This window comes from Rhinatrema bivittatum, chromosome 9, assembly GCF_901001135.1.
Source record: "Rhinatrema bivittatum chromosome 9, aRhiBiv1.1, whole genome shotgun sequence".
Taxonomy (NCBI): domain Eukaryota; kingdom Metazoa; phylum Chordata; class Amphibia; order Gymnophiona; family Rhinatrematidae; genus Rhinatrema; species Rhinatrema bivittatum.
Genome location: NC_042623.1, coordinates 164,719,697 through 164,786,815, shown reverse-complemented (window position 1 = coordinate 164,786,815; position 67,119 = coordinate 164,719,697). Strand labels below are relative to the sequence as shown.

Here is a 67,119-nt window from a genome sequence, read left to right as displayed (position 1 = left end):
CAAACAAAAATGTATTCAAAAAGGGTGTCATTTTTAAAAGGATTTGCACATGTAGATTTAACATACTAGTGTAGCAATTTTCAAAATCCATTTACCTGCATAAAGTGCACTTATAGAGGTAAATCCTATGGAAATTCATAATTTTCAAAAGCCCACTTACAGAGTTAAAGTGAATTTACATATATAAAACCCAATTTTAAGCATGTAAATGCTTATTAAAATCAGGCCCATTGAGTTTTAAAGCCTGCGCAAAAGTCTTACACTACTGAAACCCCCGCTCCCAAAGGAGAGAGAGTGGGGAGCAAGCTGCCAGTTAGGTGAACTGCAGCAGAGAAAAAAAAGAGGAGAATGCAGCTATGTAAAATGAGCAGCCAGCTCAGGAAACCCAGAATGAGATTGAAAGGGTTGCCAAACCCCTTACTATGAAGGTGCCTAAATGACCATTGAATAGATGAGTCAGAGACTGAGGTAAGGAATTTGCATATCACAGCCCCCTGGACTACTGTTGGTAATTTGCAATGAAATATCTCTTTAAATCCAAGGTTAGCAAACTCCTAAATTACAGAACTATGACTGGAAAAGTTCTACATTGGAGAATTCTGAATGAGAGAGGGATTTGTAAGAAATATTTATTCTCAACCTGACTAACAGGAGAATCAGATCCTTGGGTACCCAGTTCTCAGACAACAGAACCAGGCAGGATGGATACATTCTTTTCCCATTTTTCTGCTTCAGTCTTGGTCTTTTTGGCTGAGAGAAGGTGACTTAACCAGGCTGGGTAACAGCAAATAGCTAGTCATGAGCCTAGTGAAGCTGTAACCCAAGCCAGGGAAAACCCACCTACCAAGAGAAATAACTTTGGATCTCTCTTGAGCAAGGGGACCCCAGCAGCAGATGTAAAAGTAGAGTGTTCCCTCTTGAATAAGGAGACCATAGCAGCTGATCCAGAGATGGATTTGACTCTCCTTAAGCAAAGGGATCCCCAACAGCAGATTGAGCTATCTCCTAGGAGGAAGGGGACCCTAGGGAAGATCTTGAAGTAGATTTTCCCCTCCTTGAGCAAGGGGACTCCAATGGCCCAGAGGTGCAGTCAGGTCACCCAGGAGGACATGGACCCCAGTGTTGTTGCAGAGCGGAAACAGCACTGAGGAGATGACAGCAGTTTAGATACAATGGACCCTGCAGGCCAATACTGTTCACCAGCCCAGTTGCATCTTTTCACATGGGTGAGACTTTGTTACGCTTGGGCGCCGGTCAGGAGTCGTGAACACCACCCAGCAGGGTGGCTCCAGGTGGAGAGAGACAGGAAGCTAGAAACAGTGTCAGGTTCCAGGCTGGGTCAGGGCAGGCAGCAAGTATCAGAGTCTGGGTTCAGGCTGGGTTAGGGCAGGCGGCAAGTAGCAGTGTCTAAGTACAGGCTGGGTCAGGGCAGGCAGCAGTAGCAGTGTCTAAGTACAGGCTGGGTCAGGGCAGGCGGCAGTCAGCAGTGTCTGGGTCCAGGCTGGGTCAGGGCACAGTAAGCAGGGCAAGGCAGGTCAGAAGGCCCGTAGGCCACACACACACACACAGAAGGCCCGTAGGCCACACACCAATAGCGGGGCAAGGCAGGTCAGAAGGCCCATAGGCCACACACACACAGAAGGCCTGTAGGCCACACACCATAAGCAGAGCAGGCAGGTCAGAAGGCCCGTAGGCCAGGTAAGAAAAGCGAGGAAGAAGGCCCGAAGGCCACGCAGGGCAAGGCAAGGAAAGGCCCGAAGGCCACACAGGGCAAGGCAAGGAAAGGCCCGAAGGCCGCGCAGGGCTAGAGCAGGGAGCCCAGGTGAGCTCGATGCCGAAGCACCGAGGGAACTGTCAGGCAGGGTTATAAGGGCCAACCCAGAACATAGAGTGGACAGGGGAGATGGCCTGGGCCTGTCAGGAGAGCCAGCACTAGAGGGACCCCTGGTGGTGAGGCGGTTGCACTGCAGCCAAAACTGTAACAGACTTGGGATAAAAGGTGGAAGTTAATAATACTTGATTAAGCGGGAATGCAAGAAGTCCCTTCTATTATATATGGTGGTATATTGTGGGGGCCAACAACCCCAAATTGCCAAATATTAAGGGCCGAATTTTAAAAGCCTTACGCGCGTAAATCCAGAGGGTTATGCCCTGCGACGCACGTAAATCCCCAGGATCGCATGCTGGCAACATGCTGGCAACATGCGCCTGCCCAGAGGCAGACACAATAGGTAAGACAAAGGTCAGGGGGGGTTAGAGTAGGGCTGGGGAGGGAAAGGTTAGGGGATGGGGTGGGAAGGTCAGGCTAGGGGGAAGGGAAGTTCCCTCACAGGCTGCACTGATTTCAGAGTGGCCTGGGAGGGACAGGGGAAGGCAGCATGGCTCGGCGCGCTCAAGGTGCACAATTGTGCACCCCCTTGCATGCGCTGACCCCCAATTTTATAACATGTGCGCGCCTGCGCACATGTTGTAAAATCGGGTGTACATGTGTGTGTGCCAGGTAGTGAGCGCACATGTACGCCCCCGTGCACCTTTTAAAATCTACCCCTAAATGTTCTTACTATCTTACTGTCTTGTAGAAATGCATATAGTTGTGTGGCCTGAGACTATTAACCACGAGTAGATAAGTGTGCTATTTGACATCCTATTAGCAATATATATAGTCATGTAGAAATGTATATACTTGCATAGTCTAATAAACCTGTATATATTTGTACATACTGCCAGCCTTGTTCACTGCCCCATTTGTCTTCCTGGGGAAAGGGAGGGAAATCCCACCCACTAACCCCTTCTTCCTCAGGTGGAGGCACCAGGTACCAAGAACGTGAGGACCAAGAACGTGAGTCTGCCCTAGGGGGCTCCCACCAGGTTGGACCCAGACCCAGGAATTCCCCACGAGGTAAGCAGGCATTACACTACTTTTAAAAGCGTTTCTTTTTCTATGTATAGTGGGTACTCTATTTGAGTTATTAGCTGCAGCCGAGGAGCTACATTTACCAGGGTTCATCTGTCCAGGGGAAGATAAACTTCCAGGGCCTTAGGCATATTTAAGGAAATCTCCACTGCTCCAAGCCTCTGTACTCTGGGGTGCCACTTAGATGCAGGGGTAACCGCAATAACCACTGAAAAATAACATCAAACACAGGTGCCAGAAACAAAAATAAAAGGACAGAATTCATTTTGCTGTTCAAAGGAAAAATGTACTTGCAGAAAAAATAAAGTTCCAACCAGTATGGAAACATCAAACTGTATAAAAAGCTTAATAGTCAGAATATGGTTTCTGTGTCCCTGTTGCACTATCATCCAGGCTTAATGATCCCTTCCCATTGGAGAGTAGGATACTAGGCAGCTCCATATAAACTAGAAAAATAGGAAGTACCAAAATCCAAAAATAGACTCCATGATTTTCACAATCTCTACAAATCTCCTTGCCCTTGCTTTTGCATTGCAGCAGGGCTTAAAGATCAGCGACTCAGCCTTTCCAGATACATGGGAAGGGGAGCCCTATCTTCCAGACTGGTCAATTGAAAGTCCAAAAATCTTCTTCCAGTCTAACACAGACTCCTTCTCTTCTGATCAAAACCCCAAGGGGTAAGGCTATGAACATTCACAAAATTCCACTGCCATTTCTCTCTCTCTCTTCTCCAGGGATCTCCTCCAATTCCACACCTTCTCTCTTCCAGTATCACCTGCCCTCTGGCTCTGAACATGCTCATGGGGATATTTGTATCCCACACAAGACTCCCACAAATAGGTGGAGTTAATGCAAGGGGAGGGTCTAAAAATGCAAACATCGCTCCCACTGCCCATAGCAGGAAAAACTGGTGAATACTGAAATAGTGAGAAGCATAGACCCCCATCACGTATGGGTTATTTCTATCTCAGACGATACAGGTACAGGAAATTAAAAACTGGCTTACAGACTCTTGTACATTTTTTGCCATAATTTTGTCCAATCCTTAACTTTGGCCCACTGTCAACAGTTTGTAATCTGTTTTTCTCATATCACTCCTTTAATCTAAAGTGCCTTACTGGCCAGCACCAATACTACAGTTTCTTGTGAAGGTTTGTAATGGAACTCATTTAATTCCATAGCAAACTTTTATAGAAATGGGTTGTAACCTATGGGAAGTTCCACAAGAAAACATATCATCCCCTTTGTAAGTAACTATTTTTGTATTTTTATGTTTTGTATTTTTACCATTTAGACTATTTATTTATTTATTGATTGATTGATTGATTTTATATACTATCATTTGGTGTACCCATCACAATGGTTTACAACAGTAATAAAATTACATTAAATTAACTAAATCACATTAATTCAAAATAAAATAAAATATTAAAAGACAACAAATGTTAAAATAAAGTAACATTACTTAAGATCAATACAATAATTATAAAATACAATAAAATTATCTTTAAGAGCATAAAAGTGAGGAAGCACAGTAGTGTGGTGCGCCCCGTCTGCACCCGGCCCGCACACAGGCCTGCTCATCTTACTAACTCCTCTGCATATCCCAGGTCAGCCTCCCCAGCAGCAGCTATGAGCTCCGCTAGGCCTCGGCGTCCTGTGGCAGCAGTCACCGGGCCTTCCACTGCGTTCCAGGCCTCACTCTATCTGGTTTGCCTACTCAGTATGTTGAGTTTGAAGACGTCTTGCCTCCGTTACACAAATTCAATTGCTCCATAGAGCTTCTGCTGAGCACGACATCTCCCAAGGCCAGAACTTACCCATTGTCTCACACAGAAACCCTAGCCATGTCTGAGTATATCAAAGAGAACCTAGAGAAAGGGTTCATTCATCCCTCTGATTCTCCCGCTGGAGCGGGCTTCTTCTTCGTTAAGAAGAAGGACGGCAATCTACGCCCTTGTATTGATTACAGAGGGCTCAACGCCATAATCCTCAAAGACCGTTACCCTCTGCCTCTTATCAGTGAGCTGTTTGATGCCTTCAAGGGGCACGGATCTTCACCAAGTTGGATCTGAGGGGTGCGTACAATCTGGTACGCATCCAACTCGAAGATAACTGGAAAACCACATTCAATACGAGGGATGGTCACTATGAATATCCAGTGATGCCCTTTGGGCTATGCAATGCCCCAGCGGTCTTTCAACACCTTATGAATGAAATCCTCTGAGACCTCTTGTACTCATTCGTAGTCATGTATCTCGATGACATCTTGATCTTTTCCAAGGATCTCAAATTCCATCGAGATCATGTTCAGATTGTCCTCCAATGTCTAAGAGAAAATCATCTATATGCCAAGTTTAAAAAATGCCTCTTCGAGCGAAATCACTTACCCTTCCTAGGGTACATCATATCCGATAGGTTTCTCCACGGATCCAGAGAAAGTCCCAAGCCGAGATTGGCCCCAGCCAGTAGGCCTACGGGCCTTACAACATTTCCTTGGCTTCCTTGGTTTCACCAATTATTACCGGAGCTTCATTGCCAATTATTCTACCCTAGCTGCTCTGCTCACTGCCATGACAAAGAAAGGGGCTAACACTCGTGTGTGGACACCCAAGGCACAAGCCGCCTTTCAGACATTAAAAGAAGCCTTCTGTTCCGGCCTTTATCTTCAGTATCCAGACCCAAGACGTCCATTCGTCATTGAAGTCGACGCCTCCGCAATTGGAGCAGGAGCCGTCTTAAGTCAGTTTTCTCCAAAGGGTAAATTAATACCTTGTTCATTTTACTCCCACAAGTTCTCTTCCACAGAGCAGCACTACACCATGGGTGACCGAGAACTTCTCGCCATCAAGTTGGCGCCCCTGGTTGGACATAGATTTACCATTTTCACGGACCATAAGCATCTTGAGCCCCTGAAAGAGGCTCAACTCTTGCATCCTAGACAAGCCCAATGGGTGCTCTTCTTTAAACGATTCATTTTTGTCCTACATTATCACCCCGGTCCCAAGAACCTCTGTGCTGACACACTATTGAGATCCTTTGAACCAGAGGATGTTCCTGATGTTCCCAGACACATCATAGATCGTGCCTGCATATCCCTTGCCGTGACCACTACTGTTCCAGTGGGGGAAAACCGTCATTCCACGTAGATTACATGAACGAGTTCTGAAATGGGCCCATGATTCCAAGTTGGCAGGACACCCTGGTCATACCAGGACCCTAGAGATGCTGCGGAGATACTACTGGTGGCCCACCATGGTGCAAGACTCTCGTAACTATGTGGACTCCTGTCCCGTCTGCGCCCAACAGAAGCCGCCTACCAGACGGCCTTGGGGCCTACTCCAACCGCTTCCAGCACCTACCGAGCCATGGTCCAGCATCTCAATGTACTTCATCACAGACCTGCCTCCGTCCCAGAACAATACCGTAATTTGGGTCATCATTGACCGTTTTTCGAAAATGAGTCACTTTATTCCCTTGCCGGGCCTCCCATCAGCCCCAGAACTAGCCAAGTTGTTCCTGAAACACATTTTCCATCTCCATGGACTCCCAAAGGAAATAATCTCTGATCGAGGACCACAGTTTGCTGCCAGATACTGGTGCTCCTTATGAAAGAAATGTAATATTACCTTGAATTTTATGTCGGCCTATCATCCTCAGGCCAATGGTCAAGCTTAAAGGACTAACCGGACCTTGAAAACATTCCTCCGTTCCTACATGAATGACCAGCAGGACAACTGAATTGCTACCCTGGGCTGAATAGTCATATAATACCCACATTGCTGCTGCCACCAATGTATCCCGTTCTCCGTGTATTCGGACAATAACCTCAGCTGCCACTTCCAGTTCCTCTGACTGTTCCTTCCCCAGCGGCACAGTTCACGGCCCACACCATTCGCCAGGTGTAGAATGAAGTCAAAGAACACCTTACCCAGGCCGCTGAACACTCCAAGCATACTTCTGATTCCCACAGATGTCCCACTCCACTCTTCCGTCCTGGCGAGAAGGTGTGGCTAAGCACCCGACACATAAGATTGAGACTTCCCTTTCATTGTCTGGCTCCTAAGTACATCAGTCCGTTTCCGGTACTTCAAAGAGTGGGAGCAGTGTCATATCAGCTATAGGTACCACGTGCCATGGGCATCCATAACACATTTCAAGTCTCACTATTGAAGCCTTTGGTCCTCTCCTGGCCCTCTCATAGAGATCCTTCTCCTCCACGGATCTCCACTGAACCGGACTCAACTCTTCAGGTAAGAGAGGTCCTCGATGTCCATCGGCGTCGAGATAGATGGGAGTACCTCTTAGCCTGGGAGGCTTATGGGGCCAAGGAGAATTCATGGGAACCCTCCCACAATATTTTCGACAAAGAACTCCTTAAAGCCTTCTATAGAACCCATCCAGACAAGCCACAGCCGCGTAGAGGGAGGCCTAGAAGGGGGGAACTGTTGCGCACCCCGTCTGTGCCCAGCCTGCACACAGGCCTGCTAACCTTACTAACTCCTCTCCATGTCCCGGGTCGGCCTCCCCAGCAGCAGCTGCGAGCTCCGCTAGGCCTCTGTGTCCCGCAGCGGCAGTCACCGAGCCTTCCACTGTGCACCAGGCATCACACTGGAGTACAGAGTCTCCAGTGGCATTGTCCACGCCCCTACACACACACGCGCACGGACCACCTGGCCTCTTGTAGGGCATGGGGTGGGTCCTAGCTCCGCGGGGCGCCCTGATTGATGGAACAATATAAGGATGTCCCTGCCTGCACATCCTTGCCTTGGCAATCGGGTTGGCATTGTATTGTGTGCTAGGTTGCCTCCACGTTCACAGTCTTGTTCCAGCCTTGTTCCAGGATCCTACTGTTCCAGCCTTGATCCAGCGTTCTCCTGTTCCTGCATCTGTCTGTTCGTCTTTCCAGGCAGTACCTCGGACTGTCTCTCTGGTACTGACCTCGGCCTGTTCCTTGACCTTCCTGTCTGCTGCCTGCATCCTGACTTCTGCCTGCCTTGTGACCTCGTCTGGCCTCCGGAACCTGACCTCTGCCTTGTTGACTACTCCTCGGATTGATCCTTGGATTCTAACCTCGCTACCATTGACTATGTCTTCTGATTCTGGCTCTGTCCCTTGCCTTGTCATCGCCTACGCTGTTTGGGCCTTCCTTGCTTTTCCAGGCCAACAGCGTGAAGTCCGACCGCACTCCCTTGCTGATCGTGGGCACGCCTCTCTACTACCTCTCCGGGAGACCCTGCGAGGCCCACCTAAGTCCAAGCAGCCCGGGTCCCTACGGGCTCCACTCGGGGGGGGGGACCTCAGGCTTCGAGTGGTGAAGCTCATCCAAGCCTCTGTCTCTTCCTGTGCTCCGCCCCCTGGGGGCAGGTGCTTCCTGGCCCCTACCAGGAAGCCGTTCTCCATTGCTCCAGGACAAGAGTCCACCTCCAAGCGCAACAAGTAGTTTGTAAAATGAATATGAAGAAATAAAGAAATAGTTCTTAAGGGCGTTATAAAAGCAAAGAATAAGACATAAAAGTAAAAGGATGTAGTGTATGAGTGTCTCATTGGGAATCATTAAAAGCCTTCATAAAAAGCCAGGTTTTGACCTCTTTTAACAAAAGACAGAACATTTCTATATTAGTTACATGGAAATAAAGGTTAACAAAAAAAGTATGTAAGATAATACCTTTTTATTTAATTAATCTAATATATTTCTTGAGTAACTTTTGAGAGCTAATACTCTCTGGGGCGGATTTTAAGAGCCCTGCTCGCCTAAATCCGTCCAAATCCGGGCGGATTTAGGCGAGCAGGGCCCTGCGCGCCGGTAAGCCTATTTTACATAGGCCTACCGGCGCGCGCAGAGTCCCGGGACTCGCGTAAGTCCCGGGGTTTTCGGAGGGGGCGTGTCGGGGGGCGGGCCCGAACCGCGCGGCATTTTTGGGGCGTGTCGGGAGCGTTCTGGGGGCGTGGCTACGGCCCGGGGGCGTGGCCGCGCCCTCCGGACCCGCCCCCAGATCGCGTCCCGGCACGCTAGTGGCCCGCTGGCGCGCGGGGATTTACTTCTCCCTCCGGGAGGCGTAAATCCCCCAACAAAGGTAAGGGGGGGTTTTAGACAGGGCCGGGCGGGTGGGTTAGGTAGGGGAAGGGAGGGGAAGGTGAGGGGAGGGCAAAAGAAAGTTCCCTCCGAGGCCGCTCCGATTTCGGAGCGGCCTCGGAGGGAATGGGGGTAGGCTGCGCGGCTCGGCGCGCGCTGGCTATACGAAATCGATAGCCTTGCGCGCGCCGATCCCGGATTTCAGCGGCTACGCGCGTATCTACTGAAATCCAGCGTACTTTTGTTGGCGCCTGGAGCGCCAACAAAAGTACGCCTATTCGCGGTTTTTGAAAATCTACCCCTCTTCCTCAGAATAGAATAGAATGAGAAAAAGATGATATTTTACCAGAAAATATTAGTGAATCATAAAAGGCATTTTGATAATAGTGTGAAGGGGGAGTGAAGGAGGTTTGATGGGTGATCAGAAGGTGACAGGCAGTATAATTTTATGTCTCATAATGAGATAAGAAACCTAAGCCTTTGTTGAGTCTTTGTTAATTCCAAAGTGTCTGATCATTTTAACTTTAAAAGTCTTATGTTCTTGGATTGTTTTCAATTTTCCTTTAATTAATTATCCTGATCATGTCATTGATGCAATGGTTTAGTTCTGAAAAGTGCTCCCCCATGGAGGTGTCGCCTTGGTCATTTCTGTGGTGATCTATTTATTTATATCAATGAATTTGTAACCTGCTCCCTCCAAAGTTAGAGGCAAGGAACAAGTAGAAACATACATAAAACATAACAGAAACGTAAAAATGAAAAACATTTTTAGAGGGTCAGCAAGAGGCTACATGAGGTGACTGAATTGAAGCAATTAATCTGCCAGTTCAAAGGTATTTAAACTTCTTGTGATCAGCTACTTCACAGAGTTGTCCCGGCAAGGCGCTCCAGGCTAACAGACTGGTAATTAAAAATGCCTTAGCCATGTCCCATGTGTCTCACTGGTCATACTCTGGGCTATGAGCCAAACACTAACCCATGCCCAAAGCACGCAAGTGAGCCTATAGAAACATTCCCTTTCGTTTTCCTTTTGGCTTTTCAAGTGACAGTGTTGCTTTAAATTACTGTTTTTTTCCAAACCAATAAAAGGAAGAAAATCCAACCCTCTCAAGCAATAAACTTCAGGCAGAGTGCCAGCAAAGTCAAAGTTAAATCGCTTGGTGGATATATTACAGAGCTCTGCAGTTAAACCTGTTTGGTTGATTGCCTTTCCCAGTATTTGTTCTTACTGCACCTAACTACATCCTTCAGCCCCAACCATGTCTGACGCCACTGAAAACCTTGTCGATATCTACACAGATGAAGAAACGAAAGGTAAAATGTTTTCTATCTATTCAATATTTAGGCTTGGTTCAGAGCTCATGCAAACCTTATCTCTTGAAAATGATTTCAAAGTAACCATTTTAGATGTTGCTAACGTTTTTCGTCTCTCACATTTTCTGCTCATTCAGAACCTAATCAGAGCCCTGATGTTAAAGAGTTGAAAAAACAGATGGAGAATCTCATCAAACTCTCTGGAATGACAGGTATCATTTCTTATATTAAGGAAAATAACAATGCAGTTGCAACATTACATCACACAGAACATGTCTGAAAAGCAAAACAGTAAGGCATCACATCTGAAGTCTCAAATTTTCCAAGACAGTCCTCTGATATTCAGGATTGTCCCAGAAAAATAAATAGGTTGGTCGGTCACCTTAAGCATGTACAAACCAGATAATGACTTCACCAGAGCCTGCAGCACTGTGGTGAGAGCATATACATAGCCCAGGTCATTATCCAGAGCACATCTGGCCACTCGCAGGGGAGGAGGCAGTTATTTTAACTATAAAACCCTCCAAGTTTCTTTTTTAATAAATACGGTAATTCTATGAGATCACACTTATTCCCCTGATTTTAATACGTTTCTTAATAGGGAAGTCTTTGTTTTAGACCTGACATAAAGAGAATCATGCAATTTTAATCCGGAGCCAATAGAATTCGTACTGAATTCAGATTAAGAAGACGTGCACTGCCATAGATGGAATCTGCCTCCCCCTTTGTCTGCTGAACTTGGTGAAAGAGAGAGGGAGGGAACGGGAGTAAAAACCAGAAAAACCAGTCTGAGGTTTCTGGTTTCAGCTCCTAGATAGCAGTTATCAGCCGATATGGGCCTCATAGATCCTAGTTTGCCCAGATTTCCCCGGTCTTTAAATAGGAGGAACAGGTTCTTTTCTTATTTTATTACATTTATGCAACCACTCTCATGCAGGGCATTGAACAAGATCCATGTCTACATGACAAATACAGGTACAAAACTGATGAAAATGATGACTTTAAAAAAACAGATTCAGAAGCGAATTGTAAAGATTAGTTATTAATTTGTGTCGCCTTGGTCTTTTCTGTGGTGATCTATTTATTTATATCAATGCATTTGTAACCTGCTCCCTCCAAAATTAGAGGCAAGGAACAAGTAGAAACATGCATAAAACGTAACAAAAACGTAAAAATGATCAACATTTTTAGAGGGTCAGCAAGAGGCTACATGAGTGAAGCTCCAGTATATGCTGGTCAAGATGGAACATATACCCCCAAAACTATTAGAACAAATTCATAATCCAACTACAAAAATCTCCAACAGGTCTCTTGATGTCTCTAGTACAAGAGACCAAAAAAAACTTCTTCTCACTCTTGATTCTTCTTCTGCTCAGGCAAAAACAATCTTTCTAAATTCAGTCCTTCAGGATCCCAGTGAAAGCCTTTCCATCCAGGCTGAACCAGTCTGTATCCAAAAATCTATGTACTTCCAAAAAACCCAAAGGCCCACCCATAGATTCTAACCTCTAGGGATAAGTAAAAAAGAATTCTGCAGCTAAGCTCCAAACTCCTTCCTCCACTCTCAGTTTCTTGAGACCCAGGGATGATCTCTAGCTTCTGTCCTTCTTGTTAACTCCTAACCCACTGAAGACTGAGCATGCTCATGGGGATTTTTATATCCCACAAAAGCCTCCTCCCCAGAAAGGTGGGGTTATGGCAGAGGGAGGAATTCTGAATATCAAAAATTCCCTCTCACTGCCTGTTATGAATCGGAGAGTGGACCCCTGTTCCGAGGTAGAGTCAGTACTGCCGAGAAGGAAGTTAACCCTCGTCATTCTCTACCGTCGGATGGCAAGGCCTGTTGAAGATGTTGAGATGAAGGCTTCACCCTGGAAGCTCGTGATCCCCCCAGGAGGAGCCCATAGGGACACGGCTGCTGGGACTTAGGAGACTCCCTGAAGAATGAAGATGGTCTGGATGCAGGCTTCTCCTGCAGGTCGTGGGTTCCAGACGGCTGGTGCCTCCAGCAGGTCGTGAGAAGTCCGGGAGTACCCGTTGGAGGATAGTCTCAATCCAGTCCAAGGGTCGAAGTCCAGAGAGAGGTCGAGAGCTGGTCCAGGAGCAGACGGGAGAATGGTCCGAAGCCAATCCAGGAGAAAAGAAGGAGAAGGGTCCAGAGCCAGTCCAAGTCAATACCAGAAGATCACCACCACCGGTCTGAGGGTCAGGAGCCAAAGAATCAGTCCAACGAGGAGAAGAGCAGAAGCGGGGCAAAGAGCGGATCTGAACACCGACACAGGAACCAAGCACAGAGCCTCAATACCAAGGCAAGGTCTGAGTATCAGACCTTGCCTTATATACCGGAATTGGAAGAAGGAGTCCCCAGGGGAGCCATGACAATTTCCTGTCATGGCTCCTTTAAATTCTCTCTTCAGCCGCACGCGCGGCTCCTAGGAGGCCGAGGGAGAGGAGCCAGACCACCGAACCCATGCGGTCGATTAGGCAGCAGCAGAAGCCGCAAAGAAGTAATGACAGAGGTCTGCCTGCCGCTGCAAGAGCCCCCGATGCTCCCGGTGAGTTGGTTATCACCGTGGCTGCCGGCCCGACCCCAGTCGTGGCCTGCCATGGCTGGCGGCCATGACACCCGGCTGCGGGTTGCTGCGGCCAGCATTTCTAACAGTACCCCCTCCTTTAGGCCTCCCCCGAGAAGGCTTGGGTTTTCCAGGGTGTGCAATATGATAGTTCGTGAGGAGAGACTTATCCAGTATATTCCTAGCAGGCTCCCAAGAATTCTCCTCAGTACCGAATCCTTCCCACGATAGAAGATACTCCCATGTTTTGCCTCTTTTCCGGATGTCCAGAACCTCATGTACCTAGTATATGGTCTCATCCTCAGCCCTATGCTGTGGTACTTCGGGAGTTTTCCGGGAAGGCCAAGTGAGGACCAACGGTTTCAGAAGGGACACATGGAAGGAGTTATGAATCCTCAAGGTGGTCGGTAAACGGAGTTGGTAAGTTACAGGACCAAGCTCACATAGTACAGGAAAAGGTCCAATATAACGTGGGGTCAACCACATGGAAGGAACTCGCAACCGGATATGGCATGTGCTAAGCCATACTTTCTCTCCTGGATGGAACCGTGGAGCTGTTCATCAATGCTTGTCAGCGAATGTCTTGGCAGAATGGAGAGCTTTCCGGAGCATGTGCTGGGTGTGAATCTAGAGCTGCCATAACTGTACTGTGGTAAGCTGAGCTGCTGGTGATGGTACCGTTAATGGCAACAGTAGAGGCGGCCTGGGGAGTCGTCCAAATATAATCTAGAATGGAGACATCCCTGTTGCGTAGCAGACATGCGAGTTATGAGAGAACTCAGCCCATGAAAGAAGCGCTGCCCAATCATCCTGGCGGGAGTTGATGTACATCCGAAGAAATTGCTTTAACGCACGATTAGTGCGTTCCACCTGTCTGTTAGCCTGCGGATGAAATGCAGTGGTATAATCCAGGGAAATGTTAAATTTTTTGCAAAGATTGAGCCAGTAATGGGCCGTGAACTGAGGGCCACGATCAGATACGATATGCTGTGAGAGGCCATGGAGACAGAAAATATGAAGCATAAACAGTTGGGCCAGGTGAGGAGCTGATGGGAGGGAGGGAAGTGGGATAAAGTGGGCCATTTTGGAGAATCGATCCACAACCACCCAAATTACTGTATTGCCCTCAGATAGCAGAAGATCCACAATAAAATCCGTGGAAATATGTGTCCAGGGTTTCTGGGGAATAGGTAGCGGCTGTAAAAGTCCCCAATTCTTTCCGGTAGGACTCTTGTGTTGTGCACAAGTTGGGCAAGAATCCACATATTTACGAATATCCTTGTGCATGTTGGGCCACCAATAATATTGTTGCAAGAGCGTTTGAGTCCGAGCTCTGCCCGATGTCCGGCTAACTGAGAATCGTGTCCCCATTGTAATACTTTAGTACGAAGTCTCTTAGGTACCATAGTCTTGCCCAGTGGGACTGTGAAAGTAGCGGAGAGGATAATGCGAGCAAGGTCAATAATATTTTGAATTGGCTCCTCAATGTCCACATCGGAGAAAGATCGAGAGAGTGCATCAGCCTTGATGTTCTCTGTAGCTGGTCGATATCGAAGCTCGAAATCGAAACGTGAGAAGAAAAGCACCCAGCGAGCTTGACTAGGGTTCAGGCATTGAGCTTGTTGGAGATACACCAAGTTTTTGTAGTCTGTGAAGCCGTGATACGGTGTTGTGCCCCCTCCAACCACTGTCGCCACTCCGAGTGCGAGCTTGATAGCAAGAAGTTCTTTGTTGCCAATAGAATAATTGCATTCTGCTGGAGAAAATTTTCTAGAGAAATAGGAGCACGGATGAAATTTTCCTGATGGATTGTTTTGGCTCAGGACTGCTCCTACTCCTTCAGTGGAGGCATCGACCTCCACTGTAAACGGATGTCTGGGATCCGGATGTCTAAGGCAAGGTTGTTGAAGAAAGGATTCTTTGAGAGCCTGAAAGGCTTCTACAGCCTCTATGGGCCAGGCCTTGATGTTTGCCCCCTTACGAGTGAGTGCCATAAGAGGCGCAGCCAGCTTGGAAAAGTTCTGTATAAAATTACGATAGTAGTTTGCAAATCCAAGGAATCGCTGGAGTGCCGGTAGACCGCTAGGCTGAGGCCATTTTTGGATGCATTTTAATTTAGCGGGGTCCATTTAAAATCCTTGCTTAGAAATGATATACCCCAAAAAAGATAAAGCTTCTCTTTCAAAGATACATTTTTCCAGTTTAGCATAGAGTTGATTTTCTCTCAGACATTCTAGCACTTGAACAACATGTTGACGATGCGTCTGTAAATCGCAGGAAAAAATCAAAATATTGTCTAGGTAGACTACCACGCAGACATAGAGCAGGTCTCTAAATATTTCATTAACAAAGTGCTGGAAGACGGCAGGAGCATTGGTCAATCCAAAAGGCATAACAAGATATTCATAATGTCTATCTCTGGTGTTAAAAGCCATCTTCCATTCATCCCCCTCACAAATCCTGACTAGATTATATGCTCCTCGGAGGTCTAACTTCGAAAATACCTTGGCCCCCTGTAGACGGTCGAAGAGTTCAGCTATAAGCGGCAATGGGTACCAGTCCTTGATGGCAATGGCATTTAGCCCACGGTAGTCTATACATGGACGCAAGGTCCCATCTTTTTTTCCAATAAAGAAAAAGCCGGCCCCAGCTGGAGATTGAGCGCCTGATGAATCCTTTCTGTAAGTTGTCTTGAATATATTCTGACATAGCACAGGTCTCCAAGGCAGACAACGGATAGACCCTACCCCGTGGCGGGGTGGCGCCAGGAATCAAATTGATGCTACAATCGAATTCTCAATGTGGAGGCAAAATGTCTGCAGCCTTTTTGGAAAAAACATCCGAAAACTGCTTGTACTGTGATGGCAGACCCTCAAGCCGAGAAGTACAGATGAAGCTACAGAGGAACTTGATCCGTGAATGCAGGTCTCCTGGCATTTTGATCCCCAGTGGATTAGTTTTAAAAATGTCCAGTCGAACTGTGGGTTGTGTTGCTGTAACCATGGAATGCCAAGAACTATAGGATGGATTGCTCTTTGGATGGTATAGAAGGAGATGCTTTCAGTGTGGTTCGGTGAAATGTGACATTCCATCAGAACTGTATGATGAGTTATCCTCCCCGGCAGGGGATCTCCATGAATGGAGGATATAATTAACGGCTTTGGACACAAGCAAGTGGGGATGTGTAGTTGCTCTACCACATCTTGTAGAATAAAATTTCCACCAGCTCCAGAATCTACTAAAGCCAGGGTGGAGAACCGATGATCTTTGAAATCTAGGGTGACATACAGAGTCAGTGGGGGAGCCGGAGAGGTGATGCCTAGGGTTACTGCCCCAATGGAGCCTAGGCTTTGGAGTTTCCCAGATGAGTAGGACAACGGGCAATGAGATGACCCACTCCTCCACAATAGAGACAGAGGCCTGCCTTGCGGCATCTTTGCCGTTCTTCTGGAGAAAGGGGGCCCCGTCCCAATTGCATAGGTTCCTCCATAGTTCCTTCGGATTTAGGTGCCGTTTGGGAGGTGGGAACCGAAAGAGAAGAAATGGCACCCACTATGTGCCTTCTCGTGCTTGATCCCTCCCGCGCTCTTTCCTGTAGTCGTGGATCGATTCGGGTTACCAAATCCACGATGAAATCCAAGGATTGAGGTAACTCTCGGGCTGCCATTTCATCTTTTATTCTGGGTGACAGACCCTCTAAGAATATGGACCAGAGACAGTTCTCCTCCCAATGGAGTTTGGATGCCAGAGTCCTGAATTCAATGGTATAATCCGCCAGCGATTGGCCTCCTTGCCGGAGTTGTAAAAGCTTGGAACCAGCAACCACTTGTTTCCCGGGATCGTCAAATACCGCTTGAAACAATTCCAAGAATTTAGGCAGATTTTGTAGGACTGGATCTGACCGTTGCCAGAAAGGGGAAGCCCAGGCCAGGGACTTACCCTCCAACAACGACAGGATATATGTTGTTTTGGTAAGATCATCTGGAAAGAGGGAGGCTTGAAGATGAAAGTGCATGCTGCACTGGTCGAGAAATCCTTGACATAAGCGAGGGTCTCCGGCGTAGCGTGGAGGAGTCAGTAATGGAATCACTGACCGGGTATTACTCTGCACCACCGAGGGTGCAGAGTAATAGAAGTGGTGGCGGGATGGCCTGAGTTGCAGCTATAGAATCCAGACGGGCGTTAAGTTATTCCAAGGAAGCCGCCATGGATTCTAGTATACATTGCTGCTCCATGACCTTCTGGGCTAATCCAGGAATGGCCTGGCGAGCTGAGGCCTCTGCCGGGTCCATGGCCTTGATATTCAGTTATGAATCGGAGAGTGGACCCCTGTTCCGAGGTTGAGTCAGCACTGCCAAGAAGGAAGTTAACCCTCGTCGGTCTCTACCGTTGGATGGCAAGGCCTGTTGAAGATGTTGAGATGAAGGCTTCACCCTGGAAGCTCATGATCCCCCCAGGAAGAGCCCGTAGGGACACGGCCGCTGGGACTTAGGAGACTCCCTGAAGAATGAAGATGGTCTGGATGCAGGCGCCTCCTGCAGGTCGTGGGTTCCAGACGGATGGCGCCTCCAGCAGGTCGTGATCAGTCCGGGAGTACACGTTGGAGGATAGTCCCAATCCAGTCCAAGGGTCGAAGTCCAGAGAGAGGTCGAGAGCTGGTCCAGGAGCAGACGGGAGAATGGTCCGAAGCCAATCCAGGAGAAAAGAAGAAGGGTCCAGAGACAGCCAAAGAATCAGTCCAATGAGGAGAAGAGCATAAGCGGGGCAAAGAGCGGATCCGGAACACTGACACAGGAACCAAGCACAGAGCCTCAATACCAAGGCAAGGTCTGAGTATCAGATCTTGCCTTATATACCAGAACTGGAAGAAGGAGTCCCCAGGGGAGCCATGACAATTTCCTGTCATGGCTCCTTTAAATTCTCTTTTCAGCCGCGCGCATGGAGGGCTGAGGGGGAGGAGCCAGTCCGCCGAACCCATGCGGTCGATTAGGCAGCAGCAGAAGCCACAAAGAAGTAAAGACAGAGGGCTGCCTGCAGCTGCAGGAGCCCCCGATGCTCCTGGTGAGTTGGTTATCGCCGTGGTTGCCGGCCCGACCCTGGTCGCAGCCCACCGCAACCGGTGGCCATGACACGCTGGTCGCCGCGGCCAGCGTTTCTAACACTGCCCATTGCTCGAAAGATTTAATTGGAAGCAAAATGTTAGTGAGGTCTAGAATGGGTAAATGTGAATCGGTTATTTACTCTTTCGGATAACAGAAGGTCTAAGGGGCACTCCTTGAAATTAGCAAGTAGCACATTTAAAACTAATCGGAGAAAATTCTTTTTCACTCAACAGATAATTAAGCTCTGGAATTTGTTGCCAGAGGATGTGGTTAGTGCAGTTAGTATAGTGGGCTTAAAAAAGGTTTGGATAAGTTCTTGGAGGAGAAGTCCATTTCCTGCTATTAATCAAGTTGACTTAGATGATAGTCACTGCTATTACTGGCATGAGTAGCATGGGATCTCATTAGTGTTTGGGTACTTGCCAGGTACTAGGGATGTGAATCGTTTTTTGACGATTTAAAATATCGTCCGATATAGTTTAAATCGTCAAAAATCGTTAGAGCCGTGATACAATAACAATTCCCCTGATTTATCGTCAAAAAATCGTAAATCGGGGGAAGGGGGAGGGCAGGAAAACCGGCACACTAAAACAACCCTAAAACCCACCCCGACCCTTTAAAATAAATCCCCCACCCTCCCGAACCCCCCCAAAATGCCTTAAATTACCTGGGGTCCAGAGGAAGGGTCCCGGTGTGATCTTTTACTCTCGGACCTCCGGTGCTTGTAGAAATGGCGCGGCTCTACCTTTGGTTTTTCCGTACGGAAAAACGATTCGCGGCAGGAGATCGCTCCCGGACCCCCGCTGGACCCCCAGGGACTTTTGGCCAGCTTGGGGGGCCTCCTGACCCCCACAAGACTTGCCAAAAGTCCAGCGGGGGTCCGGAACGACCTCCTGCAGTTGAATCGTGTTGTCTACGGCTGGCGCCATTTTGCGCAAAATGGCGGCGCAAAATGGCGCCGGCCGTAGACAACACGATTCGACTGCAGGAGGTCGTTCCGGACCCCCGCTGGACTTTTGGCAAGTCTTGTGGGGGTCAGGAGGCCCCCCCAAGCTGGCCAAAAGTTCCTGGGGGTCCAGCGGGGGTCCGGGAGCGATCTCCTACGCTCCTGACCTCGGGGGACAAAAAACAAAATGGCGCCGGCACTACCTTTGACCTGTCATATGACAAGGCAAAGGTAGCGCCGGCGCCATTTCTACAAGCACCAGAGGTCCGAGAGTAAAAGATCACACCGGGACCCTTCCTCTGGACCCCAGGTAATTTAAGGCATTTTGGGGGGGTTCGGGAGGGTGGGGATTTATTTTAAAGGGTCGGGGTGGGTTTTAGGGTTGTTTTAGTGTGCCGGTTTTCCCGCCCTCCCCCCCACTGGACCCCAGGTAATTTAAGGCATTTGGGGGGGGTTCGGGAGGTGGGGGATTTATTTTAAAGGGTCGGGGTGGGTTTTAGGGATGTTTTAGTGTGCCGGTTTTCAATTTACACGATTTTCACGATTTTCACGATATTTAAAAAACCCAAACGGCGACGATCCGATTCCCTCCCCCTCCCAGCCGAAATCGATCGTTAAGACGATCGATCACACGATTCACATCTCTACCAGGTACTTGTAGCCTGGATTGGCCACTGTTAGAAACAGGATGCTGGGCTTGATGGATCCTTGGTCTGTCCCAGCATGGAAATTTCTTATGTTCTTATATTCAAATGACTGGCATAGCCTTGTCACAGATAGAAGAAACAAGAAGCCTAAATGTATGATTAGGTATGAAAACTTGAATGTTCTTCTATCCAGAATCTCCTCTCCTGCATCAAGCTCCTAAGAAGAGGCAAGGTCGATCAACATGTAGCAGTGGCAGGGCTTTTGTACATTCTCAGAAACAATCAGGAGGATTGTTTCTGAGAGACAAATTTCCTAGCATGGGAAGCAGATTGACTTGGCAAAATTATCAGCTAGGGGCTAAAATAAATAGGAGCTAGGTACTTTACAGGGGCGGAGTTACTGGAGGGGACAGAGCAGGGGGAACTTCTCCTGGGCTATGCAGTGAAAGGGGGGCCCAGCCATATGCACCCCCAGCAGGAGATAGGAGGAAGAAAAATGCCATCAGGCTACCACCTCTGCCCTCTCCTCTCTTGTTTTCTCTGGGCCCAGGGATGGGAAGCAGAGAGGAAGGCATGCCGAGCTGCTACTGTGGCCCTGCCTCCCGAGGCCGATTGGCTCATTCTGCTTATACGAAGCGATTAGCTTCAGGGCAAGTAGCCTCCTGCTTGGTAGAACTTCCTCCCACTCCTGGCATAGATCTTCGGCAGGTAAGAACACGGGGAGAATGGGTAGAGAACTGTGTTGGAACTCTTGGAGGGGGTGGACAAAGGGGGAAAGGGGGATGAAAGCACAAAGTGGAAGGAGAGCATTGTGGGGGGAAGGGTGGAAGCATGGAGTGGGAAGAGTGAGAGTACTTTGAGAGGAGATGAAAATATGGAGCAGAGGAGAGAACACAGCATAGGAAAGGAAAGAGCACTGGGCAAGGGGAAGCAAAGGGTGAGAGCACTGAGCAAGGGGGAAATGTATGGGGTGAGAGCACTGGATGGGAGGGGGAGGGAGTGTGAGGAGAAAGCACTGGGCATGGAAGATGGGAGTGTGGCATGAGAACATGAGGTATTGGGGGGGGGGGGGGGGTGGCATGAGAATAATGGATGAGGGGAGTGTATGGTATGAGTTTGTTTTGTGTGACCCAAAATTATCAATACTCCACCACTGGTGCCACAGATGGTCAGAGTGGAAGAGCTGACCATTGGAAGATATCCTTAGCTAGAGCTAGGTAGGTAGGCAGGCTCACCTGGACATATTGGGTGGACTAAGTGGTCCTTATTTGTTGATATCTACTATGTTAATATATATGTTTGTTTCTGCTCTTACAGAATCTAAGACCATCCAGAGTCCCTCCACATCTAAACAAATTCTAGGAACCAATAAAACTGACAAAACCCCAGGTACAATTTCTTAATAATAAGTAACTCACATTGTATTTCCTGCTCTAGGGCTTAAGAATACATAATCTACAGGCAATGAGTTTCAGGTAGTGAATGATAAAGTAGCTGCCACTGATTAATATTAATTAATTAATCTATATAAATAAAAATGTAAATGTTCGTTTGTTCAAAAACTTAAATCTCCGAAAGTTCTTCACCGATTGCTTTGAAATTTTGACACAAAGTTGCATTCGAATACACGAGTGTTTCTATATACCTATATTATATAGATGTTACACCTGTGACAGGTAAAAACATGCTTTTTTGGAAAAACAGCACCATCTGTTGGACGTAAAAGCAACACACGCTATCTACAATATAAATGGGCTCTGACTGATGGACTGCAAATGCGCAGTAGAGAGCAGCATGTGCAGACTATAGAGCTCTGCGCTACATACTGGGTGTCACAGAAGGGAGGAGGAAAGGGCAGACAAGTCGCCGCTCTGAGAAATGGCTCAGCCCATTCCTCCACTGCTGGGGAAGGGAGGAGGGAGTAGGGACTGCCGGACATTTACACACAGGAGGAGGAAAGGGTAGAAGAGTCGCCGAGCCAGTCCATCCTGTCTAATTTTGAGACTCATAGCTTAGGGCACAAGAACACTGCAATTCAGCAAGAGGTTTTAAAATTTAGTTTATTTTGGCTTTTTCAAAAGACATGCAGAGACAAGTGTTCTTGTGAGATGCAATCTGCCCTCTTTCTGTAATAAGTAGCATCTCAATGAATTTCTGCCCTGCTCTGACTTATATAATTAAAATCCAACATTCTCGAAGCTTCCAGAAAAGTGTAACCGCCCACAAACACATGATACTGTTTGTCATGACAATCTATCCTGTATAGGAAATGCTTGTGAGGACCTCCCTCAACTAAGAATTCTTCTAACCCTGTTACTCCTCCCAATGTAAACAAGTTCCTGTATCATACTGGCTTTGATGCAAGTATTCTCTTCTTGTCTTCTGTTGTTCTTCTTTGTTTATTGTAAACACCTCCCAGTCTGGGTCTTGAATAGAGCTTGGCACCAGGATTCATTCAAATTGGTTTCAGGTCATTGAAACCAATATCTGCAAGATAAAGGCTTGCATCCTATTTTCCTGCAGAACGAGTATCCCTGCATTGTGAAGTAAATGTGGCCATTAAAATAGGCCTCTCTCCTTTTGTTGCCAGCAAATCTGTCTCAGAGATTCTCTGCAAGTCATTGATGCCTTCCTGGCCTGTAATTATAAGCTTTGCAGGATTTACCAGTTTCCCAACTCTTCTGCATCCTTTGAATCTGTGATAGTCAGAAAGTCTCTCAAAGTTCATTCACCTCTGACAGGCCACGATACAGCAAAGGCATCTGGGAATTCTTGGTTATCTTAATCAGACATATTCTTCATTTCCCTCTATGGGACACCTTAAAATGGATAGGTGTCACATCAATCAGTCTTCGATGCTAAGCCATGACAGAGGAACTTAAAAGTGTAGCCTAACCCCTAACCTTGGTATTTATCAGGTGTAGTGCATAGGTGTATGTCCCTCTAGATTATCAATTAATATGAAGGATGCTCCCACAAGCATTTACTAGTTAATCAAAAAATAACATCAAAACTAATTTTCACTAGGTAGCTATTAGCTCTATAATGGAGCTATACAGATACCTGCATTATAAAAAGGACCTACTTCATAATAACATGATCACATATGTTATCTTTCAGAATCAAGTAAGTACATAATAGTGGTATAACATGTAAAGATAAGTACACAGAGAGACTAGTATGAAAGTACTGTGTTTCTCATATAATACTAGGTATACTGGGCAAATCTTTTCAATGAATACTGTTGTTGTGAACACCTACCCAGGATAATATTCATTAAAACGGCAACCAGGGATATAATCAATGCACCTTACCAGAAAAGTAAAGAAACCAATAACATAGAAGAAAACCAAGAATCTATAGAAAAACTCATACTGTGTTGTGCATACATGATGTAAAAGTGTTGCAAAGCATAAGACATATTCTAGTCATATGCTGTAGTGATGGAAAATCAAATACAAAGGCGTATGCATGATAGGCAAAGGCATAGCAAAAGTCTGAAACATCATACTAATTCTGTAGGGTATTTATAGTGCTATCCAGTATTAGGACAACAACCTGTAGCAGTGAAAGCACTCACTGTATGGACAGTCCTCATTCACTTGTGACAGTCATATGTCTAAGAAATAATACAACTGTGTAGGGCAAGTATTAATTTTTTTAAGGTAGATGATGGCTAGTAATACTGCTTCGTCTTCAGATACTTCTAGGGGAAATGGGGCTCATACCCTTCTCAAATGATGGTAAGTCTAAATATATTGGGGATAATCATAACAATAGATGAAAGCTAACTCTGTGAGAAAGTCTTTAACATATTATGTAAACCACTTTACAGAATTGATAAACCATCAGTGTAAGATTTTACACAGGGAAGGAAGGAATGTCATATAAATAAAAGACAGAAATAAGGAAAATTATATCTTCCCCTTTGGAATCCTAAATAGAAACCCACTAACTTATAAGTCACAGATAGAGTTTATAGTGAAAGGACCAAAATAAAAAGAAAAGAACAATGAGCAATTAATATGCCGAAAGATATAGTAATAGAATGTTGCAGATCCCTATAGCAAAGCTCCTCATGTGTAAGGTACGTATTTGTTTCAAGGAGAACAGTAATCTTTGTGAAAGAGAGTGAAACAGTCATTAGGTAAAATCTAGTAAATAGTGTCATAAGAAAAGATATTCAAAGAAGGGTTCAGCAAAAACATTAGAATAAGAGATAGAATATTGAGATATTAAAGATCAACAAAGTGATTATCCTAAGTGCAAGCTGCAAAACCAAAGAATAGAAATAGCTTATAACTTAGGCTGGTGTGAAAGAGAAATATAAAGAGATCTCCCTCTTGAACCCTGAATTATCATATTTGAATCACAATGAAACACATCACCCTCTATGTGATCAAAGCAGCTTCCATAGATAAAGATAGGAAAACCTAGTACATATGCATTTAACTGATTCAACATATAAGTATTATAAAGTCTAAGACTGGAAAATACTACTTAACTAGGAACATACAAACTAATAAAAACAGCATCACTTCAAATAATATTATTAACTTGAACACCTAAGTGCTGACAGAGAATGAAAGAACCCAAATTCTGCATAAAGTCATTCCCACAAAACATAGAAAAAGCAAATATCAGGTATAAATTGTAAGCCTTGCAGTCCATATAATATGTAAGAAAGTCTGTGACCATAATTTCTGCATTCAGGGCGTATATAGTTCGTTTAGTAGGATTCAGTGATGATGTCAAGGCAGAATCTCTTAGCTCCTTAGGTTAGATGCATGTGTATGAAGTCAAATCTGAATAAAAGTGCAACAAATCCGATTAAGTAGTAAGAAAATACTTTTATGTCACGTACTCCCTATATTTAAGTTGCCAAATAATCCCCACATTATTTCAAAACATCATGCAATGGTCCAAACCACAAACATAAATACGCAAACTGTACATTAAAACATATATGTCACAGCACTGACCACATAATACATTCATTCATTCATTCCTCCTTGTACACATGTAACATAGAACAGACCACATGACAAACGTTTGAGCTCAAAAAGAAAAAAGTATTTTAAAAAATATAAAAGAATTGGATCGATCCACAAAAGAAAACAAAAACTCAGAATGAAAATTAAAATAGATCTATTCAAAAAATTGAAAAGGAATCAAACTGGAAAAAACTGATCTTCATCTCCCATAGAACAGAGACAGATGCGCTTTGTGCTTTGGTACCCTGGAAAGAAATCTAATATATAACAGTTAATATAATGTTTAAAATGAAAATTAAAAATGACATTACAGGTTCTTTAAAAGTCAAACTACTGTTATACCTTAATTCAGCAAAAAACAGTCATAAAACTACTTTCCTTTCTCTGATAATCCACCCCTAGGAGGCGCTGTCCCCTGTGATAAGAGCTACTTCCTTTTACAAATCTAAAATCTCTTTTTGTTTTCACTTAATTAGAAGTCATTCTATTTCCATCCAATATGCATATGTTCCACAAAGTTCTTACTACCAAATCCTGCAAATACCCTAAATAGAAATACGAATCATTTCCAAAAGCACAGACATATCAGCTAAAAGTCTGGAAGTATGCAAAATAAAAGGATGGCACATACTAATATACATTAACCAAAAGTTTTTCTTACTGGCACATAAATAGATAATATGCATTGCTGCTTATTTCTCTGTTGTTCACCGTCTCACAATCTTTCTCCTTTACATATCGTCGAAATCGTCCACAATACAAACATGTACTACCTGAACTCCCATCAAAATAAACAACCTAATTCATTTCCTTTCTTCTAAAAGGTAGCAGCTACTGAAGTATAATCAAAACTGAGAAATATTTATCATCCTTACTGCTGCATGCCGTCCGTTTATTTCTAACCTGTGTTTAAGTTAAAATAAATCCTATCTGCACATATATTGCTCAGCACACAGCCTTCTACATATTCCTAAATCTCTTCCCTCTTCAACATTACTTCATCTCTCATCCCTAATATTCACTTTCCCCATACTTTCAACACAAATTTCTGTTTTCACATTAAACAGATCAATTCATTAGTCCCTCTTCTATCACCTTTGCACTTTGTCCTATAACATACTTAAACCTCAAACCTCTCAGCAGAACTGTAAAATCCATTTTAAAAGTGACTCACTCCCAGGTGTTTTTTTTTTCCTTTCTTCTCAACCACATTCCTAAAGGGGGGGGTTTTACCTCCTCTCCCGCCAAACAACTATTACACTCAATGAATAGGTTTGTTAAGTGATAAAACACTTAAACAGATCATTTTATTAAAATAAAGTTGCTCTCTTGTAGTATATCTATAGATTGTTTTCCTTTCTATCTCTCTGCCTATACCCCTGACCAAAGAAAAAACCATACATCCCTCTCCAATGATAAATCAAATCTAATTATGAATGGCTTTAAATAAACACAAGTTCATGCTTTCGTTCTTACCAAATGAAATGAAACACAATGCACAATAAACTCTCGGTAATCACACAATTCTAAAAACTTAGATGCAAATATGAGCATCTCTGCATTAATGGTAGGAAATAAAACCAAAAACTAAAAAGCTTACTGGGCTGGTTATTCTTTTTCTACGTTTACAGTGAACATAAGAGTCCTTGTGGCCAGCCATGGCTACATTAGTCAGCTCTGTACCTTGAGGGGGAGAGGGGAGAAGCAAAACACCAAAAAACTGAAAAACTTCATTTCTCTGGTTAATGATACCCTAACAGCAATCACGCATTAACTCCAAAGCAAACTTAAATATGAACTGATAACAATAAATCTCATAGACTAAAATAAACTGGAGACATTTATGTACCTCTAATCACAGACAGCTATAAACTATAATATCCAGCCATGCAGTTTCTAGTTTTAAAAGCACCGCATTTGTTTTTGTTTAACAACTAAACTTTGGTAAAAATCCACTAACGAAAAACACCTTATCATACTAATTATAAAACTTTCAACTTACCAATTGTATCTTATTCCCTCTTTCTCCTTCTGAATCTACACACTTACAACAGCCGCTCTACTCAGCCGTTCACCAGGTGTAAAGTGAAAGTGAAACTGCTTGAGCGCATGCCATGCGGTCTAAGAACAAAAGACCCCAGACTGACTAGTGCTGGCTATCCCTCTGTTTGTTCAATTGTTCAATCTGATTTTAATCAAATCATCAACTCATGTCCTGTCTCCCTAACATATATTAAAGAACATTTTGCAAAAAATATTCTAAACCTGATATAACACACAAGCTATATACACTGTACAACAAATAAAATAAAAACATTGCTACTTACAGATTTTTCCTTTTTTTTTTTTTTTTCTTGTTACATACTCACAAAATAGATCCAACTTCATTCCACATCTGCTCTGAACTCATAATTCTCCGGGATAAACCTCCAGGCTACCTGGGTAACTCAATCTTTGAACGGCAAGCCAAATTTTTTTACCCTTCAAGAACCTAGTATTAGGTTGTCCACCAACCATAACACTACAGCTTATTAATAATTAATAATTAACAATAACAACAGTTATTAGAGTCCCATCTGGGGTGCCAAAATGTCTAATTTTGAGACTCATAGCTTAGGGCACAAGAACACTGCAATTCAGCAAGAGGTTTTAAAATTTAGTTTATTTTGGCTTTTTTAAAAGACATGCAGAGACAAGTGTTCTTGTGAGATGCAATCTGCCCTCTTTCTGTAATAAGTAGCATCTCAATGAATTTCTGCCCTGCTCTGACTTATATAATTAAAATCCAACATTCTCGAAGCTTCCAGAAAAGTGTAACCGCCCACAAACACATGATACTGTTTGTCATGACAATCTATCCTGTATAGGAAATGCTGTGAGGACCTCCCTCAACTAAGAATTCTTCTAACCCTGTTACTCCTCCCAATGTAAACAAGTTCCTGTATCATACTGGCTTTGATGCAAGTATTCTCTTCTTGTCTTCTGTTGTTCTTCTTTGTTTATTGTAAACACCTCCCAGTCTGGGTCTTGAATAGAGCTTGGCACCAGGATTCATTCAAATTGGTTTCAGGTCATTGAAACCAATATCTGCAAGATAAAGGCTTGCATCCTATTTTCCTGCAGAACGAGTATCCCTGCATTGTGAAGTAAATGTGGCCATTAAAATAGGCCTCTCTCCTTTTGTTGCCAGCAAATCTGTCTCAGAGATTCTCTGCAAGTCATTGATGCCTTCCTGGCCTGTAATTATAAGCTTTGCAGGATTACCAGTTTCCCAACTCTTCTGCATCCTTTGAATCTGTGATAGTCAGAAAGTCTCTCAAAGTTCATTCACCTCTGACAGGCCACGATACAGCAAAGGCATCTGGGAATTCTTGGTTATCTTAATCAGACATATTCTTCAATCCACCGCCAGGGAAGGGGGGGGAGGGAGTTGGGACGACCAGAGCACAGCAAATGCAGTAGAAAGCGGCTGTGAAGAGATTACTAGCAGCTGCAGCCTGCAGCTGCCAAAGCACAAAGAGCTGAACACAGAACAGCTCGCCCTGCTCCACCGCCCCCTGTGTCCCGCAGATAAGAAGAAGTCAAGTAAATTTCCCGCAACTGCAGGGGGTGGGGGGGAGGGGGAAGTCAGTGCTGTCAAGCCGCCAGTGGGTCTCAGCCACCACGGGAAGAGTCTACATCGGCATCTCTCCACCTCCACTCCCAGCAAAGCTAGAGTCGGCAAACCAGACAATCTCTATATCTGCACAGACAATGGAACAACAAAAAATATTGTATACCCACAAGCATTGTGAAATTAAACATATTACAAACGTGTGCTTTCTCTTTTCTTTCTTTTCCATTTAACCAGACTGAGCCACAGCAACGTGTGGCCGGGTACAGCTAGTATTAAATAATATTAAATACTCAAACTGTTCAGAGATAGTTTTTACCCATTGGGTTTGCTGACATAATCAAAGCAAAACTTTGTGAGTAATTTTGCTTTGATTATTGTCTCATGTAAAATCCCTGCACAAATTTGTGCCTCCTTGATGTACAAGTACTTTAAGGCAAACTTGCGCAAATAGCTTGATTCTTCAAAACTACCTATGTACGTGTCTATTTCCCAGGGATTTCCTCTGAAGATACATGAATAAAAGTACATGCATCACTGATATATGCAGGTACTTTTACCCGCATATAGGATGGGCAATAATCTAAAAATATTACAGTAACTTTCAAACATCCACGCAGGCATATATGTATGCATGTATGCCGACTCGTGCAAATGGACACGGCCATTCGATAACATATTTGCGAATGGTATAAAATCAGCAGGGTGCGCATACATGTACACACAATTTTATATGGGCGCACACGTGTGCACACAAATGCCAGCTCTACTGCATAAGTGGGGGGATTTTATTACATATACACACTAACGCAATTACCATTTTCCCCAGTCTATTCCCAGTTTGCACAGATAAAGGCTAGGACTTCCTAATCCCCTTAATTAACCTACCTCCCTTTTTTTCACTTTTAGCCACAGCCCTTCAATCCTCACTAAGTAATCTCATTTTTTTTATTATACTAGTTACATGCCATCCATAACAGAAGTGGATAGGGACCATGACGTGGGCTTCTGTGCGTAAATAGTTACTCACTGTTTTAATAGTAAAATCCAGGAATGCCCATGCCCTGCCCCTTTTTTCCCCCAAAAAATGTTTATGCGCATATCAGAAGATATGCGCGTACATGTGCATTTTTTAAAAATCTGTGCGGCATGCACCGGCTCGAGAGACACACACAGATCTCCCAGCTTTAGCGCACGCCGAGCTCTTCAATTTTACCCCATGTGTTGCGTTCAAGCGGAGTTGTGGACCCTTGGATCGGCCGGGAGGTTGGTAAGAGTGAGGCCGGTAGGCAGAGGGGGCTGAGGACTTCACCCGCGCGGTGCGGTGCCCCCCGAGCAGGCGCCCGTAGGGACCGACTGCGGGGACTTAGGCGTGAGACGTAGGAAGTAGCTGCCACGCAGTGGAACAAGAACTAGGTAACCAAGGACTGGAGCCCAGAGTCTGAAATAGTCCGTGGGCAGAAGCAGAGGCTGCAAGGAGAACCGGGCCTAGGCCGGCCAGAGTACTTAAGTCCTGAGGTCAGGGGCCCAGCAGGGCCACGGCCGAGGCCGAGGCCAGCCGGGAAGTCAGGAGCACACTGGGAGCGGGCCTCCAGAATCAGCAGCAAGACTGGAGTCCAAGGTTGAGGAACAGACCGGGGTCGAGGCAGCAGCAAGCGGGAACGTCAGGAACAAGCTGGAGTCAAGGCCAAGAATCAGCAGCAGAAGTGTAGTCCGGAGTCAGCAGGCAGACCGGGGTCGAGGCAGGCAGCAAGCGGGAACGTCAGGAACAAGCCGGAGTCAAGGCCAAGAATCAGCAGAAGAAGCGTAGTCCGGAGTCAGCAGGCAGACCAGGGTCGAGGCAGGCGGCAAGCAGGAGTCGTCAGGAACAAGCAGAAGTCAAACCAAAGATCAGCAGCGAGACGGAAGATAAGCAGCAACTCAAGGCACAGAGGAACTGTGTGAACCTCGTTGCAAGGCAAAGTGAGGAAGTCCGGAGTCTGCTTATATACTTTAGCTGCAGCGTGACATCACCTCGGGGGCGGACAGCACTTCCGGGTACCGGGGCTGAAGTACCCAGCCCTCGCGCGCGGAGTCCAGAGAGGCTTTGGCGGCGTTTTCGTGAGGCAAGGCCGGAGCCATGCGACTGGGCCCGGTTGGGGACCGGCGTCCCTCTTTGTGGGGCGGAGGAAGGCAAGAGAGCCCCAGTTTGAGTGAAGCACGGTCAGGGCCTAGCGAGGAGTCCTCAGAGGGAAGCACGGGAACCACGCGGTCTGGCAGTCCAGGAGCAGGGGATCCTCCTCCGCGGTCCACGGGAAGGTAAGAGACCCCGAGTCCGACGGGGAAGGAAGCAGTGGGGACCGCAACACCATGTTCTTCTCTCATCTTGATTAATAAGATAAGTTTTCTATTTTTTTTTTTAATATTTGAACTTTGATAAGAACTGATTTTATTTGCATATAAAACAAAAAAATATTTGCAAATGATGATAGTGTTTCCCCGCAACATTTAGGCTGTTCAGGTGTCATTGTTTGAGGTCTCTTTGAAACTTCATATGCATTTGATCTTTACTATTGGGTTGTTTTTGTGACTAGTTTACAATAATCAAAAAAGTCATTTATATGGATAAACAGCATTTTACCTGCAAAAATGGTTTTCATTATATTGCCTACCCCATATACATGTGCACAAATGTATGTATTTTCAGTTGATTTCCTGTCTTATACTATATGCCTAAAAGTGGGAAACAAATATAACATTAAAATAATAGCAATATTCTTTAACCTAGCTAGCACTTTCATCACTGTTCTTTTAGAGTCTGTTTTTCAGCAGAACCGTAACAAACTGAAGCAAAAACTGGAGGCCATCTATGGACCTGATGGAATCACGGGTAATAATCCTTTTATTTACAATATCTGATGTTTTACAGAATACTGGTTCCTATGTGTACTGTACAGAAATTCAAAATATCTCCCTACACACTGGATCTGATTGGTCCAGTTTGGCTATGATGTCACAAATTCTAACATTGTGTGAACTAGTTAGATCCCCTTCCACATGAGGTAACTTTTGACATTCTTCTGATCATGGCTGCTGCGTGAGTTTAAGGAATTTGCAGAGGCAGCATAATAAATGAATAATAACTTAACAGATAGGTGAGGACACAGAGGGAACAGCTTCCATTAAACCTGTTCAAAGGATCAGGAAAACCATGGACAGTGTCTGTAAAATGCAGCTGTTTCAGGACTGCAGAAAAGAACAATTGAAATCTTCAGAAGTGAAGTTTTGCTTAGCAGGTCTTCCAACCAAAGAAAGGAAATGGTTGTGAAAGCAGCAGAACTAGCAAACCTATGCTAAAATTAAATGATTTGGAAGCTAAAACATACAACCCCGCTTTCTGCTCTGATTTTTATTTTAATCCTGGGGAGATAAATTGTACTTCCTCCAAGCTGACACTAATTTTCATCAGCAGAATTCCTATCTCTTGGTCTCTCCTCCTTGCTTACTTCTTGATGTCTCATGTCTTTGCCTGTAGTTCATGCTCCAAAAGAGCACCTTTATGCTAAGAGAAATGAGCTGTGTTGTGATGAGACTCAACATGGGCTCGGCGCGCGCAGGGGGAGTTTGGGCCAGGTTTTTGGGGGGTATGCGCATATCTTACGCGCGTACCCCTTTGAAAATCTGGCCCTTGGTGTGCACTGTTCATCTAGCTTAAAATAAAACAAAATACAAAAAAAACACATTCCTTAAAGAATTAGAAGTCTTCTAGGGAAAGATGTTATACAAAATATGAGTGAAGCCGCCCATTCTGGGATGGCAAATATCATCAACTTGACTTCTTTTCTCCCAGAATGGGCGGCTTCACTCATATTTTGTATAACAACTTTCCCTAGAAGACTTCTAATTCTTTAAGGACTGTGGTTGTCAAGGAGAGTTTTGTAAATAAGACATAATATACCACTATATGATATAGTATAATACATAATGAAGCACAAACACGAGCACTAAAGTTCAATTATTAAATTTAAAGTAAAAACTATATATACTAACATTGAGGCACTCCCTTTTGGGCATTACCCTTAAAGATACCGGACATTAAAAGTCTATCCACAAAGATTTGCATTTTCCCCCGTGTTTGTTTGTTCAAGAAGAGGGGAATTTATATTTTGAGGTGTGTATTTTTTGGTTGCTTGATTTTAGGCCAAATCAAACACAGACCACATTTCATCTCATAGCTGTTAAGCAGAATGGACAAGTTTTCAAATAGCCCCTCTGAATCCTGCAAGAAGTTCAAGACCAGGATGTCACAGACCACTTCCTAGACTTTTGGGTTAGTTTGAAGGTCATCTCTCACGATGAAAATGCTTCAGTCTCTGCCCAAAACATTCCACTTTGACTTCCATACACCCTATGTTACGGGCGCGTCCACCACGCCGCTGACGGGCCGAGGGTTGGAGGCCCTCGGGTACTATCGTAGGCGCGAGGAGCGCGGCCGTCTCTAGAGCAGGTGGTGTGAGCCCTTGGGCCACGGCGAGACCTAGGGAGGACCCAGCCATACCGTGGGAGGTGAGCCGGTGCATGCATGGTGAGCCATGCGGGTACTGAAGCAGGGGTTAAGGAGCGGAGTCTGACCCTCAGCCGGACCTGCAAGCCCGTGGCAACCAGCAACGCAATGTTGGTTGATGAACGGTCCTCCAACTGTTCCAAGCCCTTTCGGACCTGCCGCTGGGTAACAGCAAAGGGCGGCAGGCCGGACAGAGGACGAGGGCAGACAGAGTCCTTAGTACACGGAAGGCATCTTAGACAAGGGCTGGTGCAGACATCGTAGACAAGGGCTGGTACAGAGACATCAGAGATGAGGGCTGGAAGGAAGACATGGGCACTGTCCCTCAGGGCGCCCTACTCAGCCCACCCGCGGGACTGAGTCATGGACCACCCCGTCCCATACGCACCCTACACAGCCCAGGAAGGCTGGTCACGGACCACGCTGAGATCGGGAGAGCACTGGGAAGAAGAAGCGGTGGATTGCTGCACTCCAGGCAGCTCAAGGTAGGTTCGCTGCACTCCAGGCAGCTCAAGGCAAGAACATCTGGGACTGGATCAGGAACTGGATCAGGAACAGACATCAGGCAACATCAGGAATAGACATCAAGGCAACTTCAGGAACAGACATCAAGGCAGAGACAGGACAAGGAGCTATCAAAGCAGGCACGACCACGGAGGACCTGGATCAAGAGAGGTTACAAGCAACTGTAGAACCCAATCCAAAGGCAAGTAGGAAGTGAAATGAGAGTCCTTTTATACTGCAGGATGTAGGCAACTCCCTGGGAGGAGTTTGCCTGGACCGCCCCTCGCTGGCCCTATAACTGAGGTGGAGAGCCGCGGGCCGGCCCCTAGGGAGAAGGGCATGGAGGGAACCAGGAAGTCCAAGCAATCCACAGGCAGGCCTCAGGAACAGCTAGGCCTCCCAGGCCCTGGAGCAAATCCGGGAAGATACACAGGCGAGGCCCTGGCTTCGGAGCGGCCTCCGGAGGAGAAGGTGAGATACCTCATGTAGCACAGCAACAGGGGATTTCGTAACACCCTATTATGGGAAATTCCAAGCAATTGAAGATACTTTAATAAACTATCCTTTCTTTTTGGAGCACAATTTGGATGTGGACAGTGTTTTTTTGCTGCTTTTTTTTTTAAGTTCTTGTGTGTGTGTGTCCTGTGCCCAGTTTGGCCTTGCAGCTTGGCTGCTCCCCGCCCATGACCCAGTTGAGATTTATTTCCTCATTTTGGGAGAGTTACCCCCGGCTCCCCAAAGCAGAGATGGTGACCCTCAATGGTCAGGGGGTTACATATAAATTAAAGAATGCCTACCACAGCTTAGAAGCAATACCGAGACTGTCAGCAGCATACCAGAGACAAAACTGGAAAAAGAAATTAAAAGGGGAAAAGCATGCCAATGCCAAGGTCGGTAATCACATCCTGTCCGAACATAGTCAAAAGGCACTAAATAAGGGCCTCCCTGTCTGTAGGAGTTATAGAAAGGGTTAACAGCTACTAAAGAAATATAATTGAATGTTTTCCTTCAGGTGATGATTTTGAAGCATGTCCCAAAATCCTGATGTCGTGTGGCCATGCCGTGGACCCCAAGTCGCTGAACGATTATTGCAAATATAAAATAGAAAGTGTAAGTGCTATTTGCTTTTCTAATCATTCAGTGTTTTCCAGCATGTCTCAGGTTACATGGTATTACTTAGTCCTAGAAGGAAAGTTCTACTTTATATTTCCAAGATCAATCATGACTTTGAAGTGTTTATTCTATTTTGAGATGGGGAAAAGGGTGAAGAGTTTAAAAAAAAAAAAAAAGTACATTTTGTAAAAAAATGGTCATAGCTATAGGGAAAGTCCTCACTACAATGAAGCTTTGGCTTCTGCGGCAGGGTTGGCTATTGGAATGCTTTTCACTAGAGTAAAAGCACCTATTGTGGAGGATGTGTCCATTCGCATGTCTGTCCATTCGTCCATCCTCAGCAGTGTTTAGTTAAGAGGCTTTTGTCAAGTGGCTGTGCACACTATATAGGGCAACACGGGATCAGGAAAGAGAATAGGAGGAATAACGGGAGTCCATCCCACCGGTGCTCCCAATCTTTTTAGAGTGGGGCAGGATTGGTGAGCGAAGGGAAATGCATGTTTGTACCATGTGTTGGGCTGTTGGACCCTTGGACCGAGGGGCAGCTGACGCCACCTTGGGGAGGAGCCCCACAGGTCCCCACCGTAGGTAAGCGAGGCTGTTGACAAGCAGAGACCCCACTGGAGCTTCACCACTACCAGCCCACGTTCCCCTCAGGTTGAGCCCTCTGCGAAGATGGAAGTCCAGAAGAGAGGCAGGCAGTATAGCTCGTAGTCAGTATCCAGGCAAGGGTCGTGACAGGCAGTATAGCTCGTAGTCAGTATCCAGGCAAGGGTCGTGACAGGCAGCATAGCTTGTGGTCACACCCGGTCCGAATTCAAAGCCAAACATAAGCAGGAGCAACGAAGAAGGAACTCAGGAGCAACCCGCGGATCACAGGAAGCGTGGAGACTTGTTGCCAAGGCATCAAAGGAAGGCAGGGACTGCCCTTAAGTAGTTCCTGGGAGATGATGTCATCTCTGAGACTCGTGGAACTATTTCCCGCCATGGGCCTTTTAAACCAGGCATGGAGGCGCGCGCGCGTGCGTGCCTAGGGGTTTGGAGGCAAAGCTGAGTGTTGGCGGCGTTCCAGCTGCGAGAACCAGGGATGGCATTGACTGGCATCTCAGAGCCACGAGGAGGACTATGAGGGGGGACCTTTGCGTCGGCAGCAGCTGCCTGTCACTGCCAGGGAGCCCAAGCCTGCTTCAGCCGCGGCAGCATGGTGAGGGGTGAGGCTGGCCGCAGGGCTCCACGGCCAACAAGCGTAAGACTATGCTTGTAGCATGCACTTTCAACTTGTGTTACCGTTGCTTGGATTGCCTGAACTGTTAAATATCCTTGATTCATTTCTAGGAAGATGGCCATATTGAACAGATACATGTTTTTTCACTCTCACAGACTTAGGAGTTAATTTTGAAAAGAGTTACACAAATAAAAGAAGCGTATTTCACAGGAATTTTCGAAAGCCCATTTACATGTGTAAAACCTTTTGATAATTCAGCCCTATGGAGTGACTTTTCAAAGGAGTTACAGGCGTAAAGTCGCAATTTTCAAAAACCCATTTATGCTCATAAGTGTTTTTTGAAAAATCTTTTTCACAGTATATGTGGTTGCTGATATATTTTTTGGACAAAGATGTTTCAGTTAAAGCTGTTGATGGTGCATGGTGGGTGGCCTTTAGTAGCCGATAAGCTGACCTATTTGCTAGTCATGGAGCCTTGTTTTCTTTCATGCTGTTTTTTTAATATGCTGGTGGTAGTTCTTTGGAGAACGAGCAGTGTAAGTTTGTGAGCGCTTGCCCCCACAATAGCGTGTTACCTGCCTGTACAGCTTAGAGGCGAGAGCTGGCATCACCTGCTTGCTTTCAGGGCCATGATGCTTCATGGATGCTAGAGAAGACTGAAGGTCACAGTCTCATTCACGGCTCAGAAAACAGGTGGAGCGTGGCCCAGGGCCGGTTCATGACCTGATTTTGGGTGGGGATAACAAACGCTGGTGGTATGAAAAAATTCATGGCTGTGTCCTTTTCCACCATTGTACAGTAACCACAAGTTTAGAGGCAAAATTGATCAAATATAAGAGTATTGGACCTAGCCAGAGCTAGAGCATGTCTCTGGTAAAATAAACCTCAGTTTTGCAAACCCATGGTTGGCACTGTGTCACTGCTTTCTGGTGGAGAGCTGAAATCCTTGGGAGCATCCTCTATTGTTTCCAGGTACCTGAAGAAGGTTTAGCTGTTGTGTTGAGAATGGATTTATCGTCTTTATAAGAAACTTAGAATTACTTGTCAACACCTCAATAATCACAAATATGAATTCTTTATTTCTAATAACTACATACAAACTGACAGTGAAAAGGTACAGTTACAATTTTACCACAATTATTATTAGATGTTCCAAGTATGTATGACATCAGTGGCCAGTTTGAGCCACACCCAGCCTGGGCATCTTTTTGCAGTTACATGAGGAAATCGAGCATTGTTTTGCAGCTGAACACATGTGAGAGAGAGAGAGAGAGAGAGGGAGCTATCTCCCCCCAGATGGGGCTTTTCCAGCAGTTCACTGTTTTACATATAATGGGCAATATCTGTAAGTAGTCCAGTATTTTTCCTAGTACTATCTTATCTGTCTGCATTCCTCAGGCGTATGTGCCAGGTCAGCACGTTGTCTCATGAGATCCTTTTCCAAGTTCATAAAATGGCTGCCACATCTTCCATTTTATATAGTTATTTCTGAGGTAGATATTCAAAAGCCAGCCAGCTAGGAAAGTTAGCCAGATAAACATATCCAGCTAACTTAGCCAGGATATTCAGAGATACACCTGAACCACTGAACATGCCCAGAGAGCTTAAGGTTAGCGGGAAAAGTTTATCTGGCTAACTTTAAACCTGCTCAATAGCAGGTCTAACTTATTCAGATAAGTTAGCTGGATAAAGCTGAATACCATCACTTGTTCGGTTAAGTTGGCTGGATAAATAGCTCCTTCTTGTTGTATCCCCATCCTGCTCACCACTTAGCTAGATAGTTATTTAGCCAGATAACTATTTATCCAGCTAAGTAGTAGTCACTGAACACAGCCAGATAGTCAGTGACTGTCACTTAGCCAGATAAGTCTACATTTATCTGGCTAAGTGGTGCTAAATATTAGCTTCTATGAGTCTTGATAACCCCATAATTATCAATATGCTGTTTCTGATAATACAATGCTTGGAAAGATCGATTAAAGCTTATTTTGACCTTGTGGAACGTAAGCTTAAATTTAATTCTGACACTGCAGATAAGGCCAGAGACAACAAGATTGAAAAGGTGTATTCAAGGATTATATAAAATTTTCCAAAATGTTTTTTAAACTCCAGCCCTTACTCACCAAATCTGTACTATATCTACCACAAAAATGGTTTCCTCACAATATATAGATATCAACATACAATAAATATATAAATAATTAAAATCTTTTATTTTGGCTGTTATACATTCTTAAGACTATTAAATGGTAAAAGACACCACCAACCGGTTGAAAAGCTTATATTACAGTGCTCTATTTCTATTGTGAGTACCAAATGCCATTCACTATCATCACTCGTACCACAAGCATCCCATCACCATCACTCTGCTCTATTTAAAACCAATGAGGATTGGCATACAGCATGTTGTAAACCAGACTGTGCTTGCAACTTAAAATACAATCCAATGTACAAACAATTAGCCAATAAATAAATTAATATTTGCAAAACTACAATCACTGCTATGTTCTCAAGTTTTCAATCACAGTTATGTTATTTTTAAGCATAATTTTTCAGTGGCAAACTGTCTATAATACTTATATAGTGTGTGTAGAACTCTTTGATGATGCAAAGCATGATAAACATTAAAGAAGTGGTTTAAATTGTTCAGTTTTCTTATCAATTGGGTTTTGATTTTGGGTGATAAAAAATATAATCAAAAATATAATGCAATGAACTCTATTGTAAAGATACCCATAGGCCCCTTGCCAGGTCTTCATCATGGAGATCATGTGACTAAATTTAGAGGAGATCATGTGACTAAGTTTAGAGGAGAAATGTAGTGTGATCTAGGTCAGGGCTGAGCAAACCTTCAGCCAAGGTTCCCTAAACTTAGTCAATTAAGTTTTAGCCAACTAGATTTAGGTTAATTTTTAGCCACAACCTAGAGGGGTATAGCTGAAAATTAGTTTAACTTAGCTGGCTAAGTCCATCATTAGCACTCACTTGAATATTTACCATTTCGAAAAGAATTACTCATTCACAAACTGCGTAACTGTTGCATGGCAAAAGTGGTTTCTGGCACATAATTGGTCATTCATCATAGATTAAGTATTTACAGCTTTCATCCCATTTTGTATATATCATTATGTGCTATATACATCATGGCCTCACTCTAACAAAATGGCTTCCTTCTGAATGGAGCTCACTTACTTTTACCTTTGTTGACCATTTTTCTTGTATCTGTAAAAGATTATGGTTCTCTGACCTCCCAGAATGACCTTTCAAGCCTGACACTCATGCCTTGACTATGTTGTTTCTCACTGGATAATAACTCTGGATTTCTCTTCCCTCTCACTTTATTACTGGCTTCCTAATCCCTCCAAGTAGCCATCTCCTTTTAATTACCGTATTTCCACGACAATAACCCGCCCACGTATATAACCCGCCCACACACATAACCCGCAGGTTTTCAAGATTTATGAAAAAAAGTTTTAATATACCCCGCCTCCTCATATAACCCGCAATTCAAAAAAAAAATAAATTTTTAAATACCTGTCGGAGGGCCGCGTGCGTCCAGGCGGGCGGCGGGAGCCGGGTGGTCGCGTGTTAAATCTAGGCCGCGGGCGGGTGGGCGCTTGTTCCAGGCGGCGGCGGCGGGGGCGGGTGGACGCGCGTTAGTTCGAGACGGCCGGCGGGTGGTCGCGTGTTAAATCTAGGCCGGGTCGCACAGGCGCGCATTCATTCACTGCCGGTGGGGGCAGCCCCCACCGGCAGTGAATGAATGCGCGCCGAAAGCAGCTTGTTCCAGGCGGCGGTGGCGGGTGGACGCGCGTTAGTTCGAGGCGGGTGGTCGCGTGTTAAATCTAGGCCGGGTCGCTCAAGGCAATCTAGGCCGGGTCGCTCAAGGCAGTCACATGCCGTGACGTCACGGCATGTGACTGCCTTGAGCATCGAATCGCAGGGGTCGCATTCATTCATCCAGGCGGAGGAGCCGGCTGCTTTCGCCGCTACTGCCTTGAGCGCCGAAAGCAGCCGGCAGCGGCAGCTGAAAGCAGCCGGCTCCTCCGCCTGGATGAATGAATTCATTCACTGCCGGTGGGGGCTGCCCCAGCCCCCACCGGCAGTGAATGAATGCGACCCCTGCGATTCGATGCTCAAGGCAGTCACATGCCGTGACGTCACGGCATGTGACTGCCTTGAGCGACCCGGCCTAGATTGCCTTGAGCGACCCGGCCTAGATTTAACACGCGACCACCCGCCTCGAACTAACGCGCGTCCACCCGCCACCGCCGCCTGGAACAAGCTGCTTTCGGCGCGCATTCATTCACTGCCGGTGGGGGCTGCCCCCACCGGCAGTGAATGAATGCGCGCCTGTGCGACCCGGCCTAGATTTAACACGCGACCACCCGCCGGCCGTCTCGAACTAACGCGCGTCCACCCGCCCCCGCCGCCGCCGCCTGGAACAAGCGCCCACCCGCCTGCGGCCTAGATTTAACACGCGACCAATCAGGAAGCGGCCGGGCGCAGGGATAGGACGGACTCCTCTCAGCTGCAGCCTATTCAGAGTCGGGAAACTTTATTGGTTGTAAAATTTTTTCTGGATAACCCGCCCACGTTTATACCCCGCGGGGGGCATGCGGGGTAGGTAAAAACGCACATTACCCGCGGGTTATATGCGTGGAAATACGGTACTCTTCTCTAACTATTTCATTCTATCTGCTGATGTAACAGACTTCTCTGCCCCTCTGTTCCCCTGTAAGATATGTAAATCCAATCACAATCTCTCTATTCTCTTTCTGGAATTCCTTCAGTCTTGTGAAAATTGTTATTCTTTGGATCCCTGATCAATGAACAAGTTTAATTTCTCTAGAGACTAATTCTGTACACCATGATGCATCATTTATTTTGTTCAATATTAATAGGGGCAAGTCCACTTAACCTTGTTAGCTTGTAGTCTAAGATGACCAAAAGTGTAGCTATTAAATACAGAGTAGGCTACACTTATTAAAATGTGCTGTTCCCATAGATGTTTCTGTAATTAGTAAATCATCACCTAACAATTTATTGCTTTTCCAGGAGGACTTCAGGTTTACTTGCCCCACTGTTACTGAAGATGGATCATGCAATAAAGAGTGGTCTTACGAAGAAATCCGAAGGAATGCTTTTCTCAGTACCAAGCAGAAGGAGATGTTCGAAGAAGTCATTGCTTTAAAGACCTTGGAAAAGTCATTTGAAATTAAACAGGTAAATATAGGGGTAGATTTTCAAAAGCTTAGCCAGGATATGCCCTTGTAACTTCAGGAGTTATGCAGGTATATTTGGCTATTTGAACATTTATCCCACATAGCAGGTAAGAAGTACACATAGTTCACAAACAGGGGCGGATTGACCTATCGGGGGATCGGGCATCCCCCGGTGGGCCGGTCTAGCTGGTCACGTGGTCTCGACCGCGTGGCTCTTCCTCAGCCCAGCCTCAGCACCTCCCAGCTAGCCCCCGCCATTAGACCAAGCCAGCGTGAGCCGAAGAAAAGAAGATTAGCCAGCTCCCGTGGAAGACCAAGCCGGCAGGGGGCCAACTAAATTAAAATCGAGGCCTGTGGTGGCGGCCACTAACGAAATGAAGATGGGGGCCGACTAAATTAAAATCGAGGCCGGCGGCGGCCGAAGAAATGAAGATGGAGGCCGACTAAATTAAAATCGAGGCCGGCGGCGGCCGAAGAAATGAAGATGGGGGCCGACTAAATTAAAATCGAGGCCGGCGGTGGCTGAAGAAATGATGGGGGCCGATTAAATTAAAATCAAGGCCGGCGGCGGCCGAAGAAATGAAGATGGGGCTGACTAAATTAAAATTGAGGCCAGCAGCGGCGGCGGTGGCTGAAGAAATGAAGATGGGGGCTGACTCAATTAAAATCGAGGCCGGCGGGGACCGAAGAAATTAAAATCGAGGCCCCCGCTGAACAGCTGATCTCCGCCAGCGGTTAGCAGCACCGGTGTTCACTTCTTCGGCCCCCGCCGGCCTCGATTTTAATTTCTTCGGCCCCCGCCGGAGACCAGCGGGGGCCTTGGATCGGAAGGGTGCTTCTGTGTGTATTTTTGAGTTATGAGTGCTCATTAACTAGGGACTCAGTTAGTTGTTGCTTTAACATCAAATGGGAGAGATTCCCTTCAAGTAAGAGGAATCTATGTTATGAACCCTCCTGTAGCGGGGCTATGGGAGGCTCCTTACCTCTTCCTGGAGGCCGCTCCAAGCCAGAGTCTCGCCTGCGAACTGCCCAGGATTTGCTCCAGGGCCTGGGAGGCCTCGATGTCCATGGGGCCTGCCTGAGGCTGCTTGTGCTTGCATGGACTTCCTGGTTTGAGCCACGCCCTTCCCAAGGGGCCGGCCCTCAGCACTTCTCCGTAGTTATAGGGCCAGCTAGGTGTGGGCCTGCCAAACTCCTCCCAGGGAGTCGCCAGTTTGCAGCCCTATAAAAGGACTTCAACTTCAGTCTGTCTTTGCCTTGCATTGGAGTTGCTTCACTCAGGAGGCTCCCACCTGCCAGAGCTCCATCAGGTCTTCCTTGTCTTCTCCATGGAGTTCTTGTTGCTTTGTCTCATCATGCCAAGTCATGTTCATGCCTGAGGTCCCCGTCCAGGTGTCCTGGTGTCTCGTCTTGATCTTCTGTTCCTGTTGTTCCTGGTTCTTTGTTGTCCTGTTCCTGCGTCTTCATCTTCAGCGATCTTGAGCCTTCCGGTACCTGTTAGGCCGGGGGTCCCTCGGATGATGTGTGCCCGAGCGTGGACTTGCCTGCAGGTGGACTGTTGTCCTGTGCTCCTGAGCCGTCATGTCCTGCCAGCTGTGGGTGGAGCTTTGGACGACACCGGCTCCATCGTTGGAGTTCTACTTCGACTGGATCCTTCCCTGCGCTTGTCCCGTTCTCAGCGTGGTCCATGACCAGCCTCCTCGGGCTGTGTAGGGTGCACAGTGGAACAGGGTGGTCCGCGACTCAGTCCCGTGGGTGGGCTGAGTAGGGCGCCCTGAGAGTCAGTGCAAATGTCCTTCCGCCCAGCTTCTCATCTCGTTTGGACTTCGTCAGTTCCTTGTCTTGTCCTGGATGCCGTTGCATCACTCTTGGTGCCATGTCTTGTTCCTGATGTTGTCGCATCGACCCTGGTCCGGAATGCCGTTGCATCGACCACTGGTCCGTGATGTCTTCGCATCAGCTTTGGTGTCATGTCTTCGTCCGCGATGCCGTAACATCGATCCTGCTGTCATGATTTCGTCTGCGATGCCGTTGCAACGATCCTGCTGTCATGTCTACGTGTCAAGGCCTCCGTCTGCCCTCAACCTCAGGCCAGGCCTGCTGCTCCAATGCCGATCAAGCGGCAGGTCCGAAAGGGCTCGGAATGGTCGGAGGACCATTCAACTTCCAACATCCTTGGATGTTGGCCTTGGGAGCTTGCCGGCCTGGCAGAGGGTCAGCCCGATAGCCATGCAGAGCCCACCGTCAACCCTCGGCTCGGCCCTGAAGGCCTGGGCCCGGGCTGAGGCCCAAGGGCACACTAAACACCCCATATGTAACAATCTAAGATCATCAGAATCTGGGAGAAGGATGACTTCCAGCCATCCTAAGGAGAAGAAGGAGAAAGGGGAGAAAGGAGTTTGACTGGAACCACAGTAGGGCCCAGGAACATCTACCAGAGATTTTGAGAAGAGGAATTGCAGAAGTATCATCCTGATACTAAAATGGAGATGAGGAGGAAATTGGTGCCATTCAGGTACTATAAGGAGATTAATGCATTCAGAGGAGAGAACATCATGGAGATATAGGAGATAAATGACCCTATTAAAATGGATTTCACCTGGACACTTCACCAATTTTGGGAGGGAATTGCCCGTTGGGAGGGGAGAAACATTAACTTAATGACTAATGGGTGAATTATAAAAGCTCGGCGTGTGCCAAAGCCAGGAGATACATGTACAAGCTGGGCCAGTGTGCGCAGCGCAGATTTTAAAAAGTGTGCAAGTACGCGCGTATCTCCCGGTACGGGCACAAAAACATTTTTTTTGCAAAAAAAGGCAGGGCATGGGAAGAATATCTGTGTGGGGCATAGGCATTCCTAGATTTCTCAATGAAATCTGTGCATGCCAGGGTCCCTTACCACATAACGTTATTTCTGCTATAGATGGTGTGTAAGTCCAGGAACACAAAAAATAGGCTAATCAGCATGGTTTTAAGGGTAGGGGGTAACAGGGTAAAAGGGTGGCTAATTAACTAGGGGGTTAGGAAGTCCTATCCTTTAACTGGGCTAACTGGGAACAAACTGTGGAAACTGATAATTGCGTCAGTGCACGTCTACTATGTAGTAGAGGCGGCATTTGCACGAAGATGCACACAACTGTATAAAATTGTGCGCATATGTACGTGCATACAACCTATTTAATATCATGCACGCATATACATGTGGATGTTATAATATGGCCGTGTCTTTTGGCACGTAGATGGGCACCCCCGTGGCTGTTTCAAAGTTACCATCTATATGAATTAGCTTTAAAATTAAGATTTTAAGAATCACAAATTTATTTAAAAGCACTTGTACCATCAAAAAATAAATTGAACAGTTATAAAGACTCTAGTTCATCATTTTACAACCTATCAGCAAAAGTATTGTTGGACACCACCAAAGCCTCTAGTGTGTTTCCTTGTTTAATGGCTTTAACACTTTTCTGTGTTGTTATCATCACTGCTATATACAAGAACTTTGAACTAGGAATTAAGAGTAGCAATGTGAAGGGCCTTGAAAGTAATCTTTCCCCCCATGCAGGGAACCCTGAAACAAAACCTTTTAACATTATGGAAGTATACCATGTAAAACAACATGAAACAACACATCTCATTGAAAATAAAAGAAGGATATGCAAAACTAATGATCTTAAGAAGACTGAAACCTTTACTAACACTTAACAATTTCCGCACAGTCCTACAGGCATTGATATTCGCAAACACTGATTACTGTAACTCCCTACTGCTAGGACTACCACAATCCACAATGCGGCCACTGCAAATATTACAAAACTCAGATGCTAGAATTTTGACTGGCAAAAAAAAGAATGAACACATTACAGGAACACTAGCCGAATTACACTGGCTCCCAATTGAACAAAGAATACAATATAAGGCTTTATGTATAATTCATAAACTAATCCACGATGAAAAGCTGACTGGCTTAACACTGCACTTCGAGTACATGTTCCGCAACGAAACCTGAGATCTGCTAATAATGCTCTACTAACTGTCCCCTCTGTTAAAACAGCACGCCTCACGCAAGTTAGGGAGAGAGCACTGTCATTGGTTGGCCCCGTGCTATGGAACACCATGCCACTCGAATTACAGCTGCAGAGAAACTTAAAAATTTTCTAAACAAATCTGAAAACCGGGCTCTTTAAACAAGCTTTTTATAAAGATAAAGAGAAGGAGAAAAACAGTTGATTGATAAGGACGCACCAAACTTGAATTTGTTAATTGTAACATACAAAACACATAGGGGCGGATTTTCAGAGCCCTGCTCGCGTAAATCCGCCCAAAACCGGGCGGATTTACGCGAGCAGGGCCCTGCGCGCCGGGAAGCCTATTTTACATAGGCCTCCCGGCGCGCGCAGAGCCCCGGGACTCGCGTACGTCCCGGGGTTCTCGGAGGGGGGCGTGTCGGGGGGCGGGGCCGGAGCGCGCGGCGTTGCGGGGGCGTGTCGGCAGCGTTTTGGGGGCGGGTACGGGGCGTGGCTACGGCCCGGGGGCGTGGCCGCGCCCTCCGTACCCGCCCCCAGGTCGCGGCCCAGCGCGCAGCAGGCCCGCTGGCGCGCGGGGATTTACGTCTCCCTCCGGGAGGCGTAAATCCCCCGACAAAGGTAAGGGGGGGGTGTAGACAGGGCCGGGTGGGTGGGTTAGGTAGGGGAAGGGAGAGTAAGGTGAGGGGAGGGCAAAGGAAAGTTCCCTCCGAGGCCGCTCCGATTTCGGAGCGGCCTTGGAGGGAACGGGGGGAGGCAGCGCGGCTCGGCGCGCGCAGGCTATACAAAATCGATAGCCTTGCGCGCGCCGATCCAGGATTTTAGTGGATACGCGCGGCTCCGCGCGTATCTACTAAAATCCAGCGTACTTTTGCTTGAGTCCGATGCGCAAGCAAAAGTAGGCTGATCGCGCTTCTTTTAAAATCTACCCCATAGTAATGTTAAATACAAGCCGCTTGATATGTTCCTAATATACAAGATTAAATTATACACATAGTTATTATATTAAATTGTTACCGTACTATGATGGCACATGATTAAGGTGTAATCTATACCACTCATTGTTTCATTATTGTGCCCTACTGTAAACCGTTGTGATGGTTAACTAACTTAACAACGGTATAGAAGAGTTTTTAAATAAAATAAAATAAAAACTGTGAATTTTATTTATTTAAAATAATTTCTGACCCGCACATTACAGAAAGTTCATGGTGGTTCACAAAGTAATACAGCCATAAAAGTACAAATAAGAACAATACAAATTAAGGGATGGACACAGCAGAAAGAACAAAGTCAATAGACTTTTCTACGTTGCGAGGATTCATTCTTTGAAGGCAAGTGTAAAAAAAATGAATTTACATCAAGTAGGTTCTAATTTGTCAAGCTCAACTGTCTTGATGACTTGTAGAGTCGAAACTTAGATGTGAGCCAAATAGAAGAATAATAGTTTAATAAGTTGAAAATTAAATTTAGAATTTTATATTGAATTCTCCAAGTAATTGGAAGCCAGTGTAAATGAAAGAGTATGGGAGTGATGTGATCTCTGCGTTGTATACCAGTGAGAATTCTAGCAGCTGGATTTTGAATGTTCAATGGGTAGAAAGTGGAATGCCCAGATAAAGTGAATTACAATAATCTAGAGGGTTCAAAATGAGATATTGGCATATATTAGGACTGTTCCTAAATCATGATGGAGCGAAAGTTACTTACGATTCTTCAATAGGTTTAATTTATAAAAAGAGGATTTAACTGTTGTCAAACTGTGTTGCTTCATAAATTATGGTCGAAGATTATTCTCAAATTGTGAGCAGCTTTTTGAATGTTTAATTGTTGGCCATCGTGTCGATGGAGTTGCAATTGAGGATAAAATCAGAATTTCAGTTTTTTTGACATTAAGTTGCAGTCGATGATGTGAAAGCCAGTATTTTACAGCATTAATACACAGGATTAATAAATTGAGAGTATGGGTCCAAGAAACAGTATATTGTACATAGAATTGTATGTCATTGGCAAACACATTATAATTAATTCCCAAGCACGAAATAATTTGGCAAAGGAGAGCTAAATAGATATTAAATAGCAAAGATATGGCCTCTGGTACTACTATCTGGGTTCTACCAATACAGGGGTTACATTAATATTTACAATTGGCGGTGTCTTTTTATATTAGTATAACTATGGAAGTCAAATATGGAAGAAGAGATACTCTTTTATAAGAAAGGATACTGACAGCAGCCAACTTGTGTTTCAGGCTGAGTGCTGTAGCACAGCAGATTAATTTTCAATTCTACTATATATCGGAGCCAGGGGATTTAGGAATGCCACAGTAGGGATGTGAATCGTGTCCTCGATCGTCTTAACGATCGATTTCGGCTGGGAGGGGGAGGGAATCGTATTGTTGCCGTTTGGGGGGGTAAAATATCGTGAAAAATCGTGAAAAATCTAAAAATCTAAAAATCGCAAAACCGGCACATTAAAACCCCCTAAAACCCACCCCCGACCCTTTAAATTAAATCCCCCACCCTCCCGAACCCCCCCCCAAATGAGTTAAATAACCTGCGGGTCCAGCGGCGGTCCGGAACGGCAGCGGTCCGGAACGGGCTCCTGCTCCTGAATCTTGTTGTCTTCAGCCAGCGCCATTTTCCAAAATGGCGCCGAAAAATGGCGGCGGCCATAGACGAACACGATTGGACGGCAGGAGGTCCTTCCGGACCCCCGCTGGACTTTTGGCAAGTCTCGTGGGGGTCAGGAGGCCCCCCACAAGCTGGCCAAAAGTTCCTGGAGGTCCAGCGGGGGTCAGGGAGCGATTTCCCGCCGCGAATCGTTTTCGTACGGAAAATGGCGCCGGCAGGAGATCGACTGCAGGAGGTCGTTCAGCGAGGGTTCCGGCGCCTCGCTGAACGACCTCCTGCAGTCGATCTCCTGCCGGCGCCATTTTCCGTACGAAAACGATTCGCGGCGGGAAATCGCTCCCTGACCCCCGCTGGACCTCCAGGAACTTTTGGCCAGCTTGTGGGGGGCCTCCTGACCCCCACGAGACTTGCCAAAAGTCCAGCGGGGGTCCGGAAGGACCTCCTGCCGTCCAATCGTGTTCGTCTATGGCCGCCGCCATTTTTCGGCGCCATTTTGGAAAATGGCGCCGGCTGAAGACAACAAGATTCAGGAGCAGGAGCCCGTTCCGGACCGCTGCCGTTCCGGACCGCCGCTGGACCCGCAGGTTATTTAACTCATTTGGGGGGGGGTTCGGGAGGGTGGGGGATTTAATTTAAAGGGTCGGGGGTGGGTTTTAGGGGGTTTTAGTGTGCCGGCTCACGATTCTAACGATTTATAACGATAAATCGTTAGAATCTCTATTGTATTGTGTTCCATAACGGTTTAAGACGATATTAAAATTATCGGACGATAATTTTAATCATCCTAAAACGATTCACATCCCTATGCCACAGAGATGATGTGATCAGTCCCTAGAATGGGAAGGAATATGACAGCTGCTACCATGGTGGCTGTAGATCCACATTGAGGGATCCCTTTTTCACCCTCTATCTTTCATATGTCTTTGTGTCTCTCCTCTTTCTAACCCAACCTATCTTTTCCACTCTCCCAAACCATTCTACCTCTTGATGCATTATCCCTTTTATGGCAGTAAGTGTCTGTAGTTGGTTACACTCTTTACTAACAAAGTATCGCCAGTGACCATGATTGCTTGCCACCAGTCCTATGCACTGTAGGTACCTTTGCCCCCCTCCACATGCATCCCTTCCCCGCTAAGAAGGCCAGTCTATATTGAGTAGAAGACCTAAGGCACAGCTCCACAATTTTCTGTGGCAGAAATGAGAAAACTCTGAAATACATTGACAAATATTTGCATCTTTTATATACATAAAAATATTTTTCCAACCTTACTTGTGTCTGTAGAATTCATTCTGTTTTCACTGCATGAAGAAAAGGGATCTTAAGTATTAGCACAGGGAGAAGTGTGAAGGACAGTGAATGTGTGCGCCCTTTGTGCTATGGCGTAGTTGACTCAGCCTCGAGGGTGAACCCACGAAGCCTATGCCAGCAGCTGTGAACATGCCCTGTAGCGGGATAATCTAGTGCTCCACCTTTACAGGCTGCCTCCCCCACAGGTTGAGCTCTTGGGTTTTGGTGGCTGGCAGGACTTAGGCTGGTCCCTAGGGCAGTGAAGAGAACTAGAGTCCAAAGACACAGCAGGGTCAGGACAGGCAGCAGACTAAAGGAGACAGAGACAGACCAAGGTCAGGGTAGGCAGCTAGCAAGAGTGGTCAGGTCCAGGTGAGGGGTCAGGTCCAGGTGGCAAGCAATCATGGTCAGGTCCAGCCAAGAGGGCAAGATCCTGAGAGTAAAGCCAAAGTGGACGAAGACACACGTAAGACACTGGACAAGACAGACAGGAGAAGGCAAGGCTGGACAAGGAAATCTGGATGAAGCAAGGCTGGAAGACGAAGCTGGACAAGACAAGGTTGGAAGACAGGGCTGGACAAGTTAAGGCTGGATTCAGGAATGCAGGGGAACAGGAACTAGGAACATGCAAGCAACATACTGCATGGCAGGAAGCCCATTGCTGAGGCAAGGTAATGCTGTGAGGCCCTTGCTTAAATAGACAGGTCAGCCTGACAACATCAGAGGGCACCGCTCAGCGTTTCCCTCTGTGGGACCCATATAATGCCGGCATATGTGCACACGCCTGCCTAAGGATATTCCAGGACAAGTGCAGCATGGCGCCATGTGGGGCCACGCTTGGTAACGGTGAGGCAACAGTGGCATCCCAGCCACAGGAGCATGTTAACAGCTTCCTGGGCCGCTCTCAGCAGCATCGGGGTGAGTACAGTGGCTTGTGGGGTCATCTGTGTTTCTAACAAGGAGATCTCAGAGATGGAAATATGAGAAGGAGCGAGTAAGAGGACAAGGGATGGGAAAAGGAGAGATTGGACTGGGGATTGGGTAGAGAAGAAGAGAGTCTGGGGATGGGAGAACTGTGATTTTGGAGTGGGGGAAGAGAAAGCAGATAGAGAAAGGAGGGGATCAGAGGATGGAGAATCTGGGTTTTGGGCTTGGAGGAGGAGAAGGAGACTGGGAAGGAAAGGAGGTTCCAGAATCTGGAGGACAGAATCCAGATCAAGGATTGGATGATACGAATTCTAGAGGCGAAAGAGGAGGACAATATCCATACTGTGCTCCAATCCTATTCCCCATTTGAATCTCCTTTCTAACCTCCCACCCAATCTGGTATATATACACAGCACCAATCCCTTCTTCCTCACAACATGAACGCTTCTCCTTCCCCCTGTTCCCCTATCTCTCACACACATGCACCTCAGCCAATCTGCTTTTATCTCCCAGCCCCTCTCCTCACCCCTCTCTTCACCCCAATGATCCCCCACTCAGTCCCACCTAACCTCCCCAAAATGATCCCCTTTGCTGTCTGCTCCAGGCTCATCTCCTTCCTTCCTGATTCTTGCAGCTGGATAAGGAAGCAGAGAGTTGTTCTCTGTTGAGTGAAATTTAGCACAGCAAGAATGCATTAATTCTTCAGCCAGCTTTCTGCCCTCAGTGTTTTGCCAGCCTAGGCACAGGCCTAGCTAGGATGCCTATTGACAAATCCAGGTCTGGGGATCACTGATGCCAGTTTGTCCTTTTGCAGATGGGCAAAGACAGTGGAAAAATACTTAATGGTTTCCCTATTTCAGATAATGCAGAATTGAAGGGCCGATATCTTGTCTCAGAGACAAAGATACTTGACTTTTACCAAGAAATAGGCTTAATATTGTGTCACAGGTGAACAGTGAAATGTTTTCAGTCTTTACCCATAATTTTGTGTCATGCAGAAACACTGATCTTTTTCTGAATCTCTATGTGGTTTTTTTTCAGTGTCCAAGGTGCTATTCCTATGTGGAAAGAAGCAACCCAACTAATCTCAGTGTGAAGTGTATTGTGTGTTCAGCGGACGGAGGGACAGAGTACTTTTTCTGTTGGCAGTGTCTGCAGGAATGGAAAGGACCCTTCGATCTAGCCGACAAGTGTGAGAATAAAAACTGCAGGAATCAAGACTTGGAGATACTCCAGAAGTGTCCTCTCATTGCCTTGCTGGAGACTGAGATCAAAAACTGCCCGTCCATTCGAGCCTGCCCCACCTGCGGGAAACTCGTGTCGCATAATCAGAGGGGCTGTAAAAATGTAACGTGCAATGGGTGCCACAAGGAATTTTGTTTTGCTTGTCTGGAGCTGACTCCAGTCTGCCAAGCTAACAAACCAGGCTCGTGGTTTGAATTGTGTGCCAAACCTATTGCTCCCAGGCAAAGCTCTATCCCAAAGTGGAGCCATAATAAGTAGTATAGCAGTGTTCTCCAATGTGGATATAATGGTGGGCATAGCATACTTCTGCCCTTGTAACTGTAAATGATTCGACACCCCTTTCAGTAGAGGTGCGCATGAAGACTGCAATCTTGGATCACAATCTCAAGTTCATCCCTTATCCAGGAAAACTGGAGTTTAAATAAGTATATCCTGATTGTCTTAGGGACTAGGGTATTTACACCTACAATTTTCTGGGGCACTTTTATCATATTTTAGATTGTGATCTATCAAACCATGCCTCTCAGAAAATACAGATTAGGATCAAAGCTCTTTTTGTCCATTACTACCATCAGGATTATTGCTGTTGTATCTGAAAATGATTTCACCTCTGACATTGTTCTACATAGTGAATTATTCTAGTCATTGCACAATACCCCTTATGTGGGTCACCGTATTAACACTGTAGATATTTGTGACTTAAGTTTTTAAAGATCTATTTGTCTTGCCAACGCAGCAAGGTACATGGGGATGTGATGTCCTAAATTACATTGGAGGAAGAGTTGCAATTAGTGAATGACAACAGAGGAAGGATTTCTCTGGTCAAATGATGTTGAAAAGAGTATCTAAGAACAAAAGAATGTAGGCAAAAAGAACCATTTTCACATTTGAAGTGACCAGAGCTTTGAGGCCACAAAAAAAGCTGAGTGCCTGACAAAGTTAAGAAATTTTCAAATGAATTCAGGGGGCTAAGTTTTGGGCAGAAAATAGATCCCTAAAACTGAAGTACCTAAATTTAGCCCTGCTTTTCAATCCCAGGGCATGTTTATGATTTAGCCTGGTAACTCTTATTAAGTTTATCTGCTTAATTATAGTAGTATGAATGGCATGACTAAATTTAGACAGTAGATTAAAGATCCTTCCAGCCCCCAAATGTTTCAAACCTGATCTTCCTATCCCTCTTCCTGTGTGTCCAATTTTTAGTTTAAAAAAAAAAACCATGCCCCACATAACACCTTGACCCTCCCTCCCTCTCTCTCATCAGATGTTTAGTTTTTAAAGAAGTATCCCACACAACCCCTAACCCTTATCCCAACTGATGTCTTAAAAATAACCCATCCCTCTCAAGTACTGGCATATCCCGATTCTCCTTCCCTTGCTTAGCGACTGTCTTTAAAAACATCTCCTCCCCAGTACTGGCATCTTATGACCCTCACTTCAGAAGTCCCACAATTACCACCAAAGTCAAACAGGAAGGAGGATACAGGCTTGCTTCCTCCAGCCTCGACATCCTGTGTTGCTCCGGCCCCATCCTATATATCTCTAATGCTAAGCCTTGCCAGAGCAACACAAGATGCCAGGGCCGGAAGAGGTAAACCTGTATTCTCCTGGACTGGCTTCAGTGGCAGGGTTTGGGAGAGGCTTGCAGTATGTTGGCACTGAGAGGGGGATTCTACTAAAAAGACTGATGGGTGGGGGAATCGGGGAATGCAAGAACTGAATGGGACTGGGATTTCTTTTAAAGATATCCAGTGGGTCAGACACTATAAAACAAAATTAAGCATTGGACAGGCGGAGGGGGTACTTCAGGACTAGATTTAGTGAGGTAGTGCTGGTTTTCATCTCTATCCAATTCAATTTAAGCAGCTAATCCCAGCCACACAAATAGCAGACTTAAATTTAGCCAGTCAAATTTGACAGGCTAGATTTAGATTTCAGCTAGAAACCAAGCTAGTTTGGTTCAGCTGAAAATTCACCTAACAAGAGCTAGTTAAAATTAACCGGCTATCTTAACCACTCAGCTTTTTGAAAATTGACTTGCTATTGACGTGAACAGTTCCCCTATGCAGACAGATGACTATGCTGAGGTTGTTTTCCTAATCTAAATTCTATTTTATATTAACTTTTTCGTTTTCCTACTCTCACCATTTTCTCTTTCTCTCTCTGTCTCCATTGTTCTTAGTTTTTTCTGTATTATTATTCTAAGTTTGTAAGCTAACATTCATTATTGATTATGTCAAATTGTCTTGTCTTGATTTTTTCCCTCTTATTTTTTAGACATATTTAGCCATAGATATTTTCGTCTGCCACTAATTAATCCAGGTTTGTCCCTCTCTAGCAGTGTCTGCCTCTTTTTCTCATATAACTTAGTGACTGCCAGGAGAGGGGATTACATGGGATGTGCATTTGTTGAAAACAACTAAGGAGTCCAAACCGAATCAGACAGACTATTTATTTTGATTTTGTAAAATGAATACAAATAAACAATGGTCAAAAAAAATCAACGAAAATGTTTATTTGCATATGTTTTTGTTTCACTTTAAAGGCATTGGAACAAGCAAAACAACAAGGGTTTCTTTCTTGTCAAGGCAGCTAACACACTAATGCTTAGCAACCACTGATGTCATACTTGACCCTAGACTGATTGGAGCTGGAGCAGCAAGGGAAAGGGAAGGAACAAGCCAGGATGCAGGGCCAAGCAAGTTGAAGCATTTTTTTTTTTCACCAACGTATCCTAGCTAACATCTGCATGGATTGGCAATGACTTCCTCTCATTTATTTCAAGCTCAAAGTGAAAAGAAATTTGAACCAGATATCATTTTATCTCATTTGTCTCTGGCAAATGGGTGGGGGGGAGGATGGGATTTTGAGTTGTGAGAGCTGAAAAGAAATTGAGAAAAGACAAAAGATTGAGAAGACTAGGACTAGGAGAAGTTAAAAGTAAACGGGGCTCTAACTTTGCAGATTCTTTTGCAGACACCCACATTGTTATTGGGCACATCATGCATCTTTTTTACAGTATAATGTTACACTGTGCAACGTGTAAAATGAGAACTCAGTAACTGCACTGAGCAGTGCTGCACTGTGAGCTATCTGTAGAAAGTGCAAGTCAGTGTATTACCAATCACACAGAACAACATTTTTAAACTATAGATACAGAAGTGCACTGCAGTGTGTGTGTACTGACCAAAGAACAGCATAGGAGCAGGGCTTTATTTATGCTTCTTTAAGTCTGTTACAAGATGCCCAAGTAAGAGATACACAGACTAGGGATGTGAATCGTTTTTTGACGATTTAAAATATCGTCCGATATATTTTAAATCATCAAAAATCGTTAGAGCCGCGATACAATAACAATTCCCCCGATTTATCGTCAAAAAATCGTAAATCGGGGGAAGGGGGAGGGGAAGGGGGAGGGCGGGAAAACCGGCACACTAAAACAACCCTAAAACCCACCCGACACTTTAAAATAAATCCCCCACCCTCCTGAACCCCCCCAAAATGCCTTAAATTACCTGGGGTCCAGAGGAAGGGTCCCGGTGTGATCTTTTACTCTTGGACCTCCGTGCGTTGTAGAAATGGCGCCGGCGCTACCTTTGACCTGTCATATGACAGGTCAAAGGTAGCGCCTGTCATATGACAGGTCATATGACAGGTCATATGTCATATGACAGGTCAAAGGTAGCGCCGGCGCCATTTCTACAACACACGGAGGTCCAAGAGTAAAAGATCACACCGGGACCCTTCCTCTGGACCCCAGGTAATTTAAGGCATTTTGGGGGGGTTCAGGAGGGTGGGGGATTTATTTTAAAGTGTCGGGTGGGTTTTAGGGTTGTTTTAGTGTGCCGGTTTTCCTGCCCTCCCCCTTCCCCTCCCCCCCACTGGACCCCAGGTAATTTAAGGCATTTTGAGGGGGTTCGGGAGGGTGGGGGATTTATTTTAAAGGGTCGGGGTGGGTTTTAGGGATGTTTTAGTGTGCCGGTTTTCGATTTACACGATTTACACGATATTTAAAAAACCCAAACTGCGACGATCCGATTCCCTCCCCCTCCCAGCCGAAATCGATCGTTAAGACGATCGATCACACGATTCACATCTCTAACACAGACCACACACACAGCACCCAACTCACATACACACGCATGCACACTAAATAATATACAATTTACTATAACTGAATAAAGCTTTATTTACAGCACATGCATGTCAGTTTCCCGTGATTTATATTACATACCAAATCAGCATCCTGCCGTTTCTCGATCAGGGGAACCCCAAGACGACTGCAAACAGGAGCACAGTTTCAACAGGAAAGACCCTGAGCCACTCATCAGTGCTACAGGCGAGGTTCTCATTGCTGCTGAAGAGCCCTGAACTCTTATAGGGCTAAGTAAACAAGTGCATGTGCAAAGACCAGCTACTGCCTGAGTCTGGGAACCTTCCTGTCCAGTGTAGGGCTGCTGGCCAGGCATTCCTCCTCCTGTAGAGTCAGGTCCCAGGCACAGACAAGCTACTCTCCCCCACAACCACCTGATTAAGCCCTGTTGATACTGTTTTTCACTTGATAAACAAGTTTCCAAAGTTCAACAAGAGGTTATACACAGTATTTGTCCTGAGAGCATTCTTTATCTCATCGTATTACAAAGTCATATGTCAGAGTGGAAAAGTTTGTAAACTCTGTATATGCAGTAGTTTGCTGTTTTTCCATAAACTATTTTCATCTGTGTAAAAAAATGCAGTATTATCACTATTATCACTTACAAGCAGTGGGCCGGATTTTAAATGCCCTGCGTGCGTAAATCCGGCCGGATTTACACGCGCGGGGCCCTCGCGCGCCGGCGCGCCTATTTTGCATAGGCCGCTGGCGCGCGCAGAGCCCTGGGACGCGCGTAAGTCCCGGGGCTTCGTAAAAGGGGCGGGAAGGGGGTGTGTCCGGGGCTTGTCCGGGGTCAGGGCCGGTTTGGGACGGGACTGGGGGCGTGGCGCTGGCTCGGGGGTGTGGTCGAGGCCTCCGGACCAGCCCCCAGGTCGGGTGATGGCGCGCCAGCAGCCCGCTGGCGCGCGCAGATTTACATCTGCTTTCAGCAGGCGTAAATCTGCCAACAAAAGGTAGGGGGGGTTTAGATAGGGCCGGGGGGGTGGGTTAGGTAGGGGAAGGGAGGGGAAGGTGCGGGGGTGGAAAGAAAATTCCCTCCGAGGCCGCTCCAATTTCGGAGCGGCCTTGGAGGGAACAGGCAGCGTGCGCCGGGCTCGGCGCGCGCAGGTTGCACAAATGTGCACCCCCTTGCACATGCCGACCCCGGATTTTATAAGATACGCGATGCTACGCGCATATCTTATAAAATCCAGTGTACTTTTGTTCGCACTGCGCAAAATTATAAAATCTACCCCCCAGTGTATGTAGGTGTGATTAGTAAAAAGCACATTACACACATTAACACTACACTACAATACTTATAAAAAGACAAACCCTGTCCACAGACCGTGGGTAGTGGACAGTTGGCATTCCTTGTGAATGTTTCAAATTTCCATCAAATGGTATAGGAGAAAGAGAAAGGTGTGGTGGAAACAATGGCAGAGAGAGAGAAAATATTTGCTTCCTTCTGGAAAGACGCCTTAAAGTAAAAATCCCAGTATATCTGGAAGCACTAGTAGTATTACTAGAAGTCTTCCGCCCAAGCTACAGAGAAATGTTTTTCTCAGGGGGAAATCACAGGCACAGGCTGTTACGGCTATGGCTGCTGTGCAACCACCTCACCACCAGGGGTCCCTCTAGAGCTGGCTCTCCTGACAGGCCCAGTCCATCTCCCTCGTTCACTCTATGTTCTGGTCTTCCCTTTATAACCCTGCCTGACAGTTCCCTCGGTGCTTCAGCATCGAGCTCGCCTGTGCTCCCTGCTCTAGCCTTCCTTGCTTGCCTTGCGCCGTGTGTGGCCTTCGGGCCTTCTACCCTGCTTTGCTTTGCTTTGCCTTGCCTTGCCTTGCGCTGTGTATGCCTTCGGGCCTTCTACCCTGCTTTACCTTGTCTTGCGCTGTGTGTGCCTTCGGGCCTTCTACCCTGCTTTACCTTGCCTTGTGCTGTGTGTGCCTTCGGGCCTTCTACCTTGCTTTACCTTGCCTTGTGCTGTGTGTGCCTTCGGGCCTTCTACCCTGCTTTGCCTTGTCTTGCGCTGTGTGTGCCTTCGGGCCTTCTACCCTGCTTTGCCTTGCCTTACGCTGTGTGTGGCCTTTGGGCCTTCTACCCTGCTTTGCCTTACCTTGCGCTGTGTAGGCCTCCGGGCCCTCTGCCCTGTGTCCGTGTGTGGCCTACGGGCCCTCTGCCCTGCCGTGTGTGTGTGTGTGTGTGAGGCCTTCGGGCTCTCAGCCCTGGGTCTGTGTGTGGCCTACGGGCCCTCTGCCCTGCCGTGTGTGTGTGTGTGGCCTTCGGGCCCTCTGCCCTGTGTTCGTGTGTGCGTGTGTGGCCTTCGGGCTCTTTGCCTTACTACTACGTACCCTGACCCAGCCTGGACTCTGACACTGTTACCAGCCGCCTGCCCTGACTCAGCCTGGACTCTGACACTGTTACCTGCCGCCTGCCCTGACCCAGCCTGGACTCTGACACTATTTTCAGCCATCCCTGTCTCTCTCCACCTGGAGCCACCCTTCTGGGTGGTGTTCACAACACCAGAACACAGCCCGAGCGTAACACAGGCAGCAGCATCAAGCAAGAAGAAGCTGAGGATGGAAGAACATATGCTACCTGCTGCCACTGTTTGTTCTATTCCTAAGGTTCTTGGTCAGGAGAAAGCAGAGACAGTTGAGAGTGGCATTGACACTGGCATTGACACTGGCATTGACACTGGCATTGACACTGGCAGTGGAGGGGCAAGGTCAAGGACAATACTAGGAGTAGAGCAGCCAAAAGCAGCACAATGCTCCTCCCTGATGCCTCCTGTCTGCAGCAGCTACTGCAAAAAACAACTGATTCAGAGGAATCCTGCAAGGCAGGGGTAGGCCATGTCAGCCTTTGAGTGTCACAAACAGGAATGGATTACAGGATACCGACAATGAATATGCATATTCATTGTGGATTTAATGAAAAACAGTATCTGCTTGTGACACTCAAGTACTGAAGTTGCCTACTCCCAATGCAAGGGCATCTCAGAATGAGAGGAGCTAGAAGAGCTAGTAGCTGTAGAGAACTAGGGAAGTCTAGTTACTAGCGTCCTATCTTTGAGCAGGCAGAGAAAGAAAAAAGCAATACTCCTGGGGCAAAGAACAAACTCCAGGAAGAGGACATAATGGAGGGCTTGATTGATGGCCCTGACCTTTTGCCTCATGGTCCACTCTCAATGCTATCCTAGAAGCAGTCTCCAAGCCTTCAGGGAAGGAGAGGAAGAGGAAATCCCATAAGAAATCCAAGGTGAGGAAGTAACATTACATGGAAGAATGGCTGTCTGATGTCCGAGCTCCTGACCCCAATAATTTGAATCCCTCCATCAGCATTGCAGTCCGGACCATTCAGAAGGTGGGAGTTTATTTATCTGAATACAGAATGCTGAAGATGTCAGTGCGCAAAAAATCAGTAGATTTAAAGCACTTCTCTTTCAATGCAAATGTGGGGGAAAAATCTGATAACTCGGTGGAGGAAGAAGAAGGAGAAAATGGCAGCAGTTTGTCATGCCAACATTCGGTTGTGGTGACTCCCAGCACTGCAATTCAACAGCCTGAAACTTCACTATCCTGGGAAGATTTCCAAAATTGGTTCAGCAAATTGAGAGAAGAAATGGGCTCGCTGGAAAAGGAGATCAACTCTATCATTGGTGAGTTGAGACATGAATGTGCTGAACTAGGAGATCGGGTGGATGCTGCTGAGCACAGATTGGATGATCAGGATAGTGCATGTGAGAGTAACCAGCAAAAACTGAAACAACTACAATGCTGTGCTTAAAGACTGGATCAAAGATCTGGAAAATTGATCTAGAAGAGGGAATCTGCAATTCAGGGACATCTCTGAAAAAGCTGCCTATTCTGACTGTGTACAGGTAGTCTCAGATATATGTGCCCTAATTTTGAAAAAAGCAGAGGGTTTAGAGGAGACACCTAAAATAATGCTGGATACAGCGGACGGATCTCTTGCCTGCCCAAGAGGAAATGTGCCCAGAGATATCGTGGTGTGCTTTCATGAGTATGCTGTAAAAGAGAAGGTGATGAACCAGGTGAGAAAACTAAAAGAATTTCAATGGCAAGAACATAAAATGGAAGATTTCCAAGATCTCTCTTCGATCACAATCAAGAAGAGGAGAGATTTTAGAGAAGTATTCCAAGTATTGAGGAATGGAAATTATCGCTATAAATGGCTATTCCCTTTCAGATTACAATTTACTATAAATGGGGTGTCTTCTCGAGTCACATCTGTAGTGGAGTCAATGAAGATACTTCAAGCAGCTGGATTAGTAAAGAAAATAGATCATGTCATGAGATTGTCCCCCTCTATGGTCAGCAGAGAGAACAGTTCAAAATGGCAGTGAGTACAATCTGGAGGGAAGCAGCTGAGGAAGAATTTGGGAGGATCGTCATTTTCCAGAGATGCTGTGACCTGAGTGATGATCTGGAGCAGTATGGTATCTGAAAGTTATGTGAGATCTAGTGTCTCCAGCAATTCTGAACTTTACAAACTTACTAGGTCTGAATATATTAATTTGCAAATGAATCAGGTTGCTCTTGGAAGATTTTATTAGATGGGGGGTAACTAAGGCAATTCTCTAGAAGAGGGTTGGTGGAAGGTTCGAGGGCAGCCATCATTCCTCGAGGAGGTGGCTGGAGTGATTTGCGAGAGGAAGGGGAGAGGGAAGGGGGATTGGGAAGGGGGATTGGGTAGTGGGACATGGGGACAGGGAGAAATGTGAAAAAGAGGCCCTGGGATGCACACCAGTGGGGTAAAGGAGTTGAGCTAGTGAAGAGAAAGATGTTTTTGTGGGGGAGGGGTATTGGTTGTAATTCTCATGAAGTTTGGTGGGTAGTAAGGAAAGTCTTATATGATCCTGAGCAATGAGGGCATTAAAGATTATGTTCTGGAATGTAAAGGGGCTAAATACATACACTAAGAGGAAAAGGCTGTTGCAAGATAGAATCAACATGAAGGTTGACATTTTGTTATGTCAGGAGACACATTTGAGGAAAAAATATGAAAGGTTGCTGGCATGTGATCATTTTCCACTACAATTGTTTGCATCGTCAATGGCAATTAACAAGTATAGTGGAGTAGGCATTCTTTTTTCAAAAAATATGATGGTAGATGTGATCTCTACTATGAAGGAATTGGAAGGAAGGTACATTATAGTCAAATTTAAGATGTGTAATGTTATTTATATGTTAGTGAATTTTTATGGCCCTAATACTCAACAAGGGAGGCTTTTAGAGGGGTTCTCCAAAATTTTACAGCAATGGGTGGAAGGCCACACTATAATTGGTGGAGATTTTAATATCACAATGTATCCATTCTTGGATAACAGTGGTGGGAGTTGGGGGACCTCACGGATTAATAGGAAGGGATTAAAATTATTTATGGCAGATTGGGAGTTGGGAGATGTATGGTACCTTTTTCACCCATCTGAGCAGAATTATACCTTTTTTTCAAAGGCTCATAAGGCCTATTCCAGAATTGACTTCTTTTTAGTTGACAAAGCCTTGGTGAATAAAATGAGGAAAACAGAGATTGAATCGATAACATGGTCGGATCATGCTGCTATCTGGTTGGCCTTAACGAAGTTGGGGGGACAACCGAGGAAAGATTTTGGAGACTTAATGAAAGTTTATTAGATGATCTCAATTTAAGGGAGCAACTAAGAAGCAAGATGAGAGATTATCTTGAAGAAAATGAGAATGGGGAGGTGCCAGCTGGTACAATCTGGGATTGTTTCAAAGCGGTAGTTAGGGCTAAACTAAGTGCAAGGAGATCCCATCTGAAAAAGGAAAGGGAGAGGTTGAGAGTGGATTTACTAAAATGGCTTTATAAATTGGAAATTAGTCATAAAATAACTGTTGACTTACAGATTGGGACTCAGTTGGAGAAACTGAGATCAGAATTGAGAAATCTGGATGTGGGGGAGATTGTTTTTCAATTTGATAAGGCCAAACAGGAATTTTTTGAAAGAGGTAACAAGACTAGTAGATTATTGCTGAGGAGGCGTAAAACTAGGGTGACACAGAATCAGATTTTAAAAATTAAAGATAGAACCAGAGAGATGGTGTCTCATAATGTAAGTATAAGAGCTCGGTTTTCCTAGTTTTATCAAGAATTATATTCCAAACATAAAGATATTTGAAAGGTCAAAATAGATGAATATTTAGAAGGTATACCTTTGCTAAGAGTAGATCATGCCAACAGGAATGACTTAAAAAGGAAATCTCAGAATTTGAATTAGCTCCAGTGATTAAAAAACTGAAAATGGGTAAGTCCTCAGGAAGTGATGGGTTTTTGGCAGGATTTTATAGGCAGTTGAGCTCAATCGTCATGGGATCTTTGGCGGCAGCTTTCACCGATCTATTATTGGATAGCTCCATAGCAGAGGATGCCAATAGAGCTGGAATTACAGTGCTGGCAAAGCCAGGGAGAGATGCAACTTTTTGCGGGTTGTATTAACCCATCTCACTTATTAATCTTGATTTTAAAATATTGGCAAAAAATTTAGCTAAAAGACTGGGAGGGGTGGTGAGTGAGCTGATACATTCAGACTAAATGGGTTTTGTGCTAGGTAGACTTGCAGTTGATAATGTGAGGTGGGTAATAAACTTAATATGGTGGGCTCAAGAAAAACAGATTCCATTGGCTTTGCTTACAGTTGATGCTGAAAAGGCATTTGATTTGGTGTATTGTGATTACTTGTTTTCAGTTCTAGAAAAATAGGGATTAGGAGGGAATTTTTCCAAGTGGATAAGGAAACTTTATAATAATCCCAGCACTTGCATAAAGGTCAATGGGAGTATTCAAGAGCTTTCCTCATAGAAAGAGGCATGAGTCAGGGTTGCTCACTTTCCTCACTACTCTTTGTGATATACCTGGAGCCATTGGCGGCTAAAATTAAGAATTCTACAGCCATACAAGGGATCAGAGTAAGAGATCAAGACTATAAGCTTTCCATGTTCATGGATGATGTCCTTTTTACAGTAGCTTATCCTGAGACTTCTTTTTCCTCTTTTGTAGAACAATTGGCAATATTTAGTGATGTATCTGGAAAAATCTGAGTTCTTGAATATTTCTATTCCTGTGGAGCAGGTGGAAGAGATTAAGCAGAGATTCTCTTTTAAAATAATGACATCAGAGGTGAAGTATTTAGGGGTGAAAATTGGTGCTAAACTGGATAGGATTTTTGCTATGAATTATGAAGGTGTTTGGAAGAAGATCATAGGGGACCTTCAGAGGTGGTAAAGGGACAACTTATCTTGGCTAGGTAGAATATCGGCTATAAAAATTAATATACTACCTAGAATTAGCTATTTATTTCAAACCTTGCCTGAATATGTTCCTGACGCATGTATTACTCTATGGCAGTGTAAACATTTTCATTTTATTTGGAAGAAAAGGCCCCCCGATGGAAAGCAGTAAGGTAATGTACTTGCCTAAAAATAGGCATGGTTTGGGATGTTGCAGGCTGGAGCAAATCTGGAATGGAAAGTGGCTGATAGATTTCCAAGAGGTAATGCATACCTTTAACCTGGTGTCCACAGACTATTATTTTTATCTGAAAGTGAGTCATTTTATAATACAGAGGGAAGTAGCAGAGGCCCTTGGTAAGGGGAAATCCCTTTTTGAAGGGCTTTGTGATAAGGCTAATTGTGTGACAAGGGGGATTTCAAGAATCTACAGTTTATTGAATAGGGATCTTTAATCGACCCCCCTCGCATATTGTGGGCTGGGAGAAGGATTTGCAATGTGTATTGGGAGAAAAGAGGTGGGATTTATGTTTCATACACACCAAGAGCTCAATTTCAGTCTTGAAGTTGAAAATGGCTGTAAAATGCTATATCGATGGTACCGTACTCCAGCCAGGTTGCATATGCAAACATGGGAGACTCTTGTTGGCAGAAGTGTGGTATGAAAGGCACCTTTATAATATGTGGTGGGATTGCCCAAAGATTATTATTTTCTGGAATACAGTGGTTCAGATGATATTTGATATAATAGGAAAGCGGATTCCCAAGGACCCATTGTTTTTTTCCTTTAAATATACCTTTTTCAGTAACTGTTAACGATGATGTATTTTTATCTCAGCAAGTAATATTGGCAACAAGAGGGGAAATGGTATGCATACTTTTGGAGGAAAACCTCAATACCGCCCTTCAAAGAGTAATCCAAAGGTTGGATACGTTTTATTATATGAACGAGCTTACTGCGGTTAAGCTGAAACAAGTGGGTAAATTTGAGAAATTGTGGCACCGTTATATTCTCTGGAAGACAACAGTGTAAATACTGTTGTGGGGAGTTGGAGGATGATAGGGAATTCTTGGGGTTCAGGGGAAGGGAGGTAGGTAAGGTCAGGGGTTGGGGGAAAGGAGGAGTGACATAATGTTGTGATACAATTTTGTATTGTAATAAATGATTCACAGTTATGTTTAACTAATCTAGCTGATGTAATATGAAAGAATATTCAATATAGGAAGATGCTGTCTTAAGGGGAACAGGGGATTGTGGAGGGGAGGAAGAACTTACGGATAAAAGCTATGTGGAAGTGTGATTTTTTGGATTGTTCTGTTTGTAGATGTTCTTTACATGTTGCTTTTCCACAATAAAAATGTAAATATTAAAAAGAAGAAAAAAAATAAATCCAAGATATGGAGACACTTCAGAACAAAGAAGGATCCAAGTTGCAAAGTGCATTCACTGTTGTATCAGTAGAGGATAAGTATTAGGGAATTTTACAGTGGCATGTTCCACCATGTAAGAAGAGTACACCTGTTAGCATGGTCTTCCAGGGAAGCTGCCAGTACTAGCCTGCAGACCCTAGAAAGCTCTAGAACAGGGAAAGTCCATCTCCCAAGTTGAGCAGCGGCCTCTTCCTCCAGTGACATGGCAGGCAAGCAGCCCTCAACCCCATGGCCGAGGAAAGCCACCGTGGAGCAGGTGGGGTATGTCACTGTAAACCTTGCTCACTTCTCGATTGAAGCTCTCCAGGTGAAAAGAGGTAGTTGCAGGGAGGAAGGGAAAGGCAACAACTAGCAAGTCCTCACTTTTACCAGGGTTCTTCAGTTTGGAATTTGGCTGCAAATTTCTCCACTTTGAACAGGAGAACAAATTCAATCTATTTCCTGTGTTTGCTACTTCTGAGTTTGCAATGATTAGGGTTGCGGTAACAATAATTCAACACAGTAAAGTAATTGCAACAGATGAATTTTTACTGATGCAATCAGAAAGAAAAAGTAACTCTCACATTAGAAAATATACATGAATTAACACAACAATTTTCACAAAATATTATGGAGAACAGGGTTTCCCAAACTGAGGATCAGGACCCCAAATGGGGTAAAAAAAAAACCTTCAGCTGTAGTCACAAGTGCCTCAAAGGACAGAATTCTTCAAGCACCAGCACAAGCATTAATAGTAGAAGTCAGCATGGGGCTTTTGAAGCAGCACACACTCACGCACCCTGTGGTGGCCCTGCCCTTGCATGAGTTTCTGTGGTAACAGGAAGCCCTACATGAGGAGAGATCAGGATCACTGTGAGCTTGTACTGACTCACAGGCCTATTGCTAACTTTCATTCTAATGCTGCTGCCACTTGCAGACCACAGTTGGATTTGGGATCAGCCAGTCCGGATTTGGCCCATAGACACCAGAATTCTGAACGAATTGCCAGGTCTGTGGGCCAACATCTGAAAACTCCGGGTGCCCTGCTGCAGAAGTTCAAAAGAAAAAACAGCTGAAGCAGTGCAGGCCCGAAGGAGGAGGTTCAGTAGCCATGCTGCAGGAGGATTAGGAGAAGCGTGGGATCATGCAATAGGAGCAAGACAGAGCCAGCAGAGACCAGGCCGGCAAGACCAAAAACAAGAGCTGCTAGCCACCATGGGAGACCAAGCTGGCGGGGCTGAAGTCGGGAGATGCTGGCTGCTGTAGAGGCCACATCGGAGGAGCCGAAGACAGAAGCCGCTGGCTGCCGATGGAGACCATGCTGGTGGAGCCGAAGACTTGAGCTGCTGTGCTTCAAGCCTATGTGTGTGTGAGATCAGGAGGGTGCTTCTGTGTGTGGGTGTGTGAGTGTATGTGCATGTGCATGTATGTGAGATCGGGAGAGTTCTTCTGTGTAGGTATATGAATGAGAGAGAGTACTTCTGTCCGTGTATGTGTATATACATGAGATCTGGAGAGTGCTTGTGTGTGTGTGTGTGTGTGTGTGTGTGTGTATTATGTGAGATTTGGTAGGTGCTTTGTGTGTTGTGTGTGTATGTATGTAAGATTGGGAGGGTGCTTCTGTGTATGTATGTGAGACATGGAAGGAGCTTCTGTGTGTATATGAGAGAGGGAGGGTACTTCTGTGTGTGTATGGCGAGAGAGAGAAGGTTCTTCTGACTGCGTATGAAAGAGAGAGGGATTGTGCTCATTTCTTTGTGTGTGTTTGTGAGAAAAGGAGATTGTAGCCCCTCCCCCACATGTAACAAAGAACTACAGACACAGGAAGAGCAGCAGGTTGGGACCGCACACTGAAAATAAAACAAGGGCAGAGTGGGCCCGAAGCTGCAAAAGAAGGAAGAAGTGGAGTGCTAGTCCAGCGGAAATGGAGAAATGAGGAACACGGTGAGAGGACAGATTGAGAGTGCATATATGTATGGAAGAGGGCGAGAAGTGAATGTGTGTGTGCGTGGACAAGGGAGAGAAGTGAATACATGCATGTGTGTGGAAGGAGAGACGTGAGTGAGTGCATGTGTGTGTGAGAGTGCATGTATGTATATGGAGGAGAGAGAGACATGAGTATGTGTGAAAAAGGGAAAGGAGTGAGTGTATATATGTGTGTTAGATTGCATGTATCTGTATGATAGAGGAAGAAAAGTAAGTGTATATGTGAGAAAGTGCATGTGTGTGGACGAGAGAGAGAGAAGTGAGCATAAGAACATAACAAATTGCCATGCTAGGTTAGACCAAGCATCCTTCAAGCCCAGCCAGCATCCTGTTACCAACAGAGGTCAAACCAGGCCACAAGAACCTGGCAATTACCCAAACACTAAGTAGATCCCATGCTACTGATGCAATTAATAGCAGTGGCTATTCACTAAGTAAACTTGATTAATAGCCGTTAATGGACTTCTCCTTCAAGAACTTATCCAAACCTTTTTTGAACCCAGCTACACTAACTGCACTAACCACATCCTCTGGCAACAAATTCCAGAGCTTAATTGTGCGTTGAGTGAAAAAGAATTTTCTCCGATTAGTCTTACATGTGCTACGTGCTAACTTCATGGAATGCCCCCCTTGTCCTTCTATTATGCGAAAGTGTAAATAACCAATTCACCTCTACTCGTTCAAGACCTCTATCATATTCCCTCTCAGCCGTCTCTTCTCCAAGCTGAACAGCCCTAACCTCTTCAGCCTTTCCTCTTAGGGGAGCTGTTCCATCCCCTTTATCATTTTTTTTTAATTTTTTTTATTTATGCATTTTCAAATACAAGGGTAAATTTAAGGAATACAGATATTTTGTAATCCCAACAATGATATAATTCTAACTACAAATCATTATTTATTATCCATTTTTCCAAGTAATTCCCAGGAAGAAAGAAAAATACATCAAAGCGGTTAAAGGTAAAGTGAGAAGGACAATCCCCCCTCCATAAACAATTGAAAAAAGAGATTTACACCTGGTTTATATCTTCTTTGCCTCTGCTCCTGAGGTTAAAGTTTCTCGGGTATGGGAATCGAGAAAAGTTCGCAATTGTGATATTTCGTAAAATACATATTTCTGATTTTGACACAGTATTTCGCACTTACACGGAAATTTTAATATCATCTTACCTCCCTTATTTTCTACTTCTGATTTTAAATCTAGAAATTTCCTTCTCCTCTCCTGTGTTATTCTTGAGAAATCGGGGTAAATCCATATTTTATCCCCATGAAAAGGTTCCATTCGATTCCACATGTAAAGGCGAAACACTGCGTCTCTTTCAGAGGCAAAAGGAAAAGAAACATGTAATGTAGATCTAGTTGAAATAGTTGTTGCCAAAGTAGCTTCAATTATTGCTGTCAGATTCAGTG

The 67,119-nt window shown here is 45.4% G+C and overlaps 1 protein-coding gene across 1 annotated transcript; it reads left to right on the top strand.

The window, feature by feature from the left end:
- The first annotated feature begins 10,187 nt into the window (after positions 1–10,187).
- On the top strand, positions 10,188–52,190 carry LOC115099204 (probable E3 ubiquitin-protein ligase RNF217). The gene is made up of 7 exons (XM_029616634.1): positions 10,188–10,304; positions 10,442–10,516; positions 20,890–20,961; positions 30,974–31,048; positions 34,239–34,336; positions 40,623–40,790; positions 50,701–52,190. Exons 1-7 carry the CDS (start codon positions 10,250–10,252, stop codon positions 51,160–51,162), a joined length of 1,005 nt encoding a protein of 334 aa, XP_029472494.1. The 5' UTR covers positions 10,188–10,249; the 3' UTR covers positions 51,163–52,190.
- Positions 52,191–67,119: the final 14,929 nt, after the last annotated feature.

Excerpts from the sequence above, each read along its gene's own strand:
- LOC115099204 (XM_029616634.1), top strand. The coding sequence starts at position 10,250 with ATGTCTGACGCCACTGAAAACCTTGTCGATATCTACACAGATGAAGAA. Across the intron at positions 10,517-20,889 it reads CAAACTCTCTGGAATGACAG|AATCTAAGACCATCCAGAGT; the intron begins GTATCATTTCTT and ends CTGCTCTTACAG. Across the intron at positions 40,791-50,700 it reads AGTCATTTGAAATTAAACAG|TGTCCAAGGTGCTATTCCTA; the intron begins GTAAATATAGGG and ends GTTTTTTTTCAG.